The sequence below is a fragment of the Cetorhinus maximus genome, chromosome 6 (assembly GCF_964194155.1).
Source record: "Cetorhinus maximus chromosome 6, sCetMax3.hap1.1, whole genome shotgun sequence".
In the NCBI taxonomy this organism is placed as follows: Eukaryota; Metazoa; Chordata; class Chondrichthyes; order Lamniformes; family Cetorhinidae; genus Cetorhinus; species Cetorhinus maximus.
This window is the reverse complement of record NC_135884.1, coordinates 151,197,389-151,269,477: the sequence shown is the minus strand read 5'-3', so window position 1 is coordinate 151,269,477 and position 72,089 is coordinate 151,197,389.

Here is a 72,089-nt window from a genome sequence, read left to right as displayed (position 1 = left end):
TTGTTCTGTCTTTCAGTGATCATGGCTGATCTGCAACCGAATTCTATGTATCTGTCTTTGAACCGTATTGCTTGCTACCCTGACCGAACAAAAATCTATCAGCCTCAGTTTTGAAAGATCTAATTTACCTCCAGTATCTACAGTCTTGGAGTGAGTTCCAGATATCCCCTGCCCTTTTGTGTGGTAAAGTGCTTCCTGATTCCTGTCTGAAATGCCCCAACTCTCATTTTCAGATTATGTCTCACTCTTGCTGACTCTATGGGCTGGGTGGTCAGTTTGAAGGTGGGGATGGGGGTGGGGGTGGGGGGAGGGGGGCAGGGGAGGGGTCATATAAAATCCAACTGGTGGCCTTCCCATTGCCTACCCACTCACCCCCGACCTGTATGAGATTTTGGGGTCTGGGTGAGGCAACGGACAGCCTGCCTGGCCTGGGCCTATTGAAGCCCTTAGACGAACGGCTAATGGTCACTTAAGGTCGTCATCCTGTCCCCTTTGGTATTTTATCCATGCTGAGCGGAGACCCATGGCATGTGGGAATCCTAGCAACTTGACCTGCATGGGTTGGTGTTGGGCAAGGTGGGGGGTGGGGTGGTGTCTGGGGGGTGGTGGTCCATGGGGGGTGCAGGAACCTCTTTTGTGGGTCCCTTGGGCCATTTAGAGGCAACAGCCCCCAATGGTCACTTCCCCCCGTCCTTTAACTCTCCCCTCATCCTATCCTGAACCTGCCTTCCACCCCCTCTCCCCCCTCACCCCCTTCACTGAGACCCTTGAAGTGGAAACATTTTTTCTACATTGACTCTATCAAACCCCTTCATCATGTTAAATGTTGGTCAGCTGCCAGCTTTCTTCTTTCATTCTTGTGATGATCATCCTCAGTCGACATTTCCAAATGTTGGCTTAGGGAGAAATTGGGAGAATTCCCAATTTTCTTCTTCAAGTGCTGCTCTCCATCACTACTGCACTGATGGGCAGCACCCCCTCCACAAAATAAAATCACCCCTGATCCATCCATCTTTGCAAACAATCACCTCATCTCTAGCCTCCTTCTCCCCAAAGTCTTTGAAAGTGTTGTTGCCTCCATCCAACATCACCACAACTGATCAATTGGTCAATGATCTCATTCCTATTTGTGGGATCTTACTGTGCGTACATTGTTGACCATTTCTGCTGACATTGCAACAATCACTACACTTCATTAGTATTTCATCGACTGTAAAGCACTTTGGGGCATCCTAAGATCATGAAAGACTCCGCATAAGTGCAAGTTCCTTTGCAGATTCCCCGAAAAGTGGGAACATTTTTCGATCCATCCTACCAAACCTCTCCAGAACTTTTTTTAAAAAATCCATTAGGTTACACTTCTCTTGCTGAGCAAAATGATCTCCAGCCAATTCAGTCTTCCCTGATGGTCATAATTCCTAGTTTCTGGTAGCATCCTTGCAAATCTTTCCTGCACCATGCCCAGTGTTGTTATATCTATGCAATATGGTGACCGGAACTGTGCACAGTATATAAAGTGTGGTTCTGTACAAGTTTAACGTAACTTTTCTGCTTTTTAATCCTATTCGTCTAGAACCCTGGCACTTTTCTAACATTTTTTATTACTTTGTTAATTGCATTGCTACTTTTAATCCATACTGTTAGACTCCTTTGCTCCTCTACCTCAAATAGAATCTTCTTTTCCTTTATTACTTCCACCAAAATGCGCGACCTCTTCCTTACGTTGGGTTCCATATGACATGAAAAGACACCCAAAGCTTTATTCTTTTGCCAGGCCTTAAAAAAAATGGACTTTCTGCTGAACCGAAAATAAATGGTTGCTACAAGTCACATGACCACACCATTGCCCCCCCCCCACCATTTGTTCTGGTAACTACCACCAGGAGTTACAAGAACAAAATAATTTCTCTCTCAGCCTGTGGAATCTCACACCTCATTGTACAGACCTTGTGTAATCAACAGAAGAATTGGCTCCCCCATCCTGAACTATTACAAAAGACAGAGATCAAGACTCATTATTTCAGAAGAGATGTTATTAACCACCTCGTCTCTCTCCTAAAGAGGAACGTTGGATTCTGGCCAGAAGCACAGAAACTGATTGTGAAACTGCAATTAACCATTAATGGGCCATGTCACATGCCCCAAGCTTCTGGCATTTTGGACAGTTTTAACATTATATGTTTTGACTTCACAGGCAGTCTGTTTTTTAACATCCAACTGGTGAACCCCACCCCCAAGAAGCAGAACTCTAGGTAGAACAACAGCCTGCTCCTCAAGCCTGCCTCTGCTGAAGGACTTCCTACCATCACCTGCAGAACCGACCCAGTCTCTATGTAGCAACTTCATCTACGGTATCAGCACCTACTGTAAAGTGAGCACGACAAACCTGGTCATCAGCCAGCTAAACATGAGTTCCTACATGAAAGAGTCCCTCATTTGACTCTAAATTTGGACTCTGGAAATCACATGAGCTAATACCCATTTCTGTGGTTCTTGTGCTGTTACTGCCCATTGCTGTAAAACTCTTTATTTCTATTCCCCCTTTACTGTGCATGTGTAGTGGGAGGTTGCAAACACAGCTCCCCCAGGTTTTGAATGTGGAATAAACCAACCTTCTGAGTTAATCATAACGCAAGTTTGCTGTGGGTTATTAATAAATTGGATGCCACACACCGAGATTTGGGAAAGCACACCAGCACATACTTTTAAATTAATTCAGAATACCTTCTGCTTATGGACAGGTGTTGAGAGGAAACAAGTACAGTTTGCCTGTCTCCCTCCTGTCCATAACACTTAACCATATTGAAATTCCATTCCCATTTACACATCCAATCCCCAGGTTTACGAATGTCTTTTTGTATCTTGTTTCTGTTCTCCTCAATATTAACCATCTCTCCCACTTTAGCATCATGGAAAAATTTTGAAACGGCTTTTCCCATTCCCAAGATAAAATCTTTTCTGTAAATGGTGAAAAACAGTGGTTCCGATACCAATCCCTATGAAACAGTACATTCCAATTCCTGCCACACAGAGTAAATGCCTTTTACCGCTGCTCTCTGTTTTTTTAACTATCTTGCTATCCATTTTACCACTTATTCCCTTGCTGTGCATGCTCTGATGTTAGTTATGAGCCTACTATGCAGGACCTTAATGGACCCATTTTGAAAGTCCTAGCTATGTTTTCTTTTCCTTGTTTTTTTTTAGCTATATCGCTGCATCAATCATTAACTCCTACATGCAGACAGTGGGCAGTTAATCCTTACTGAGATTTCTGCCAGTGCTACTACTAATCATCCACCAGAGACTGTGCATAAGCTGCCTGAGGTAATTTTACTTTCCCTCCCGATGATCAAATAAACCTGGCCAACACTCACTGGCTCAAGGCCATGCCTGAGAGCTAGTCACATGACCCACATCCTACGACCGCATTACATTAGGTATTGTTAGATCAAGATGTTATGAAAGAAAAACCTATATTTAGAAAGCATCGTTCATGACCGTGGAACATCCGAAAATGTTCTACAGCCAATGAAACACTTTTAAAATGTAGTCACTGTTGCAATATAGGTAACACAACAGCCAATTGGTGCACTGCAATCCCACAAATAGCATTGCTATTCTTACAAGAAAATCTGCTTCCGTGATGTTCATGGAGGAATGAATATTGGCTGGGTCGTGAAACATTAGTCCCCGAGAAGCTGCTCTTCTTTGAAATTAGGGCCATGGATTCCTCTATGCCCACCCAGGAAAGCAGACAAAGCCTCAGTTTAATATCTCCAAAAGATGGCGCCTCTGGCAGTGCAGCACTCCCTCAGTTCTGCCCTGGAGTGTCAGTAGGGATTTTTGCATTCTCTGGAGTGGAACTTGAACAAACAACTTTTTTGTTCAGAAGTGAGAGTACCCAGTGAGCTGCAGCTGGCATGTGTACACGCGTGTGTGTGTGTGTGTGTACACGTGCGTGCATGCCTGTGTGTGTAAATGTGTTTGTGTGTGCGTGCACTTGTGTGCACGTGCATGCAAGCGTGTGTCTGTGTAAATGTGTTTGTGAGTGTGTGTATGATTGCGAGTATGTGCACGTGTGTGTGTGTGTGTGTGTGTGTATGTGTGCGTGTGTTTGTGTGTGCATTTGTGTGTGTGCGTGTGCATGTGATTGTGAGTGTGTGCATGTGTGTGTGTCTGTGTGTATGTGTGTGTACATAAGTGTGTGTGCACACCTAGACCAGCAAAAATTTTCTGCAATGTCAGTGTTGGAGGTTAGAAAAAAAATCCCAAGGATGCCATTGTTAACTGTTGTATTCTGGATGGCCCTCCTCCCTTTTAAGTCCGAATATTGTGTGCTCAAGTTTCAATCCATAGCTTGCACAAAAGCAAGGCTGACACTCCAGTACACTACTGAGGAAGTGCTGCATTGTTGAAGTATGTGATGAGACATTTAAGTGGGGCCTGCCACTTTCACAAGTAGATGTAAAAAAAAACCCATCACACTATTTCCAAGAAGAGCAGGGGAGTTATCTCCAGTGCCTTGGTCCATACCTATCACTCAATATCACAAAATAGATTATCTGGTAATTATCACATTGCTGTTTGTAGGGGATTGTACATAAACTGGCTGCTACTTGTCCTATATTATAATAGCAACTGTTGTAATATGGGTTCTTTAGGTGTCTCAGTGATGAAGTGTTAAGACTTTTATATTTAAAGATGAACCTTTTATTGTTAGCCTTTAACTATTTACAGATGCAAGGTATGGTCATGCATGGAGCTGTTGTCTCCATGCAGGCTGGTTCCAGAGTGTCCTTTCTAGACTGTTCTCTCAGTCAATTACCATGTGACTCTATGCATCATACTGTGGGTGGGGTCTTCTCCAGTCCCACATTAACCCTTGCTCCGCCAAGCACCTTTACATTACCGTGGCTTGCAAGCACATAATACAGCATTCCCCTTTCTTCTCCAGAGAAAACTTTCCTTTCCAATGGCACATAACTGCCTGTAATACAATCTCCACTTGCTATCCCTGCTGCGCCATCTCACTTTATAAATTCAGACCATCTTGAGGCTTGACAGTTCTCCCACATTTCGGTCTGCCATGTTTGGAAGAATGGTGGTAGTACTCTGTGTTTCTGGTACTTAGTTATCTCCATTTGATTTGCTTTTTGCACTCCTTTGAGTTGTGTTTCTCTTTATTAACAATCTGTCTGCTTTTTTCAGATACTTGGGTTTGTCCTGTTCCTTCCGCAGGGAAGTTCATTCCTAGAGTCATCTCAAATTTTCTTTTCCTGTGGTGTCCACCATGTTCTTGCTGGACAGATATGTTTCACAAATGGAACCTTCATTTCCACTTCTTTCGCAATTGCAGCCAAATATTTGTTTGCTGTTTTATTTTCAATTTGTTTTGCAAGCTTATGAGTCATTTCATTCAGCTCAATTGTTCTCAGACATCCAATGCTCTTTCTTCTTCTAGTTACTTGTGCTTTTCTTTCTCTCTGGGGCCTCTTGTCCTCGGCGGTGTTGCCCTCTCTCTGGGAGAGTTGGCCTCTGGATGCTGAGCTCTGGGACCGCCAGCTATTCTATAATATAAGTACAACTTTGTATTTTTGCTCATCGTCTTGTGGACTGATCAGGTTATTTGGCTCTGTGCCAAATCCAGGTCTTGCAATTTTTATATTTTTGCTCACCCATCTTTGACCAGGTTCTTTAACTCTGTGTCACTCGGGCATCTCGCAATAAACTTCCACGTGCCTCAACTTCCAAGATTGCAGTGAAAGTTCTTCAACTTTTTCTTCAAGCTTTCTTCTCAGGTGTTCATCTCTCTAGCTTGGCTTCAGCTCCTTTTAGTTTCTCATGCTTTGAGATGCTGTTCTGGGTTCATGCCTTGATCTGCCACCTTTCATATCACTGTAGACAACCATGATAAATTATGGGATATTCTCTGATGTGATATCTTGTAGAAGATCCTGCTGCTGCCACCATGTTGTAATATGGGTTCTTTAAATCTCTCAATGGTGAGATCTTGAGACTTGTGTATTTAAACATGAAATGTTCATTGTTAGCCTTTAATTATTTACAGATCCAAGGTATGGTCATGCATGGAGCTGGTTCCAAAGTATCCTTTCAAGACTGGTTCCTCAGTCCATTATCACGTGACTCCATGCATCGAACTGTAGGTAGAGCTATTCTCCAGTCCCACATTAACCCTTGCCCTGTCAAGCACCTTTATATTAGCATTGAATGCTGGCACATGTTACAACAGTAACTACACTACAAAGTACTTGATTGGCTCTAAAGCATTTTGGAACATCTTATGGCCCTAACAGGTGCTCATTATATAAGTGCAAACCTTTCTATGCAGTAGCCTTTTTCAATGTTAAGCCTAGTTGTAGCCCAGGCAACCAATCCTATTTATGTTCAAAAAATACTTGCATTTATATAGCACCTTTCATGATCTATAGATGACAAAAATACTTCCTACATTACAATGGTGGTGACAACAGTTCAAAAGTACATCATTGGTTGAGGTTATGGAAAGTGCTATATAAATGCAAGTTAAATATAGGTTTTTTTTTGTTTACATCCAATGAAACACTTTGAAATGCAGTTACTGATGTGATGTAAGAAATGAGACGGCCAGTTTGTGTACAGTGAGGTCCCACCACAGCAATGTGATAAATTATAAAATTATCTGTTTTTAGTGATATTTGTCAAGGGAACACTGGGGGTCAGCTCCTTCCGAAAGACTGCTGTGAGATCGTTTACATCCACCTGAGAGGGCAGACAAGCCTTCAGTTTATCTGCACCCCCTCTCCCTCAATACTGCACTGGAGTGAAGGCCTGTATCATGTTGACGTGTCAATAAGACATGAAATAAATCAAAAACTATGTACATCAGGCATTATTCTTTTTTGCTTATTTTGAAATGGACTTGAGATGGCTGTTACCGATCACATGACTCATAAGATTGGCCATCTGTTCTGGAAATCTCCAACAGCAGTTACAAGGAGAACAGCATTCCACTCTCATCCCCGTGGAATATCACGCCACCTTGTAAGAGCACATTATAATCAAGAAACCAGGGGATTGCAGACATCAAAATGCATTATCCCCACTCCTAGGACTGCCAAGGTCAATTTCAAGAAGGAAACATTGAAGGGAAATGGAAGTCATTTAGATCTTTATAAGCTTACCTCTCTAGCAGCGCCAATGTGTCCATCAAGACAATGACCACCCAAAACAGGGTCATCAATATGGGTGGTGACTTATCCAGAGACTAATGACTGGGATGTTGTAAGCCATAAAACAAAAGCCAGATCCAGACACCAGATGAACATCCCTTTTGAAATCATTGTCAAGAAAGGAGGTCACATGATTTGAGTGACCACTTTGAAATCTCTATAATCAGTTGAGAACTGAGAACTAGGCAGTCTCCTGACTTACCTTCAACCTGAAAAGGACTACATGGCTCCCAGCTGACTAAGCAGCTGGCAACAAATCTCAGCTCCTCGAAACCTGTTCATCAGGAAGCCACTGGCCAAGGCCTGTCAAGCAGAACAAGCCTCTGATTATCAATCTCATCTTGCTGCACTGCCCACCACCCTAAAGGAATTTGTGCTATTGTCCTCAGCCATGAAACCACCAGAATTGGAGCCTCTCCATGAAGGAATCCCCCTCTGGATTTTGACTTTCTGGACTCTGGAAATCACGTAAACTAATATTCATTTCTGTCGTTCTTTTACTGTTGTTATCTGTAGCTGTAAAACTCCCTCTTTCCTATTGCCTCTTACAATGTGTGTTTGTGTGTATGTGTGAAGTAGCAAACATCTCCCCCAGGTTTGAATGTGTGAATAAACTAACCTTCTAAACTAATCGTAAAGAGAATTTGCTGCGAGTTATTTATACAGTTGGACCGCACAAACTGAGAATTTGATGAAATACGCCACAGTCTAGTTTTAAAATGATTATAAACACCCCTGCTTATGGACAGACAGTGAGAGGATAGGGAAGTTCAGTTTGCTTCTCTCTCCTGTCCGTAACAATATGCTCAAGTTTCTGAAGTGGAGACTTGAAGCGACGTATTTTGACTACCCTTCCTGTAAAATACCTTGGGATTTCCTAAAGTTATGAAAGTTGTTAAGTAAATGTAGGGTATTTTCTTTCTCATGCCTTTTTGGAGGCGACCGATTGGCTGAGCCATTCAACTGAGGCCTTGACGTGTTCTTCGTGTGCCCAGGCTCTAAGATCCGGTATTCTGTCCCTAAACCTCTCCATTCCTCCAACACTCTCTCCTCCTTTAAGATGCTCAACCATGCCTTCAGACATCGAGGTCCTAAGCTCTGGAACTCCCTCCTTAATCTTTTCTCCCTCCCTATCTCTCTCCTTGAAGACACTCCTTAAAATCAACTATTTTAACCGAACATTTGGTTACTTGTCTTAACATCTCCATATGTGATTTGATGTGAAATTTTGTCCGATAAAGTTCCTGTGAAGTACCTTGGCTCATTTTACTACATCAAAGGTGCTTTACAAATGTAAGTTGCTACTGTTGTTTTAGACAGGTGCAGAAAAAAACACATAGAAGGGGGATCCTCCTCCTATCCTGCCTAAATTTGACCCCAACTGATATAGCCAAACTGACCAATTTTCTTTTGTGGGAGCATGCTGTGCTCAAATGGGCTACAGCATTTACCACCAGCTAAGATCACACATCAAAATGATTTCTTGATTGAGTAGCACTTTGGGCATCCTGAGGAGGTGACAGGCACTATATAAATGCAAGTTGTTTCTTTTCTTCCTTCTGTAAACCAGTTTAGATAATGAGCTGCAAAATACCTCACACAAGTGTCAAAGCGAAGTGCAGTGAGACACCTGTCTACATGGGCGTTTCCCGCTTCCCAGTTCCATGGGGGCTGGGCTTGAAGCTGGCGTCGGAAGGAACGTTAAAAAACTCGGTGTTGAGTCAGTAGGCCGATGCATTCCTGCCTCGGGGGGGTAGGGGGGAGGGTGATGTTCCTGGAGGTGGGTGGAAAGGCAGAAGCCAGAGCCCGTAGCCCATTTTCAGAATTAATTGCTCAATTCTGGGCCGTGTGGGGCTGCCGCTGGGACAATCCTAGGCCCAAGCCCAGCAGGTCCCTGGAGGCAGTTTGCCGGTGGCTGACCTGGGAATGCTTGCGTACTCCCTGACCCACACCCCCGCCTCCCCTCCACCGCCCACCACCGCCCCCACTTAAACCCATCTTCACCAGAGCAGGGCCACAGCTGCGACCACTGACCATCCTGTGGAGGGGTCCACAAGGATGGCCCGGCAACGGAAGCCAAAGTTTACTTTCAAAAAATTCTAACCTCCGAAGAAGAGGCTTTGAGCTAGAGGCCCCCATCGTGCAGTGGGGCAGCGCTGAGCACTGTCAGGCCTGCAGCTCCCTGACCCTGCCACCCCCACCTTCTGTAGTTGACGGCAGACTCGTGAATTGGTCGCCTCCCAGAAATAGTCCTGACCCTCGATTATTTTTATAAGTGTGCTAGACAGCGCCCTAGGTGGTAAAATCTTTGACTCCCTCAGCCTGGGGCTAATGGTCTCAGAATGAAGGCCATCAAGTCACTGCCCAAGCACAACAGTGTTGACGGAGCAGGCCGTCATGAAGGAGGCCGACCGTGAGAGAGCCAAAACACCCACCCAATTTCACCGATGAAGCACTTTCACTATGGAAATTAGAATCCTATGAAATAAATATTGCCCTCTGATCAAAAAAATGAAACTTTCAATTCACGGATGACAACTAAGCTCTGCGTCAGCCTTTAATGACATTTAATCCATTTTGCCTTTCCTCGTCATTTTGCTGGTAAAACATTTTTGTAATTGATGATGTTAATTTTGTCTTTTTTTTGCCAAAGTTCATATATCAAAATACATGAGTGATATTGACAATAATTTATTCCATTTTCCATCATTTCTGCCTATAATCGCATTTTTATTAACCTCATCTGTGTACACGTGTCTGGCCTACTAAACATAGTCCTCACATCTGATGGTTTCATATTTGTACAGTGCCTGTAAACCAATGTATTATTTACCTTTATTATTATTTTCTTTGCTTATTTAGAAGGCTTTTGTGGCAGCGTTGTCCACTCAGTGGAGGTGCTGAAGGGTGCCTCATATGTGAGCGCTATCCCCAACACCTGTGGGATGGGAAAGGATGTAAAGGGTGCAGAAAGCGGGAAGAAAGCATAACAATACCTTCTTACCACAGCAACACCCTGTCTCAACTGCATCTAGCAACCCCCTGTATTGTATTACCCATACCTGTCCTCTTCATTCACTGAATGTCCACTTCTGGCACTCCCAAAGATTACATGTCAAAATCTCGCACCTTCGTGCGCTGCGTAGCCACATATCCTTCCCAAAATGCTGTAGATAAACACCTGACACTCTACATACACGTCACAATGGTTGCAGCACAGAAGGAGGCCATTTGGCCCATTGTGTTGGCTCACGGCAAGAACAACTCAGCTAATCCCATTTGCACCGTAACCCTGCTAATATTTTCTCTTGAGAGGATTATCCAATTCTCTTTTGAATGCCATGATTGACTCTTCCTCCACCACACTCTCAGACAGTGCATTCCAGATTCTAACAACTCGCAGCATAACAAGTTTTTCCTCATGTCTTCACTGGTTCTTGTGCCAATCATCTTAAATCAGTGTCCCCTGGGTCTCAACTCTTCCTTTTCACTCTGTCAAGATCTGTGATGACTTTGAACACCTCCATAAAATCCTCTCTTAACCTTCTCTTCTTTAAGGAGAACAGCTTTGCCAAACTATCCACCTAACTGAATTTCCTCATCCCCGGAACAGTTCTCTCAAGTTTTTTGCACCCTCTCCGATGCCTGCACATCTTTCTTAAAATATATACTGCCCAGGACTGGATACAATACTTCAATTGATGTTTGTAAATGCTCAGCATAACTTCCTTGCTTTTGTGCTCTATGCCTCCATTTATAAAGCCCACGATCCCATATGTTTTTAAAATCTCTTTCTCAATCTACTCTGCTATATTCAAAGTATTTGTGCACATAAACTCCCAGGTCCCTCTATTCCTCTATCCCTTTAGAATTGTATCCTTTCTTTTGTATTGCCTCTCCTCATTCTTCCTACAAAAATCTAACACTTCATACTTCATACTCCTCTGCATTAAATCTTATCTGTCACTTGTCTGCATATTCCACCAGCCTGTCTATGTTCTCTTGAAGTCTATCATTATGGTGCTCACAGTTTGCAATGTATGCAAAACACCACATGGGCTGCGGCGGTTCAAGAAGGCAGCTCAAGGGCATTAGGGATGGGTAATAAAGCTGGCTTAGCCAGCGACGCCCACATCCCATGAATGAATTTTTAAAAATACACATCTGGTTCCCCAACTGCTACATACCAATGTCTGACATCACATAGACTGCCTTGCCCTCATCTAGCACACCTATATATTGTGTCACCCACAGCTATAGAACTTGGCCCATAGCCTTGAATGTTATGACGTGCCAAGTGCTCATCCAGGTACTTTTAAAAGGGTGCGAGGCAACCCGCCTCCACCACCCTCCCAGGCAGCGCTTTCCAGGCCGTCACCACCCTTTGGGTAAAAAGGTTTGTCCTCACATCCCCCCTAAACCTCCTGCCCCTCACCTTGAACTTGTGTCCCCTTGTGACTGACCCTTCAACTAAGGGGAACAGCTGCTCCCTATCCACCCTGTCCATGCCCCCCATAATCTCGTACACCTCGATCAGGTCACCCCTCAGTCTTCTCTGTTCCAATGAAAACAACCCAAGTCCATCCAACCTCTCTTCATAACTTAAATGTTTCATCCCAGGCAACACCCTGATGAATCTCCACTGCACCCCCTCCAGTGCAATCACATCCTTCCTATAATGTGGTGACCAGAACTGCACACAGTACTCCAGCTGTGGCCTCTCCAAGGTTCTATACAACTCCAACATGACCTCCCTACTTTTGTAATCTATGCCTCGATTGATAAAGGCAAGTGTCCCCTATGCCTTTTTCACCACCCCACTAACATGCCCCTCCGCCTTCAGAGATCTATGGACACACACGCCAAGGTCCCTTTGATCCTCAGAACTTCCTCGTGCCATGCCATTCATTGAATACTTCCTTGTCAAATTACTCCTTCCAAAGTGTATCACCTCACACTTTTCAGGGTTAAGTTCCATCTGCCACTTATCTTGAGGTAGAAGGTCAGCCATTGTCTTGTTGAATGGTGGAGAAGGTGTGAGGACCAAATGGCCAGCTCTTGTTTTTCTATAATCTTATGTTCATGTATTGTACCATTTATATTTGGCACCCCGTATCTGTTGTGTCTACACTGTTACTTTGAATAATGTTTCCCTGCAATGAAATTGATTTCTTTCCACCCCTGCTCCTTCTCCCTTGACAGCTCGCTAAAATTATTTGCCGACACTGAACTTTAAGCACAAAGTCACATCAGCCAATTAGAATATTGCGAGGGTGTGTCCCGAGATGAAGGGAAGGCCCGAATGGCCTCAGCTGAACCAAAGGCTAATATATCAGAATCAACACTGCCGACGACTTCTGCCACAAGCTCTAACAGCAAGCGTCACTCGGCAGGAGAAGTGCTGTAATTTTCGTTCAGCACTGCTCTGATCTGCAAAGTGGTCCCGGGAGAATCTTGACTGCTGACAGCCTCTGAGAGGCAAGTGAAAGAGGCAGACTAATGCAGATATCAAAATATTTCCGGATTAAAAAAATAGCTCTGAACATTCTCATTTGTAAATAAAGATAAATGCCTCTTCCTGTGGGCATACTGTGGGAAGGTTGCGTTTAACCCTTGCTTGAAACGATTGGATGGGATCAACAGCTGAAAGTTTCGATGCTGAGATTGCGTAGAAGGTGAAAAGAGAAAGGAAGCCATTTGTTTCAGATGTGATCTTTCTTGGGATAGTAAAAAGAACTTGCCTTTGCAAAGTTGAGGCTACCTGCTGCCTGCATCCCAACTTGTACCATTGCACATTCACCCATCACCCCTGTGCTCACTGGCCTTTGGCTTCTTCTCTGGCAACTCGAGTTTTAAAATTCACGTTCTTGCTTTCAAATGTTTTGTTTATTCATTCACGGGATGTGAGCATCATTGGCTAGGCCAGCATTTATTGCCCATCCCTAATTGCCCTTGTTCAGAGGGCACTTAAGAGTCAACCACATTGCTGTGGGTCTGGAGTCACATGTAGGCCAGACCAGGTAAAGACAGCAGATTTCCTTCCCTAAAGGACATTAGTGAACCAGGTGGGTTTTTACAACAATCACCAATGGTTTCATTGGTCATCATCAGACTTTTAATTCCAGATTTTTTTTTCACTGAATTCAAATTCCACCATCTGCCATGGTGGGATTTGAACCCAGGTCCCCAGAGAATTACCCTGGGTGTTTGGATTACTAGTCCAGTGACAATACCACTACACCATTGCCTCCCCGAAATCTCTCTGCTATTCCGCAACTCCCTTTCTCTGTAACCTCCTCCAGCAACAGAACCCACCACAATCTCTGCATATCTCCAAGTACCTCCCAATTTTCATCACAAACTATAAGCTCTGGAATTCCCTCCCTAAACATCTCCAACTCACCCATTTCATTTTAAGATGCTCCTTAAAACTACCTCTTTCACCAAGCTTTTGTTCACCTGTCCTGATGTCTCCCCAAGCGGCTCGATGTCAATTTTTGTTTGATAATGCCCCTCTGAAGCGCTTTGGGGCCTTTTACTACATTAAATGCACCGTATAAATCCAAACTGTTGTTTTTCATACAGTCAGGATATTTAAAGCACATTATAGGCATTGAAGTTTTGTTGCTGGGTAGGTATGCAGGTTATGCGCAACAAGATCATTCATTCACTGCAACAGGGCTTTGGTGTAACATCCCCTAATGTCTCGTATGAAAGACAGCACCTCCAAGTGGCGGTTTCAATCAAGTGCTCAAGTCTTGTGCTCCTGGGCTTTACGAATAGAGGTATTGAGTATAAAATCCAAAATGTTACGCAAAATCGCTATGAAACATCAGTTTGACCCCAGCTGGGCCTTGTGAAGCTTTTGGAGAGGGTACTAGTAGAGATTTACTAGCAGTGGTTCCAGGGATGAGGGATTTCAATTATGTGGCCAGGTTGAAGAAGCCGTGGATGTTCTAGTTGGAGAAGTGAAGGGAAAGATACAGAGATATTTAAAGTTGTGAAGGGTTCAGACGGAGTAAATGAAGAAAAATTGTTTGTAGTTGCTGAACAGTTGGTAACCAGCGGGCACAGATTCAAGGCGATTGGTGAAAGAATCGGATGTGACATGAAGAAAAATATTCTAACGTACAAATATTTAAGATTTAGTATGCTGTGCCTGACAGGATGTTGGGTACATATTCAATGGTAACTTTCAAAAGGGAATTGGATAAATATTTGAAGGAAAAGGAAAATGCATGTAAATGGGAACAGAGCTGGGGAGTGTGACTAACCAGATTGCTCTTTGAAGAACACAAGAACACAAGAAATAGGTGCAGGAGTAGACAACACGACCCCTCGAGCCTGCTCTGCCATTCAATATGATCATGGTTGATGTAGTAACTGAAGGTGTAACCTTTCCTACTACCTATTAGGGGGTCACGTGATTGTTCTTGATGAATGAGTCCTTAGCGCAGGTAATCGGGGGAGGGCGGAGCTTTCTAGTCATGGATCAGTTCAAGCATGTAGCTTCTAAAAGAGCTCTGTAATAAAGCTATCCCTTTCAAGACGAGACCTGAGTGCGTATCCCGCTGGCATTCCCAGTGCGAATGCTGCACTGTTGGAGGTACCGCCTTTCAGGTGAGACTTTAAACCAAGGCTCCTGGTGCCCTCATGAGATTATTTCGAAGGAGAGCAGGAGAGTTCTCTCTGGTGCCCTGGCCAATATTTATCACTGAATCTCGTCACAAAAACAGGTCAACCAGTCATTATCACAGTGCTGTTTGTGGGAGCTTGCCGCATGTAAATTAGCTGCCATGTTCCTGATATTACCACAAGCGACTACACTTCATGGGTGTAAAGTATTTTTGAACACCCTGGAGTATTGCAAGGTGCTATATAAATGCAGTTACGACAATGGTATTTTATTCAACAAACTCATTGGCAGCCCAAAGGTTGCATTACAGTGTGACATGGATCAGAAAAATCATATGTAAACTAAATGCTGAGGCTAAAAATGTACAGGCATGTAGCAATCATGTAGTAACAAAAATAGACAAACAAGTTCAGCAGGTAACAGGGAAATAGTGGAGAGATACTAAAGGAAAGGTAAGGGTGAATTAAAATAATCATCAAATTACCAAACCAATAGAGTTCTTTCTTTCCTAGACTTCAAAGAAAATATAAGGAAACAAGGAACATCTTCAAGTGTGTAAAATAATGGGTTCAAGTTGTCTGTAGTTTCCTAATTGATCTCCGCATAAACCTGCCCAGTAGCAGCACTAAGAGTTGCAGCCTTAAAATACCCCATTTTTAGACTTTAATAACAGGAGAACACATATATTTTACTGGATATAAATGGCTGGATTAATGAGGCACTTCTTCTTATGGTGTCCACGGGCAGTCCATACATGGCCCAGCCAGAACTGGACACATTTTTGCGCCTTGTTGTTGAATTCGGCAAGATCTGCAACAGTGCAGGGTTCCTCTAGCGATAGGCATTGCAGGAGATGTTGCATAGTCTGTGGCTCAGTTCCACATTCACAAGTTGTCGGGCTGGTTGTAGATCCCCATTTGCTCAGTGACACCTTTGAACGACCTACACCAGTTCCAAGTCTGTTAAGGCACTTCCAGGTTGCCCAGTTGCAATTAGCTCCTGGGGGAAGGCTTTCATCCAGTAGAATTTCCATCGCTGGGGGTTGTTCGAGACTGGTGAGCCGGTCTTTCCACAAGGCGATGTGGGCTTCAGATGGGGTTGATTGTAATGGAACAACACTGTTCATGAAGCTCTTCCTTGACCTTAGGCAGCTGGGTGTAGGTGTATGACCATGTAGAGGGTGCCTCTCATCTGATGTTTGACGGAGTCGCTCTTTCTTGCTGGCTACCGTTCTTCTTATATCAGGGGGAGCGATACCCACTAGGATATATATAGGCTGTTGGTGTTTGTTGGTTTTAAACAACCAAGGTAGAAGTGTTCACGTTGCTGCCCTGTTTCAACCAATTCTACCAGCACCACGCACAGCAAGTAGTGTATAATGAGGCGCTGGAGTCCCTGCAAACCCCTGGGTGGGAAGGTGAGCCCAACTCAGCTCGCCCTGCAGCCGTGTAACGGATCGAGTTACTTGGTTTAAGGCGGGACTTCTAACCCCCATCTGGGCAGGAAGTCCTGCCTCCGAGGACTGTCAGCCAATCAAATGGCCGGCAGCTCTCAGATCCCAGCAGCGCCAATGGGAACGATGGCTACTGCTTGGATTACAACAATCCTCATTAATCAGCCACTCGTGGGCCCCATGGGCAGATGTGCCTCCCTCACCACTGGGAAAATTGCAGCAGGGTGGGGCAGGTGGGTAGATGGTGGGCAGAGCATCCGTGGCATTTTATGGGCTCTCCTGCCTGCAATTGCGCTGCTGTGGGGTTGGAAACCCAGGCCCAAAGTTACATTCCTTATAAAACACAGCACAACCCCTGATTTACCAACAGGGAGAACTTGTCATTAATATAATTAAAATTGTACATCTAACCTGAATTTCCTTTCAAGAGTCACGCATGAGGTTTACATAAGAAAGCACTGCAGTCCCTTTGGGTTCTGCAAAGTGCCCTCACAACTGAAAATGTCTTAATTGGCAGAGATACGAAAAATGAGAGAGAAGGTCGGGTGTAATGAACTCTTCTGAATTTGGATAGGAGCCAGTTACAAACAAATAGCTACCAGGAATTATCTAGTCATTATTCTTAGGAGCTCTCCAATAAGCAATGATCTCTAACGGCCCCCTGTCTCTGCAGTAGTAAGACCTGCAGCCTTTTGGGGGTGTGCTTCCTACTTTGCAGAAAAATAATAGCGTGTCTGTATGGTGATATCATGTTTTAACCGATCGTATCACCTTGCTTACCATAAGCAATGCCATGAGAAATTGACATATAGCAGTAGTCCATAGGCGAAATTCTTCCTAAAGTGGGTGTATAGCTCAAAGTTTTTACTTTAATAAATACCTGATAGGTGATAGGTTCTCTTTAAAAGGGATTTTTTTGAAAGTGAATCTCCCCCTTCAGAAGGAAAGACTCCAGGCTAAAAATAAAACGATAAGGCTCGCTAAGGCTCAATTCACCGTCGACAGTGATGCAAGCAACGCGCAGACTTTGTGTCACCTGCGCATGTCCATGATAGTTGGCATATGGGCCCAGCAACTAACACACCACATGTCATAGCACCAGGTTTGTGCAAAACTAGCACTGACTGAAACTAGAGATAAAAACAAAAAACTACTGCGGATGCTGGAAATCCAAAACAAAAACAGAATTACCTGGAAAAACTCAGCAGGTCTGGCAGCATCGGCGGAGAAGAAAAGAGTTGACGTTTCGAGTCCTCATGATTATCTGCTCCTTTGCTTGCTTGTCCCTACAACCACTCCCCCACAACTTCTCCCCACCACCCCCCACCCCGCCCCCCACCCCCCCAACCTTAAACCAACTGACTGAAACTAGCCTGCATTTCTTAAAACCAGCCTGGGTCTCTTGAGGTGGGCCCTGGTTCCAGAAACCCCTCCAACCGGTTAGGAGAAGGAAGAAACGAGGATTGAAAATACAGCAGGCCAGATAAGGGGATCCTAGGCTCTTGGATGCAGGGCTGAAGGTCTCAGTTGCAGGAGGTGGAAGGGGGGAAGAGAACACACCGTTCCAGAGGCAGGAGGTAGGAGATCCTCCAGACAGACATTGCAAAGACAGTGGGAGCAGAGAGCCACAGGAATCAAGGCCTCGACTTGGCTTTGAATGGAACCACCTCAGCATGGGCAGCAGTGGTCTGGCTGGTTGCCCGGCAATTGCAAGGGCGCTGGCAAGGCGACAGTGGTGGGAGCACGAATGCTGGTCTTCCTGAGAAAGGCCAGTAGGTTTGTGCTCCATGGTGCCACTGCCATTCCTGTGGGTAACATCCTCAGCAGTCTCGTCACAGAGTTGGCCAGTCCTTCCATGGTGGAGAGAATGGGCCCCGAGCTGTGTGTGATGCTCTAGGCCAAGTTACAGCCAGACTCCTCTGGGCTCCTTTTCAGTGACAAAAGGCTGTCTGGCGCCCAGATGCCAATGCGCCCAGCATCTCGGTGCACACCCTCATCCTCATCCTCCCGTCGGTGACCCCATTGAAGACCTCACCTGAGTCCACTGCAGCCAAAACTAGTCTTACAGCCTCGCCCACTGGTGAGCTGGCAAACAAACCATATTTTACACTAAGGCAAAAGCAAAATACTGCGGATGCTGGAAACCTGAAATCAAAACAGAAAATATTGCCAAAAACTCACCAGGTCTGGCAGCATCTGTGGAGACAGAAGCAGAGTTAACGTTTAGAGTCCGTATGACTCTTCTTCAGTGCTCTGAGAGGAGGAGGCCGGCTGCACCATGTGATATCAACACACGCTGCCTGGACCTCTGCTGCGCACTTCGGGCCAAAGCTGCAGTCAAGTTAATAAGTTTGTGTGCTGCTTACCTCGAAGGGAATTGGTGCTGGAGTTATATCAAATTGTGGCTTCTGAGCCTGAAAACAAGGCTGAATGGATTTTAGCTCAAAGGGTTCTTGTTCTGAATGCCAAAAGCCAGGATATGTATCTGAGGGTGGGGTTTAACGCCCTCTCCCATGACAAGTTTGGTGGTGGGGAACATTTCATTGGGCAGGAGGATGGTGGATGCTCTCTGCCTTCCCGTCTCTGCCCCAACTAAGTCCAGGGCAGGAAGGCTCGTGGACATGCCTTCCCAACCCATCACCCATTGACGCCCTCAAATGGACGATTAATGCCCGCTTAGGAGCCTTATCCACTGGTATTCAGGGTGGGGGACTCGTCATGTGGGAAGCCTGAAAAGCAAACCCTGTGGGGGGAGGGGGGGGTGGGGGGGTTGCTTGTGGGCTCCTGGTGGGGAGACATGGGTCCCTCATTCAAAGGCACTCAGTGCCCAATCAAGAGTCCCTAGCTGGCATTGGGAAGCAGAGGCCCGCTGAGAGCCACCCTCTGCCCTCGCTGCCAATACCATCTCCCCACTTCCCCGCGACCCTCACCCCGCACTCTCCCTCTCGCCGCCCCTCGCTTGTGCCCGGGTCCCTTGGCAATCCTGGGCCTCGTGTGGGCGTAGTACCAGCAGCAGCCACCATCTTCCCAGTAGCGCTGCCAAGCAATGAAGAGTCACCGGCATCTGATTGGCTGGCAGCCCTCGGCAGGTGGAACTTGCGCTCCCAGGGCCCTTAATCCCAGGGAAAGCCCACCGCTGCCCAGTTAAGTGCCTGACTGGCACTTAATGCAGTGGGCCTTCTGGAAAAAGAGGTGCTGTGGCTCTCAGTGTCTCTCCAGCCGTTGGCTGAGACCCTTATCATCTACATTAAATACCGCTATGAATACCTGAAAATGTACCATGGATCGTAGCGTATAAGTCGACTTGGCGTATAGGACAATCCCACGTTCTTGGTGTCAAAGTGTGTGTTCATGCAAGTCCCCACCTTTTCCGTTAATAAATCTGCTCGGTCTAGCTCGATCAAACCAGTTTCGAAACCATCATAAGTTGAGATGCAGTATGACTATATGAACACAGTCAGGCCATGGATAAACATCCATGTAAGGACTCCCTCCCATTCTCTGCTCCTCACACCCCGCTTCCTGTAAGGACTCCCTCCCATTCTCTGCTCCTCACACCCCGCTTCCTGTAAGGACTCCCTCCCATTCTCCGCTCCTCACACCCCGCTTCCTGTAAGGACTCCCTCCCATTCTCTCAGTTCCTTCGCTCAGTTTCATGGGTAAACATCGCCTTGTTACAATGAAGAAAGATGATTTACAGCTTTGAAAGAAAACATTCATTGAAACCATGCGGAGAATTTGCCAACAAAATAAATGTATGTTGAATTTCTCGTCCTGGTTACTTTTCTTACTGTTTGATTTGAATTGTTACTGTCCCGGTGGACAGGGCTCAGCGGGTGCCGTGTGTACTGGGGATTGCCGTATCCGGCTGTAATTTCGCAGGGACGTTGTTTTTGCCCCCAAAACCCGAGGCAGGGTTTTGCTGATAGACAAGGAAAAGCACCTGAGAGGCGATTGGAGTTGGGCGCGCGTCAAAAAGGAGCCTTTGATTGGTATTAATAAATGAATGGTTTTTATGCTAACTGCATGTGCACGATTTCAATTGGTCAAAGCAGGAACATGAGTTTTTTTTATTATGGAGTTGCATGTGCATCAGTCAAATGCAGATCGGTGATCCCTGATGATTTTTTTTTATTGGTTGATTATAATAGAGAGGGAGTAAAAAGATCGAATTTTGCCAGGAAATTTAATATATTTTCAGTGCCTCCCTCATTCCCTTTGCCGGGCGCATTTGGACAGGTGATTGATTTTATTTTCTTTTTCGCACAAATGCCTATTTGCAAGGCAGCAGAACGAACTGGATTTATCAAATAATACATTGAGAATGTTCCTTCTCCCCAAAAGAGAGTAGAGTCTGGCTTTGCCATTTTCCCACTTGAGAAGCATAGTTTTTCAGCGCCTCCTCATGGGTGGATGAGTCCAAGTATTTACATTCCCTTTTGCGGCGTGGCTCGACACATTTTTACACACCACATATAAGTCGACCCCCGTTTTTTGAAGGGTTTTTTTGAGGCTTCAGGTGTTGACTTATATTCCAGGACCTGCGGCATTTCATAGTTTTACTTGAGCGTCACCTGCAAATTCCCTCTCTGTGGCCACCTGGTGGCGGTGAGTGGAAATTCACCTGGTTTCACTCAAGCAAATTGCTGGTAGATAAATGACTATTTGGGAAACCCGTGAAAGATTGTTTTATTGCCTCAATTTTAAAATTCTCATCTTATCTTCAAATTCCTTCATATCTCTGTAACCTCCTCCGGTCCTACAATTCTTGGAGACCTCTTACTCCTCCAATTCTGACCTTCTCAGGCTTCCTTTGACCAACATGGAATGACAATTCCCCATCCTCAAATCCAATGAAGCCGTCCATCACAGCATTCCATTGACCACCTTCCAACAATAAAGGCCACCCACAAAAGGCATCTCCTTGCCCTGTTTATGCATCAACACATTCAATTATACAAACAATACTGCCCCCCTGACAGTACAGCACTCCCTCAGTACTCACCCTCCGACAGTGTAGCACGCCCTCAGCACTGAGCCTCTACAGTGCAGCATTCCCTGAGTGCTGACCCTCCAACAGTGCAGCACTCCCTCTGGACTGACCCTTGACAGTGCAGCATTCCCTCAGGACTGACTCGCCGACAGTGCATCAGTCCCTCAGTACTCACCCTCAACAGTGCAGCACTCCCCCAGTACAGATCCTCTGACAGTGCGGCACTCCCTCAGTACTGTCCCTCTAACAGTGCAGTGCTTTCTCAGTACTGACCCTCAACAACAGAGCATTCCCTCAGTACAGACCTTCGACAGTGCAGCACTCCCTCAGTACAGACCTTCGACACTGCAGCACTCCCTCAGTACTGACCCTCGACAGTGCAGCACTGCCTCAGTACTGATCCTCAACAGTGCAGCACTGCCTCAGTACTGACTCTCGACCATGCAGCACTCCCCCAGTACTACCCCAATCCCCCCGATGTCCTAGCCAAACTACCTCATTTATTGATGCCTTGACCTGAATCCCCAATTACCCATGCCCTCCCATAACTCCCCCAATTAAGTTACCCTCTCCCAATTACCCATTTACTGGTGCCCTCTCCTAATTCAACATTTAATTCTTTCCCCTGCATTTCCCCCATTTATTGGTCCCCTATCAAAGAATCCCCTATAGGAGAGCTCGCCTGTGACCCCATCCTCCTGCGAGCTGGTACCCAAGCTATTCTTTCCCCCTGGCCTGGCTGGGGCCCACTCATACATGGTGAGGTGAGCAGATCCAGACTCTATATCAGCCTCTATAGTCCACACTGTGTCAGTCTCTGAGCTGGTGGATGCGAATGTCAGGTCAAGTGACAGTGCTTCCTCTATGGTGCTGTGGTGGTGCTCTCTCTTCCGGGGCCGCAGTGGGTGGTCGGGCGGAATTCCTTGGGTATTTGAAGGCCTGAATCTAGAAGGGGAGAGTTAGAATGAGGGCAAGGGAATGAGGAGGAAAGCAAGGGCTTGGTGGTCACATCAACTGCAGGTTGCACATTGTGCCACATAGTAGGACGAGAGTGAGCTGAGAATTAAGAAGGGACGTGAGGTAATTATATGCCATCACCCTGGATAGTCTCAGCGAAATGAAATGCTAAGGGCTTTGCCGAAATTGGCCCCATGATGCAGAGAACCACCTCCTCCATTGGACTCAGGGGATGAAACCATGTCTTCCCCCTGGCAGCAATCTGCTGCTTCCTCCTGTTATGATTCACCGTGCCCTGAGGGAGGGAGAGAGGAAGGATTGCCAGTGATTATGTTGCAATGTGATTGAGTGCCTGTAGATGAACAGCTGAACAGCTGGAAGTATGCGGGGGCTGCAGGGGGTGGGTGTGAGGCTGGTAGCATTGGAAGGTGGGCGAGAACGAGGTACAGGTGTAAATGTGAGGTGAGACCTGAGTGTCAGGAAGTGCTGCTGGGTGAGTGATGGGTGTGTGTGCTGCATTGAACACCGTGAGTGGTTGATGTAAGCAATGTCATGTGAGGATGCACTCATTCGCCACTCATGTGAGGCCACTAAATATCATTCAGCATTGTCCCAACACCCCTCCCCAACTGCCCCTAATTCCTGTGAAGAAATTGCCTTGAGGGCTTCTAGGCCTCACATGGGACCATGATTGTCCACCTCCGTTACTATGGTCTCCAGCGCTGCATTGTTGAACAACAGAATCCTCTCTTTGCCCAGATGCTGCATTTCCCATGTTCAGTATTATAATAATGGAATTCAGTACCAACCTCCTGTGATTCAAGACAGTTTCACCCAGGGAAATCACAAAATGGCTGGTGTGGGATATGAGGAAGAAAATGTCACCCGAGGGTTTGGAGCTAGGCTTTGTTGAAGCACGGTACAACAATCACAACCAAAACTTGCATTTGTATGTCACCTTTAAAGTACCAAAATGTCACAAGCTTCACAGGAGCGATTATCAAACTAAATTTGACACCGAGCCACAGTAGGAGATATTAGGGTAGGCGCCCAAAAGCTTGGCCAAAGAGGTCAGTCTTAAGGTAGAGGTAGAGAAGTGGAGATTTAATTTCTTGGTATATGAACTGGTCTGCGGCTGATTGATGTTGATGTTACAAGTTTGTGAAAGGAAGGCTTCCAACCCTCACCAGGATGAACACCAAGGAAAAGCAAAAAGGGGCATAAGACCATAAGACTATAAGACATAGGAGCAGAAATTAGGCCATTCGGCCCATCGAGTCTGCTCCGCCATTCAATCATGGCTGATAAGTTTCTCAACCCCATTCTCCTGCCTTCTCCCCGTAACCTTTGATCCCCTTACCAATCAAGAACCTATCTATCTCGGTCTTAAATACACTCAATGACCTGGCCTCCACAGCCTTCTGTGGCAATGAATTCCATAGATTCACCACTCTCTGGCTAAAGAAGTTTCTCCTCATCTCTGTTCTAAAAGGTCTTCCCTTTACTCTGAGGCTGTGCCCTCGGGTCCTAGTCTCTCCTACTAATGGAAACATCTTCCCCACGTCCACTCTATCCAGGCCTTTCAGTATTCTGTAAGTTTCAATCAGATCCCCCCTCATCTTTCTAAACTCCATCGAGTATAGACCCAGAGTCCTCAAACGTTCCTCATATGTTAAGCCTTTCATTCCTGGGATCGTTCTCGTGAACCTCCTCTGGACCCTCTCCAGGGCCAGCACATCCATCCTGACATCCTTCCTGGCATCGCACCATCACTGTCCCTTATAAGGCGGAACTGTCAACATGAGGGCCCAATTAAAGAGAGTTAGCATCAGTATCCAAACTCACGAGGGAATGTCCCTGACAAAGTGGGATTCTCAGTGTCAAGAGTTTGTTAAAAATCAAACACTGAAGGACAACCGACAGAGGCGCCTGCTGTTTTACCACCAGGGCTGGGTTTTAGGTCTGCAAATCGGGCAGGCCAAACCCCGCACCCTGCCCCACCCCCTCCCTGTCCCCAACAGCGCAAACGCGTCACACAGCGTAGTGACTTTGTGTCAGCAGCACCACAGCATGGCGCCAGTCTCGAACATTGTGGTAGGGAAATCGGCAGCCCGCCCGCCATTTCGAAATGACTAATTAGCAAGCTATTGAGCTTGTCAGCGACCCGGCCGTCCGCAATTCTCCGTCGCTGCTGCATTTTTCGGGCATCGGGCGGGAAAAAAAAGTTTGGGAGTGTTTTACGGCAGCTGTAAGGAGGAGGCAGGTCAAGAGCGGGGGTGAAGGCCCTGCCACTAGGGCCATGGCAGAATGGAGCAGCAGATTCTGCTGGCAGAATCTTTTTTAAACTCATTTTTATTGTGCCTTGAATAAAAAATAGGGAGGCGCTCAGAGAGCAAGGGGGCTTTAAACTTGTCGCTGTGACTGGCTCCTTATTTGCAGCACATCCCCTCTGCCACATGATGTCCCAGTCTACAGTCCCGATTGGGCTCAGAGTTCCCCCTCCCCAGAAAGGAAGAAACAGCAGAAACTGGGAAATAAGAGAACTGGTCCGAACTGGTCTTGTATACCTTAAAATGGAACGCCAGTAAAAACTGGGAAATAAGAGTTCTGGTCCGAACTTTTTTTCCCTTCTGGATTTGCATCTCTAATTGGCCTAATGCCCGCCAGACGGCCAACAATTGGTCATGTGACGTTTGATTGGTTCGGCTGATGCAGCGGGGGATGGACCAAGAGGATTACTCCGTTTCCATTGCGCCTCCTTCACCCTGTCGAGAAACAGTAAAATCCAGCCCCATCTGTCAGGAAAGCTAAACATTCTGGAGTGGATTTGTCAGTCGGCTACGTTGGTTTTACAGTGCAAGTCACTTGAAATCTGAATAACGGGCGCAAAAGATCACGGAAATTGAAAAGCAAATCACTTGCAGTGCAAAACCGGTTCCGGCTATCTTTTGCCCTCCCATAAAACTGGCACACCCCTGGATCGAATTAATCAACACAGCCAGTTTCCGCTGTTTGTGTCCATTTTCCCCCCTTCAGGTTGGCTTTTCAAATTAAACCTGGCACCAGGACCCTAACAGGTTTGGTTTAAAAGCTTTTGAATGGAATGATTTTCAATTCACTAAGAAACTGATTTACTGTCGACCAGTATAACTAGCAATTAATCCACTTTCAGTTATTTAAAACCACATTACACACACACTCCACCGTGGATTGGCACGGTGAATAAAAATGTTTATTTTTGGCGATAATTCACCATTCGCCTGTCTTTATCCAACTGCACCAGGTAACCCCTCTTTGATATATCAAGGGATACTTTTAAAGTAAGCTTTCTGTGAAAGTAATGAATTTCAAAATGCTGCCTAATTATGCTGGGTTAGGGCAGATTTTTCATCCAGTGATGTGCAAATAAGTTTTGGGGGAAACTCGAGGAAGTAAACACGTCTTATAATGGGCCCAGTTTTGGGTGCAAATCCTGCTCAGGCTGCCGTTTACGCCCCAAGTGGAAAGTCCTCGCCTTAAACATTGGGACTGATTTAGCTTCGGTCGATCGGTGAAGCAGCCGATGTTGGAGTCAAATCGGGAGAAGCGAAATACAGGCAGCCAGTTCAATATTGGCTAATTTACATTGTTGTCAAGTGTTAAAATGACCCCTGGTGTTTGATATTTTTTGAGCATCTCTCCTGTGAGCCCAAGTGAATCCGAACTAAATTAATGCTCAGAGAGTTGAAACACTGATTTGTGTGTGACATTTCCTTTTATATCTCCCCGGCAGTACAAGCAGAGCCTGAGAGAACATCTTTGAAAGTGATAGTGGGAAAAGGTGCTACATAGTTAGGTGCTGTTAACTAAGTTACATATACTGGTGTCGCTTCAGATTCTCCTCGCTTGACGCTAATGAGGCATTAATCGGCTCAAAATGACGTCAGTAACTTATCGCTCTGGTAATGCTGGTGAGGTGGCTGGTGCCACTTTGAGGGAGACCTGCCGCTGGGTTTCCAGGTGATATATCCCATTTTAACGTGTGAGATATGTAAATTGGAGGCTGATTTCCACTTCAGGCAGGAACTGACCAGTGTTCACTCCAATTAGCTCCACTGGTGATGGAAGCTACGGGGGCAGGGATTCTAGGTCTCTGCTGCCCGCAGGGCTCTTTCCTTCTGCAATCACGAACTACCCACACCGCCGCCCACCCCTCCCTCCCCTCACCCTACCTCCACCACCACCCCATAACTCAGCTGCTGAAGGTAAAGAAAACTGAGTCCCTCCAAATGATTGGATAGGGCCTCTTCACCTTTGGAATGGGCGATCGTTCAGCGCGTTTTCCCATCCAGTCGCCCCAAAGTCAGAGTGCACGCCAACGCAAACTTCACATAATGTTCAGGCAGCTCTATGCACCGCCTTAGAACTGAGTCACACCTCTCGCAATATCTTGGGCTCTATCTCTGGCCGGTGTTAGTAACTGGCCCCTAATCTCAGCCAGGGGGGCAGTAGGAATGCTCCGTCTGAGTTGCTCCAGGTAAAGCCTTGCTGTCCAGTAATCCTTGCTAGAGGGACATGGCTTTAATTTCCTTCTCTGGGGACATCACACGCTGTGAAATGTATCCACTGGTTCCCCTGATGATCCCAGCCGCTTTCAATATTTCTCATTAGGAGTAGCAGATAGAGACGAATCCCCCCTGCTCAAGTTGCCTCCCTTAAAAAGGTGCTAAGGGCTGGGGTGCTGTGTCTCTTATCAGCTTTGGAATCCATGGACTCTGGCAATCCTGAAATTAAATGAAGGACAAAGGCCCTGAAGATATTAGATTTTACTTTTTTCTGTGCTTTGCTGCACCACACCCCAGAAAAATAAATAACCCTGTTTGTTGGGCTGTAAGTAATCCATCATCATCGAGAATGCGAAGAAGACGAAAATGAGTATTTTCCAAGAGGATATGGGTTTTACCGCAGCCTGGTTTCTAGCCCAGGGTACGCGTGAATCCTTCTCACAACAATATCTAATTATACAATTCATTTTAACTGATTGCGGTTCGAGTACCCAGTCAGCAGGGTCCTGCTTAAAAAAAGTACGCAGAGTTACAAGAGAATTTGTTGAATCTTTTATCAGCGTATTCCATTAGAGTTAGTGTACATCCCACCCCACTTTTGTCTTAAAATAATAAATACATTGAGATAAAAACAAAAAACTACTACTGATGCTGGAAATCCAAAACAAAAACAGAATTACCTGGAAAAGCTCAGCAGGTCTGGCAGCATCGGTGGAGAAGAAAAGAGTCGACATTTTGAGTCCTCACGACCCTTCAACAGAACTGAGTATAGTTAGGAGAGGGGTGAAATATAAGCTGGTTTAAGGTGGAGGGGCGGGGAGAGAGAAGTTGGGGGGGGTTGGTGGTTGTAGGGACAAGCAAGCAGTGATAGGAGCAGATAATCAAAAGATGTCACAGACAAAAGGATCAAAGAGGTGTTGAAGGTAGTGATATTATATAAGAAAATGTGCTAATTAAGAATGGATGGCAGGACACTCAAGGTACAGCTCTAGTGGGGGTGGGTTGGAAAGACTGACAAGGTATTAGTTGTAGATTTTAAAATAATGGAAATAGGTGGGAAAAGAAAAATCTATATAAATTATTGAAAAAAACAAAAGGGAGGGGGAAGAAACGGGGTGGGGATGGGGGGAGGGAGTTTAAGATCTAAAGTTGTTGAATTCAATATTCAGCCCGGAAGGCTGTAAAGTGCTTAGTCGGAAGATGAGGTGCTGTTCCTCCAGTTTGCGTTGGGCTTCATTGGAACAATGCAGCAAGCCAAGGACAGACATGTGGGCAAGAGAACAGGGTGGAGTGTTAAAATGGCAAGCGACAGGGAGGTTTGGGTCTATCTTGCGGACAGACCAAAGGTGTTCTGCAAAGCGGTCGCCCAGTTTGCGTTTGGTCTCTCCAATGTAGAGGATACCGCATTGGGAGCAACAAATGCAGTAGACTAAATTAGGGGAAATGCAAGTGAAATGCTGCTTCACTTGAAAGGAGTGTTTGGGCCCTTGGACAGTGAGGAGAGAGGAATAAATACATTGGTTGAACAGGAGCAGCTCCGAGGATTTTACCCAGTCAGGTGACCTTACGACTGAGTAATAACTGTCAGTCGTATCTTAGTGGATACTCTCGTCTACACCCTTTACGTGTCTCCTTTTACCATGCTTAACCTCACCCTATCAACATATCCTTTTGTTTCTTTTTCCCTCGTGTAGTTAGCTGGATTCCCCTTAAATGCATTGATTCCATTCACTCAAACACCTCCTGTGGTACTTACCTCCATATTCTCACCACACTCTGTGCAAAGCATTTTCTTCTGAATTCTCTCATGTTTTTTATTAGTGGCTATCTTATATTTACGGCCCCTATATTTTAGTCTTGCCTGCATATCCACCCTACCAAACCCTTTCATAATCTTGAAGACTTCGATCAGCTCAACCCTCAACCTTGTCTTTTCGAGTGAAAAAGAGCTGCAGTCAGTCCAGTCTTTCCTGATGTGCATAACCTTCTAGTTCAGGTATCATCTGCTCCCTGTGCCTCAGTGAGTTCAATGGGAAGTGAGAAAAAACCTTGAAACAGCGACTTGACTTATCTCCAACCACACCAGCCGACAGTGCAGCCATTGTGTTCCCCAGTTGTCCTCAATACAGAAAATGGCAATGCACTTGTCAGTGAACTTCAGCCCACTTATTCATTCTCTGCAGGGAGAAGTTCTGCAAAATGTCTCCCTAACCCCCAAAGGTAATCAAGCAAAGCTCCAGGAAGTCTCACTATTAACGTATCTCTGCTCTTCAACTCTGCCTTCCTTGCTTTGTACTGCTAACATTTCCTTGGTCACTGCATCGTATGAGCTACCTTGAACCACACAGTATTCGATTCTCAATGCTCCACTTATCCTCATCACCTTCTAATTTCATTCCTAACCAGATATTTATCAGGTGCTTTTTTTATTCAATAGGATTTTAATTTTCTTTTTATTCATTCATGGTGTGTGGGCATCATTTAATTAATGCATCTTCTGTTGAAAGGACAGTTCCATGCTTGGCAAGACAATTTCAACTTTCAGCTTCACTGGAGGCTCATTAGGAGACAGCCATGGCTTAGTGGGTTGCACTGTCGTCACTGATTCAAAACAATGTGGCTTGAGCCCCTTTCTACGGAGATGAAGCCAAAATCCAGATTCACATTGTTGCCGGAACCTAATGACCTTCTCCTGTGGTGGGTTTGGTGGCGTGGGGCATTTAATCGGGCAGGGAGGTGGCGGGCGGGGAACCTTCCACCTCCCCACTTCTGCCCTGATTAAGTCAGTGGCGAGAAGGCTCGTGGATGGACTTCCCGCGTCACAGCAATTGGGGCCCTTAAATGGGCAATTAATGCCCACTTGAGGGCCTCATCCTGCCATTGCTGGTATTGACCCAGCAGTGGGCATGGGATTCACCATGCGCGAAGCCTGAAATGCGTTCCTTGTCAGAATTGCTTGCAAGGTTTCTTGGGCGGGGGGTGATGGCGGTGGGGTTTCTTCGTTCATAGGCACTCAGTACCTGATCGAGGGACCGGGCATTGGGACGGTGTCCCGCTGATAACTACCCACTGCCATTGCTGCCAACAGCAGCCCCCCCTCCGTGACCCCCCCACCCGCCATCCCCGTAATATGGACTGAAATATTTGCAATGACGATGTAACTGATCAATTCTGCTGCGTACTATTGTCTATAGTTATACTGAGTAAACTATGAGAATGTACATAAGAGACAAAGGGATTAAGTCAGATTGGCCACTGGTGAATTTGTTAGCTTGATCTTTGTGGGAACACAACGGTTAAGGGAGTGAAAAGCAGTAATAGTCAATGCACCTGTCCAGGCGAGCACTTAAACAGAAACGCATTCCTACAGGCAGGATATATGTAACAAAATGACCTAGAGACTGCATTATAAGGTCAGGTTTAGGTCACTTTTTATTGCAGACGTTTCAATAGCATGAATACCTATGATTATCAAAACACTCACAGGAGGAATCTCATTAAGGAAACCTTGAAACTTCTTCTGATTTTATGGGGTTATCATAGTCAGGGGAGTGAGAAGCCTTGAAGAGAGTAAAGATGCATCAATGTGATGCTTATCAAGCATCATGGAATGCTTGAAGTCTTGTTAACAGTTAAAAAGGGCATTTTGAAACAGTCCGTAGGACTCTGTCCTTGAGAGGTGACATCACCTTTGGCCATTCACAGAGTGGACCGTGCAGAGACTAACCAGTTCCTGGTCACCACTGATTTTGAACACATGTTCAGAGGGGTATAAGAAAGGCATACCTTTCCTTTGCTTCTTGTTGTACAACTGGACAGGGGCCAACGTGTCAGAAGTTACGATTCTCCCCTGGCCATCTGGTCAGTGTTCCAGGTGTGAACAAGCACTAGGATCTTGGGAGTATTATTTAGGGAGTGAGCAACCATTTGTCTCCGGGTTGAATTAACGACTGAAAGCCTGGGTGAAAGTGACAAGTACTTTTTTTCCCCCGGAAGGTTAAAGTAAAGATTGGGGAGGGTGTGGCGGGGTTGGGGGCAAAGCCAGTGACTGTGTGGAAGATTAAGCTTTGTGGATATCGTCCTGACAGCAAGATGTGTAAACCTTTGATCTCGTAGTTTAAAGTAAGACAGGGAGCTGGAAGAGATCCTGCAGTCTAAAAGCTAAAGGATGAACTGGATTGGGAAGATTTAGTTCCTGTGGGATATTTATAAATTGAGGACACAAATAAATTATAAGAAATCAATTTGTAAGTTTTACTTTTCATTGATGGGTCCTGCACTATATTACTCACCTATTCGTCAGCTATTGGTGTGTTACTCATATTCTTGTGATTATGAAACATAGTTCAGTAAAATTAATTGGAGTATTTTATAACCCTATGCCTTTGCCAGTGTCAATATTTATTCTACTCAAGCCTGAACCCTTGTAACAGTTCAAGTGTTACATCCCTCACCTTGCCATCACTCGCCTGTGGCACGGGGCCTCGGTTGGTGCATCACTGGCAGCTACCACTCACTCCCGGGTGGCCGCTGATGAGAAATGAAGGGGCTGCTGGCCTCTGATTACTGTTCAGCTCTCGGTGGGCAGGATTTCCACCCCTGGGGAAGGATCAATGCTGCCCATTGGCACTTAATGTGGTGGGCCTTCCCGGAAAGAGGCAGCGCAGGGTTCCCTCTGGCTCTCCAGCTGGCAGGCGAGACTCCAGTTGGCCGCATTGAGTTCCACCCTGTGATGCAGCACCTATGGAGTGCTGCACTGTCAGAGGTATTGTATCCCTGTTGAGGTGCCCCCCCTGTCCATCCTCCCAGCTGGATGTAAAATGTCCCATTGCACTATTCCTCAGAAAGTGGCCTTGTGGCTTAATAGATAGTGCCCCTACCTCTGAGTCAGACGATCTGGGTTCACGTCCCACTTGTTGGCCATGGCAAGGGTGTTCCTCATGTTGTTCAAACAGGTTGATAATCATCCTTCCAATGTTTCCCCACTATTTATCATTGCTTCTTGGAGCTTGCTGAGTGCAAATTGGCGGCTGAATTTTCCCACATTATAACAGCGATTACACTTCAAAAACTATTTCACTGTGTGTGAAGCGCTTTGGAATGTCCTGCGGTTGTGAAAGGTGTTATATAAATGCAATTTCCTTCCTTCGCTCTAACGAACAAATGTCAGCCTAGAATCCTGGCTTAAACCCCCAGCCGCCTTTACTCGGAGGTGAGCTATTGATTGCATCAAACTGCACAGCTCTGTAATGGATTGGGCGTGGTTCTTAGATAGCACCCACCAGTCAACTTATGGGCAACTTGAAAGAAGAATATCGAATCCCTTGAATATCACTTTTTTTTTGAAACATTAACTTCTTATTTTGCTTCCCTTTCTACCTGTGATAGGGTTTTGAGACCCAGGTGGACTAAAGAAGCCCAGTAGGTTTGGCTCAAAATCCTGAGCGTGACTGAGTGAGTGAGTAAGCGACAGCAATTTTCCTTTTTTTACCCACCGCAAAATCCTTGCCTGATGAATATTCAGCAGCTCCCCGAAACCTCCATGAATGGAACAATTGAGTTCAAGAATTCCTGTCACTTCAAGCAGTGGCCAAACATACAGAGATTGCCGAAACTAATTGATTAAAATCAGCACATGGCTTCTTTAGTGACCCCCCGTTTGCAGTTACAAATTGCAGGAACAAAAGGAGAAGAAAGCGTCTGTTTGAAAGCTCACCCTATCTTATAAGCAGCCCAAGGATTACTGACGGCCTCCTGACACCTAAATACCCCGTAACTCATCTCCACTTCAGCCGAACCTCATTCTAAGTCCTTTTATTTCCTCCTTTCCTTGTCCCCTTTCTCGACACAAAATGCAGCGAGACATGTCTGTCAGGAATGAAATGGAGTGAGCGCGACAGGGTAACCTACAATCAAAGATTAGGGCTCAATTGCATCTTGCGACGCTTGGCGAAATGTGTCAATGTCTGATTTCTGCTGCTGTGCATTGTCAGGATAGTGATCCAGTAAAGCAAGCTGCTTGTTTCTCGGACAAAAAAAAAACGTCTGCAGAGACAATCGAGGCAGTTGCAAAGGGTTTATCAAGGCTACGACATTCAATTTGGAATCTCAGTTGATGGCGTTGACAATATAAGACCATAAGACATAGGAGCAGAAATTAGGTCATTCGGCCCATTCAGTCTGCTCCTCCTTTCAATCATGGCTGATAGGTTTCTCAACCCCATTCTCCCGCCTTCTCCCTGTAACCTTTGATTCCCTTACCAATCAAGAACCTATCTATCTCAGTCTTAAATACAGTCAATGACCTGGCCTCCACAGCCTTCTGTGGCAATGAATTCCATAGATTCACCACTCTCTGGCTAAAGAAGTTTCTCCTCGTCTCTGTTCTAAAAGGTCTTCCCTTTACTCTGAGGCTGTGCCCTCGGGTCCTAGTCTCTCCTACTAATGGAAACATCTTCCCCACGTCCGCTCTATCCAGGCCTTTCAGTATTCTGTAAGTTTCAATCAGATCCCCCCTCATCCTTCTAAACTCCATCGAGTATAGACCCACAGTCCTCAAACCTTCCCCAATGGATCCTAGCGGTTTAACCATTTTGCGACATCATCCTCTCTTTGCATTAGGAGCCCACGCAGACATTTTAAAACCAAGGTGAAAGGAGGAAAGTTCCTGAGGGCAGAACAGCGATCCCCAAGAGGGAGCAGCAGCTAAGACAACAGGGAAAATCAGAGATAAAAACAAAAAACTGCGGATGCTGGAAATCCAAAACAAAAACAGAATTACTTGGAAAAGCTCAGCCGGTCTGGCAGCATCGGCGGAGAAGAAAAGAGTTGACGTTTCGAGTCCTCATGACCCTTCAGGGTCATGAGGACTCGAAACGTCAACTCTTTTCTTCTCCGCCGATGCTGCCAGACCTGCTGAGTTTTTCCAGGGAAAATCAGAGGCTATCAGCAATGGGCAATGGTCATCTGTGACCAGTCAACATCAGCTTGGAGCACACTCCAAACAGCCCTGGCAAAAAAGAGAGAAATGCAAGAACGTGCATTCCTGTAGTGTCTTCCACAGCCTCAGAATATCCCAAAGTGTTTCACAGCCAATGAAGGCTTCTTGAGATGTTGACCCGGTGGGAAACAATTCAACCAATTTTCCCACAGCAAGTTCCTACAAACAGCAATGGCCAAATCGTCTGCTTTGTCATGATATTTAAAAGACAAATTGTCAGGGTGCAGGAGATCTGAAAAAATAAACAGAAAATGGGGAAATATTCGGGGTCAGGCAGTATCTGTGGAGAGAGAGAGAGGGAGAGAGAGGTAACGTTTCAGATCTGTGATGAAGGAGAGCGACAAGCAGATAAATAGCCACTCCAATCACTCAGAAAAGACAGTTCTCCCATTCGAGACTGAGACTCAGTCCTGTGGCGGGGGTGGGAATGGGGAGTGTTTCCAGCTGCGGAGGCCAATGGGAAATCCCACGGAATCTTGCATCCCTGGAGTCATTAATTATGCAGCTGGGGGTTACCCGATGTGTAGCCTGGCGGGGCAGGTTGGATGGCACGTGTCCCATCGTCATATCTGGGCACCATATTTAAAAGGCACCTGGACGCCCAACGTATTGCCAATTCCTACTGAGATGTCAGGAAGGGGAGTGGGAGGTCCAGCGCCCAAGGTCAGTGACGCCTCCCTGCGCATCCTCCACGACCATGTGGAGGTAGGAGGAATGTCCTCTACCCGGCTAATGGGAGGAGGAGGCCGAGCAGGGAAACCAGCCCTCGGGGCGCAGGTCACTGATGCTGTCAATGCCCAGGCTGTCCAGCGGACGTCAAGCATACAATGCCAGAAAAGGATGAACAATCTCACCCGCTTCGCCAGGGTAAGTGAAGCTTCAGCTGCTCACCCTAAGCACAATGAAACCAATGAACATCAGGGTACATAGGTCAATGACATAGTCATGCTTCATAGCCCCACTGCAGTGCACCCACCCTGGACTGGAGTTACCTCTGTTCCCCCTTCACCCTCCTACATGGGGAGATCAATGCTGGAGGGGATGGGCTCAGGCATAGAGGGCACCAACAACCTTCGCAAATGAGATGCCCCCCTCTGAGCCTGGTCCCTGCATGCAGATGAGCTCAGAACTCTAGGACGAGCTAGCCCACAACCCTTCTGGACAACTTGCAGAGCAGCAATGCCATGCCACACATTCCAGTGGGTTATCTGTAAGAGGGGAAGCATGAAAAATGAATGTGAAATTGCCATGTAAAAATGGATGCAACATACAATTCCCCTCAAACCCGTCTTTGCTGTTGTCTTTGAGCAGGCGAAGCTGAGGCAGAACCAATGAGAACATGAGAAGACGAGAGGTGGGCATCCACATCTGAAGTTTCATATGGAGTTTGAAGAGAGGGCAGCCCAGCTGCCAGGTATGGAACAGGACCGGGCAATTGGCGATGGGGAACTTGGATTTGGGCCCCCACCCAGTAAGGACCCGTGCATGGTATAGAAACCTGAGGGCCAAGGCCCGAGCCAGAGGAATCCTGTCAGGCCGCAGCAGAAGCCCTATCCCAGCGAAGCTCCAGGAGAGAAGAAAAGAGGAGAGATGTGCGCCTGTAGAGGCATTACAGCAGGTACCTGCTCCCTCCACCATCCCAGAGACACGCACCTCGATGGGTATGAGCTCTAGTGCAGGGAGGGACGCAAACCCTGGTGGTCATAGCACAGACATGTGTCCGCAGCAGGAGGAGGCAGGGTCAGCCAAGCTCATCAGCACTCGGAGGGGCGCTGTGGAAGAGGCATCTGCAAGGTCTGACTCCGATGGCGGGCCTCTCGATTCAGCCTTCCACCTGATGGTGGAGAGTCAGCAAGAGGCGGGGGAACAACAGGCAGCGGCGTCAGAGGCCCCACAACAAGGTGGCCGCGAGTCGGAGGAGTCCGTCCGCCCGCTGGCTGATGAAGTGATGCCGACCTGCGCGTGCATCGAGGTCTCCATGGGGAGGTTGGCAGACTCCATGGAGGTTTGTCCTCATCCCCTAGATCCTGCCAGAGATGTGCGCAGACCTGCACTCTACCGCGGTAACCATGGCGGAGCTATGAGAGGGGGATGGGGTACCTCAAGATCTCTCCAGGTGCCCCTTCCTCTCAAAGAGTCAGGCTGGGGCCTTCAGGCAGCCCAAGAGAGGAGGACCAGCAGCTGGACACCCTTGGGACCTCCAATCAGGAATCTCAAAGGCTGTCCAGCCCTTCTGAATCCCCCTTTGCCTGTGACCCTTTCAACCTCGTCCTCTGTCACCGCAGGGTGGGCAGCTGGCCCTCAGGAGGACAGGCAAAGGAAGCCTGGGCCCTCCAGGCCTCAGCGCTCCAGAGGGTGACCACCAAGGTCATCAGAGGCAGCAGGCCACTAGTCAGCTGGCTGCCTCCACCCCTGCTGGGGTTGTCGGGGGGAGGACCTAGAAGAAGTAGCAGACCAAGGAAAACAAATAAATATTGGTCACAACTAGTTTTAAGGGTGAACAATCGATTGTCACAATTAGAGAACATGGAAATATAATCACTTTCACTTCTATAATGTCTACTGTCTTGTTTCAGCATTGTCCTTAAGGCCTATCAAATGATCGCTGCCACCCCTCACTGCGGACACCCAACCCCCCCAGATTAATCTGTAGGGAGGAGGGTATGTGACAGGACCCTGGTGGGCTATATGCGAGCACTTTCCCTTGCATGCTGAGCCTTCATTCATCAAAGTCTCATGTGTCCCAGGTCCCTAGCAGAGTCAATACTACCTGCTGGGGTCCCTGTCAGCTGTCCAGTTAAGATGATCTGCATCTCTGTCCACCCATTGGCCCAACTCCCATGCAGCACCTTGGGATCTCCGCCACGGGGCTCTGCCTAGTTTTGACCAGACCAGCATGGTGGTTGTGACATTCTTCTTATGCTCCGGCGCGGTGTTCCCTTCCCCAGTCACCATGCCATTTCTCCAATAACCATTGAACCCCCTGGCATTACTTTCGACCTCCCCACCATCACCCTTCACCAGTCTCCCTCCTCTTTGATAATGTCCAGGTGGAACGTACATGTTCCCTTCCTCCCAGAGAATCCGACCCCTGTAACCATTGACCTGCCCGTCCTCCTCCTGCCCACACCCCCCCAAGTCCCCACCAATGACAGTTGGGGCCCTTTCACATGACACAGTCACACCCTCACTCTGCCACCCTACCAGCTCCCTCTGCCCCTGTAACACTCACCATTTCCTCATACCACACCTACCCTCAGTTCACTCCCCAGGAGTCCGCAATTGGCTCCACTGATCTGTTCCTGTGAGCCCCTTCACACCTGAACACCCCACCATGCCCCTGCACACCTGGACACACCCCCCCATGCCCATTCACATCTGCATGTAACCCCTCCCTCAAACATCCAGCCCACACTGTGACCCTTCCCACCTTCCCCACACCCTCCGTTCCACTTGCCACCTTGCAACACCCCTGTACGCCCTTTCCCCAACCACCCACAACCCCTTCTTCAGCCCTCCCCTAACCTTCTTTAACCACATACCCCAGCTCCCCAATTGACCCTCATCGCCCAACAGTACCTCCTGCTGCCCTCCCATCCTGCAGCTGGATGGTCTGATCCAGCGGTGGAATCCCTGGAAGATGGTCCGGAGGCTGAGCGAGGTTGCTGCTTGGAGAGCTCCCACCTTCTGGAAGCTGCTCCGCCGGGGGAGCCACGCGGATGAAGCTCCACCCACCCCTGTGCTGCACGTGGCGCTCCAGGACCCGGTAGCTGGAGGGCTCCGTCTTCTCCTCGGACGTTCTGGGAGCCGACCGAGGCCTTCTTAAGGTATGTCCCGACTTTCCCACGCCGCATTTGTCCAGACATGTTCCGGACTGGCGTGTTTCTCCTGCTGGCCTGGTGGAGAATCGGCCATAGTGGGGAGATTCCGGTCGGAATTTCATCTGCAGCCCATCAGCAGGGTGCAAATCGGTTTGACACTGGTCTGGTAGCGGGAATGGCGAGAAGTATCGGAAGGCTCCACCGTCATTTCACGCCAGCGTGGTGAAACCGATTTTTGGAACTCCCGCCGAATTCCGCACCCACCCCCCCACCTCCCCCACCCGCTGTTGAACCTGCCAACGGGGGCATGGGAGAATTCCACCCATAGACTCTGGCAGGATACAGCGTTCACTGGAATGTCACCAAGGCTTAAACAATTAAATTATGGGGTCCAGTGTGATAGACGTGCCCTGTCTTCCCATGAGTATCGAAGATCGAGGGGGTGATCTGATCGAGATGTTTAAAATTCAGGAAGGATTCAATATGGTCGGTGAAGAGAATCCAGAACGTGGAGGGAGAACATTAAAGTTTCAGCTGGGCCAGTCAGGAGTCAGAGAAAGAACATTTTCACCTAAGGAGTGGAAATCTGAAACGCTCCTTTTGCCAAAAGTCTGTCAATGCTGTTGGGGGTCAACCGGATATTTTAATCCTGTGTTGCATAAGGTTAACATAGGGATTTGGATCAAAGGTGGGTGAATGGACTTGAAACGTTAACTGTGTCCCTCTCCGCAGATGCTGTCAGACCTGCTGAGCTTTTCCAGGTATTTTTGTTTTTGTTCTAGATTTCCAGCATCCGCAGTATTTTGCTTTTACCTTAGTGGGTAAATGGAGTCGGGGTGCAGATCAATTACGATGTGGTTGGATGACTGAAAAAGGCTGGAGGGGCTGAATGGCCACCTCCTGTTGCAACGATTGCGCTTTGATAGAATACCTTCCTTGATTAGATTACTGGCCGACTCTAGCAGCCTCGATAAAGCTGCTAGATAAACGAGTGAGGTAATGGGCTGAGGAGTACCCAGCGGCTGTGGAACAATACCCACTTTGTGTCAGTGCCTTTTCTGGAGGCCCACTAGCCTTACATCAGTAGCAGAAAGACAAGGAAGAAGCAAAAGAAAGGCTCCTGGAACATTGCCTCCAGGTTGACGAATGATCCACGAGCCCTGCCAATCCCAGGGATTTTGGGGAAAGCCCAGGTAGCAGGGTCGGTGTCACATGATGGCCGGCGATGAATATTCAGCACTGCCATGAACGTATTGAATCGATGAGGTGAAGAGATTGGAGAAAACTGGCATTGTTCTCCTCAGAGCAGAGAAAGTTAAGAGGAGATTTAATGGAGCTGTGGAGGAAGTAAAGAGAAACTGGTCCCAGCAACAGGAGGGTCAGTAGCCAGAAGACGCAGGTTTAAGGTAATTAGCAAAAGAGCCAGAGGTAAAGTGTGGAGAATACTCTTTGTGGAGCAACACTTTGTGATCTGGAACGTACAGCCTGAAAGGGCAGTGGAAGCAGGGACAATAATAACTTTACATAATTAAAATGGAATTGGTAAAATACATGACGGGGCGGAAATTTGCAGAGCTGTGGGGAAAACGCAAGGGGAATAAGAGCTGAAACAGTAGGAGGCGGGATGTCACATAATGAAACCTCCAGGAACATATCACCATTGGCAAAACAAAAACAGAATTACCTGGAAAAACTCAGCAGGTCTGGCAGCATCGGCGGAGAAGAAAAGAGTTGACGTTTCAAGTCCTCATGACCCTTCAGCAGAACTGCTGAAATTCTGCTGAAGGGTCATGAGGACTCGAAACGTCAACTCTTTTCTTCTCCGCCGATGCTGCCAGACCTGCTGAGTTTTTCCAGGTAATTCTGTTTTTGTTTTGGATTTCCAGCATCCGCAGTAGTTTTTTAGTTTTTTGTTTTTATCACAATTGGCAATCCTATATTAGAGCTGATCATCTTAATGTGGGGAATACGGGCGGGATATTGGGTGTGGCTCTAACTTCCTGACACACCCTCTTGGTCAACATGACTCCAGGACAGCTGCATAACATGGGGACGGGGAGTGAAGGGGGCGTGCGGTGCGGTGGGGGTGAGTTCTACCCTAGGAGATGTAGGTGCCAATCCTCATCAATCACTCATCGGGAATAGCTCCATTTCAAGCACACAAAGTTCACTTTCAGGTCAAGAGCACCTTAAAGCCAGGCACATAATGCAATCATTGTTCGTACTATTAACATAAGTAAGGGTGCTTAATTATCCAACAATTCCATCCCTCAGCCATTCCTAATAGTGAGAGCGCAATGAATGTGTTCCCTCAGTAGAGACTTGCTGCGGTTCAGTTTGACAGCAAGGAATAATGATCAAGTTAAAGGTACAATTATATGACTTTAAATACCCTTGCATTTCAAATATATATCTATATATAAAACGTTTAAATTTCAGAGTTACGAGTGTTACATTAACCTTTAATTCATAGAGCTAATTTGCTTTTACTTTCCATTCAGTTCCCTTGTGTAATGTAATACAGTCCATTCAACCTATTCTGTGACACTCAACATGAGCAGCCAGCATCTTTCTCACTGTGTGCTTCATTCAGGAGCGGAATCAAGTGAGAGGTGGAGATTAAAACTCCACAGCTGGAGGCAAGACAGCTGTGGAGAGGAGTCATACTTTCGTATTCAATTTTGACAGCCAAATGGATGGTATGGGGAATAAAAGCCAGTTCATTTTGCAGGCAAAGCGTGTTTCACATGACGTCCTGAAATCATTACGGACGGCCTATTCCTTTCATGCTTCATCATTTTTAAAATCTATTTTATCTGCAGCTTCTCTTTAGCAGTAGATTTCTACGATGGCAACATTGCCAGAGGTAGCTCGTAGTCCATCATCCCCTACGGTGCGCCAGTAATGCAACAAATCTTTACTGCAGAGAGTTACACTGAGTCTGCAGGGCAGAAATTGGCCATTTGGCCTGGCTGGTCCCCCTGCTCCTCATGAGCTTCATCAAACACTGTCAGGGTTATCCTCCTTTCTCCTTATGTATTTATGTAGCTGCCCCTGAAATAGGTCTGTGCTGTTTGCCTCAACTACCCCCGCTGAGATAGTGAATTCCACACTCTCCCCGCTCTCTGGGTAAAAGAACTTTCTCCCGGATTCCTGACCGGGTTGATTAGCGACTCTCTTATGTTTACAGCTTGCAGTTTTGGCCTATCCCACAAGTGGAACTAGCCTTCCCGGGACATGCTGCGTCGGAGTCCCTCAGCCCAGGGTTTCTGTTTCCTTGGGTGGGGTGGGGGTGGGGGAGGAGGCGGTTGCATGGCCTGGGGGTATGCCCGGAGGTGCGCTGGGGGACCCCCACCCCCGGAAGCCCCTGCACAAGGACTGCACGGGAATTTCCAGGGAGGTTTTAACTGCCCATTGGATGGGCAGTTACCCTGCACCCGAAACCTCCAAAACTCCGATTTAAATCAAAGACTTCGGATGGCTCCGACTCGCTTAGCAGAATAGTTACGCTGGAAAAAATAAAGGATTAAAAACACTTCTCATTCTTGAGTAACTATACTACTGACCACCCCCCCCAGCGCCCCCAGTGGACCCGGAGAACGCCAACCCCTGATACCACGACTACCCCCAACTCCCAGCCACCCACCGACCCTCCCAACTATCCCCCAAACCCCAAACACTCCCTCACCCCTCCGACCAGCCTAACCCCTCACCCACTTACCTAACACACTTACCTTCTCCCTGGCTTCTCAAAAATGGCTGGGACCTTTAAACTTACCCCCCGAAGCTGCTGCCCAGTGCTGATGGGTTCCAGAGCTGCTGCGCTGACGGGTTCCGGAGCTGCTGCGCTGATGGGTTCCAGAGCTGCTGCGCTGACGGGTTCCGGAGCTGCTGCGCTGACGGGTTCTGGAGCTGCTGCGCTGACGGGTTCCAGAGCTGCTGCGCTGACGGGTTCCGGAGCTACTGCGCTGACGGGTTCTGGAGCTGCTGCGCTGACGGGTTCTGGAGCTGCTGCGCTGACGGGTTCTGGAGCTGCTGCGCTGACGGGTTCTGGAGCTGCTGCGCTGACGGGTTCTGGAGCTGCTGCGCTGATGGGTTCCAGAGCTGCTGCGCTGACGGGTTCCGGAGCTGCTGCGCTGACGGGTTCTGGAGCTGCTGCGCTGACGGGTTCCGGAGCTGCTGCGCTGACGGGTTCTGGAGCTGCTGCGCTGACGGGTTCTGGAGCTGCCGCGCTGACGGGTTCTGGAGCTGCTGCACTGACGGGTTCCGGAGCTGCCGCGCTGACGGGTTCTGGAGCTACTGCACTGACGGGTTCCGGAGCTGCTGCGCTGACGGGTTCTGGAGCTGCTGCGCTGACGGGTTCTGGAGCTGCTGTGCTGACGGGTTCCAGAGCTGCTGCACTGACGGGTTACAGAGCTGCTGCGCTGACGGGTTACAGAGCTGCTGCGCTGACGGGTTCTGGAGCTGCTGCGCTGACGGGTTCTGGAGCTGTTGCGCTGACGGGTTCCAGAGCTGCTGCGCTGACGGGTTACAGAGCTGCTGCGCTGACGGGTTCTGGAGCTGCTGCGCTGATGGGTTCTGGAGCTGCTGTGCTGACGGGTTCCGGAGCTGCTGTGCTGACGGGTTCCAGAGCTGCTGCGCTGACGGGTTCCAGAGCTGCTGTGCTGATGGGTTCCAGAGCTGCTGCGCTGACGGGTTCCAGAGCTGCTGCGCTGACGGGTTACAGAGCTGCTGCGCTGACGGGTTACAGAGCTGCTGCGCTGACGGGTTACAGAGCTGCTGCGCTGACGGGTTCCAGAGCTGCTGCGCTGACGGGTTACAGAGCTGCTGCACTGACGGGTTCCAGAGCTGCTGCGCTGACGGGTTCCAGAGCTGCTGTGCTGATGGGTTCCAGAGCTGCTGCGCTGACGGGTTCCAGAGCTGCTGCGCTGATGGGTTACAGAGCTGCTGCGCTGACGGGTTACAGAGCTGCTGCGCTGACGGGTTCCGGAGTTGCTGTGCTGATGGGTTCTGGAGCTGCTGCGCTGACGGGTTACAGAGCTGCTGCGCTGACGGGTTCCAGAGCTGCTGCGCTGACGGGTTACAGAGCTGCTGCGCTGACGGGTTACAGAGCTGCTGCGCTGACGGGTTCCAGAGCTGCTGCGCTGACGGGTTCTGGAGCTGCTGTGCTGATGGGTTCCAGAGCTGCTGCACTGACGGGTTCCAGAGCTGCTGCACTGACGGGTTCTGGAGCTGCTGTGCTGATGGGTTCCAGAGCTGCTGCGCTGACGGGTTACAGAGCTGCTGCGCTGACGGGTTCCAGAGCTGCTGCGCTGACGGGTTCTGGAGCTGCTGTGCTGATGGGTTCCAGAGCTGCTGCACTGACGGGTTCTGGAGCTGCTGCGCTGACGGGTTACAGAGCTGCTGCGCTGACGGGTTCTGGAGCTGCTGCGCTGATGGGTTCCAGAGCTGCTGCACTGACGGGTTCTGGAGCTGCTGCGCTGACGGGTTACAGAGCTGCTGCGCTGACGGGTTCCAGAGCTGCTGCACTGACGGGTTCTGGAGCTGCTGTGCTGACGGGTTCCAGAGCTGCTGCGCTGACGGGTTCTGGAGCTGCTGCGCTGATGGGTTCTGGAGCTGCTGCGCTGATGGGTTCCAGAGCTGCTGCGCTGACGGGTTCTGGAGCTGCTGTGCTGATGGGTTCCGGAGCTGCTGCGCTGATGGGCTCAGGAGCTGCTGCGCTGACGGGTTACAGAGCTGCTGCGCTGACGGGTTCCAGAGCTGCTGCGCTGACGGGTTCTGGAGCTGCTGTGCTGATGGGTTCCAGAGCTGCTGCACTGACGGGTTCCAGAGCTGCTGCACTGACGGGTTCTGGAGCTGCTGTGCTGATGGGTTCCAGAGCTGCTGCGCTGACGGGTTACAGAGCTGCTGCGCTGACGGGTTCCAGAGCTGCTGCGCTGACGGGTTCTGGAGCTGCTGTGCTGATGGGTTCCAGAGCTGCTGCACTGACGGGTTCTGGAGCTGCTGCGCTGACGGGTTACAGAGCTGCTGCGCTGACGGGTTCTGGAGCTGCTGCGCTGATGGGTTCCAGAGCTGCTGCACTGACGGGTTCTGGAGCTGCTGCGCTGACGGGTTACAGAGCTGCTGCGCTGACGGGTTCCAGAGCTGCTGCACTGACGGGTTCTGGAGCTGCTGTGCTGACGGGTTCCAGAGCTGCTGCGCTGACGGGTTCTGGAGCTGCTGCGCTGATGGGTTCTGGAGCTGCTGCGCTGATGGGTTCCAGAGCTGCTGCGCTGACGGGTTCTGGAGCTGCTGTGCTGATGGGTTCCGGAGCTGCTGCGCTGATGGGCTCAGGAGCTGCTGCGCTGCACTTTTCACACCAGGCCTGGGATGGAAGTCTGGCTGAGGAATGTGGAGCTCCTGACCTGACTAAGCAGAAAGGAGCAGAGTGGCAATCTGATGGTGATTGCCACTCCACTGAAGTTCTGGACCTTCATAATTTTGAAGACATCTATCTTGCCACCCCTCAGCTGTCTCCTTCCTAGGGATAAGAACCCCAGCCTGTCCAGCCTCTCCTGATAAGCATATCCCTCAGGTTGCAGTTACATTGCAGGAGTGCAGCTGGGGTCAGAAAAGCTGGTTTCTACTCATAGAAACATAGAAACATGAGCAGGAGCAGGATTAGGCTGGATGGCTCTTTTTTTGACTGACATGAACATAATAGGCTGAATAATCACCTTCCGTGCTGTAAAACCGCTCATGTTTCTATGTTTCTATGAGTAGAAACCAGCTTTTCTGACCCCAGCTGCACTCCTGCAATGTAACTCCAACCTGAGGGATATGCTTATCAGGAGAGGTTGGGCAGGCTGGGGGTCTTATCCCTAGGAAGGAGACAGCTGAGGGGTGGCAAGATAGAGATCTTCAAAATTATGAAGGTCCAGAGCTTCAGTGGAGCGGCAATCACCATCAGATTGCCACTCTGCTCCTTTCTGCTTAGCTCTGTAGGTTACAGCACCTCACACAGATACCCACATATTGTTTTTTAAACACAATGAGGCTTTCTGCTTCTACCGCCCTTTGAGGCAGTGAGTTACAGACCCTCACCATCCTCGGAATGCAAAATTACTCCTCAACTTCCCTCTAATCCTTCCATCAATTACTTTAAATCTATGCACCTTCGTACTGGTCTCCCCACAAACAGAAATCGGTTCTTCCTATCCAGCCTATCTAGCCCCTCCTAATTTAATATACCACAAGTAAATCTCCCATCAGCCTCCCCTGTTAATGAAAACAAATTCAGCATTTCTAATCTTCGCTCACGGATAAAAATCGCCAGTTCTGGCAGAATCTTCATAAACTTTCTCTGTACTCTCTCTAGTGCGATCACATCCTTCCTGTAATGTGGTGACCAGAGATGCACACAGTAAACTAGCTGCAGTCTAACTAGCATTTCATCCAGTTCTAGCATAACCTTCCCGCTCTTATGCTCTAAGCATCGGCCAATAAACCTTATCTACCTGACCTGCTGATCTAAGAACATATACTCTAAGATTCCTCCGCTCCTCGACACTCCTCTGCATCCTATACCATTTATTGTCTATTCCCTTGTCTTGTTTGTCCTTCCTGAACACATTTCTTTACGCTTCTCTGGATTGAATTGCATTTGTCACTTTTCTGCCCACCTGACCACGTCCATTGATATTTTCCTGCAGTCTGCAGATTTCTTCCTCACTATCGACCACACCGCCAACGTCTGTATCATCATTTAGTAGGATTAGAAACCAGCTTTTCTTCATAATCATGCCCCTACATTTAAGGTTAAGTCAATGATATATACCTCAAAAAGCATAGGACCCAGTACCAAGCCCTGTGGAACCCCACTGGAAACAGACTTCCAATTACAAAAACACCTGTCGGCCATCATTCTTTGTTTCCTGCCCCTGAGCCGGTTTTGGGCCCAACTTCTCACTTCCCCTTAAATATCTGAGCTTTCAACTTTCTGACCAGTCTGCCATCTAGGAACTTAATTGACAAAATGGTCAGCTATATGCAATGGTATAAACCCCCTTCCCTGCCCAGAAAATCAGCAGCTTGTGATCCTCTAAGAAACAGGAATGTGTTCAGATTAAGGCAGTGGCTTTCAACAACAAAAAACAACTTGCATTTATATAGCACCATCAACACAGTAAAACATCCCAGAGCACCTGTGGGAATGTTATCAAACAGAATTTGATTCAGAGTTATATGAGAGGTTATTAGGATTGATAACCAAACACTTAGTCAAAGAGTTTGGCTTTAAGGAATGTTCAAAAGGAGGAGTGAGTCTTTTTTTTTAGATATTCATTTATAGGATGTGGGTATCACTGGCTAGGCCAGCATTTATTTCCCATCCCTAATTACCCTTGAGAAGGTGATGGTGAGCTGCCTTCTTGAACCATCGCAGTCCATGTGGTGTAGGCACACCCACAGGGATGGTGAGACAGATGGGTTTAGGAAAGGAATTCTATAGTTTAGCACCTAGGGAGCTGAAGTTGTGGCCGCCAATGGTGGAGATGTTCAGGGGGGGCAGAATTAGAGGAGTGCAGAAATCTCCCAGGTTTTGTAAGGCTCCAGCCAATATAGAACATCAAGCACAAGGGTGACAGCAGAACAGGACATGTTTCGAGTTGGTATACAGGAAGCAGAGTTTTAGATGAGGCAGGCCAAGGTTAAAGAGGGTATAAGATGGGAAAGCAACGAGGAGAACATTGGAATAAAAGCTTTTATCGCTTCCTGGGAAATTTTCATGTTGGCTTTTGCCACCTTTAGTGGCATGCCATGGTGTGCAATCATAAACTGTCAGTGGCACAGCAGCACTTCTCACTTTTCCACCTCTAGTTCTCTTCCCAGTTGCAAGTTGCAGTTTCAGGGAGGGTGTCAGAGTTTAAGTAAAGTTGGCTCATTCAGTCCTGGAGCTTGCCAGCGGCGTTACCGCCTGCTGATCATAGTTGCTTTGAAAAGCAGCTGCCCATAAACTGACATGAGGCAAGTAACTGTTTGATCTAAGCATCCACTGTTCTGTTTCAGCTGCACGCTGATGGGGTAAGCAGTAGGTCAAGAGATTCCTGTGTAACCAGGTTCGGCTCCAGTACATGCCGCTGGGAGGCTGATTCAAACAGTAAGTGAGTGATGAAATGTTCTTCCAGCTGTTAAGTTATGAAAAAACAAAACGTTGCTCGTATATTGGTAAAAATTGGTTTGCTCCCTGTTTTCCGTTGTCCGGTCGTGATTCGCAATCTGCTCGCGCTCCATTCTGTTTAGGCAACCAAACCTGCCCCATTTTTGCCATTTCAACACTCCACCCTGCTCTCATGCCCGCATGTCCGTCCTTGGCCTGCTGCATTGTTCCAGTGAAGCTCAACGCAAACTGGAGGAACAGCACCTCATCTTCCGACTAAGCACTTTACAGCCTTCCGGACTGAATATTGAATTCAACAACTTTAGATCATGAACTCTCTCCTCCATCCCTACCCCCTTTCTGATTTTCCCCCTCCCTTTTGTTATTTCCAATAATTTATATAGATTTTTCTTTACCCACCTATTTCCATTATTTTTAAATGTATTTCCATCCATTGTCTTATCTCTACCTTTTAGCCTTTTTCGATTCCTTCCTCCCACCCCACCCCCGCTAGGGATATCTGTACCTTTCTCGTCCTGCTTTCTACCCTTAATTAGCACATTCCTTAGATAATATCACCACCTTCAACACCTCTTTGGCCTTTTGTCTGTGACATCTTTTGGTTATCTCCACCTATCACTGGCCCTCTATCCAGCTCTCTTGTCCCAACCCCTCCCCCTTAAACCAGCTTATATTTCACCCCTTTTCTATTTTTCCTTAGTTCTGTTGAAGAGTCATACAGACTCGAAACATTAACTGTGCTCCTGTCCGCAGATGCTGCCAGACCTGCTGAGTTATTCAAGGTATTTTTGTTTTTAATCTCTTTGTTGCCTGTGGGAGCTTGCTGTGCGCAAATTGGCTTTCACGTTTCCTTACATTGGAACAGTTACTGCACTTCAGAAAAGGATGCTTACTTCATTGGCTATGACGAGTTTTGGGGCATCCTGAGTTTGGAAAAGGCACCATATAAAGGCAAGTCCTTTCTTCAAGAAGCAATTCCCTTCTCTAATTGCATTTAAAGAGAGGTAAAACATACGGTGCCTGTATCATTTTTCCTCTTCCCACACTTCTGGCCTCAAAGTGAGCATTTTCTGCAGTTAATTACACAAAGGCATAATGTGTTAGCCGACAATGAACAAAACACTAATTAAGCTAATTATTAAAGGATGAATTTGAATAGGATGAGGTAACCAGCCATTTCACCACCACGTATATGTGTACTTCAGAGCATAGTTCAACTAATGCTGAATACAATCAGCATAGTAGAGTTCTTTACCAGCAGAAATAGCCGATGCTGTGGTGCATTAATCATTGTGGTAGTGTGATATGGTGCTAGATTAATAACCCCCAGAGATCATATTTTTTAAATCCCTCCAGGCATTTAAGAGTCAACCACATTGCAGTGGGTCTGGAGGCCAGACCAGATAAGGACAACCAAATGGGTTTTTAAATCGTCATCTTAATTTGTCATTATTGAATTTAAGTTCTATTTAAGCTGTGGTGGGGTTCAAACCCAGGTCCCCAGAGTATTACCCTGGGTCTACCAGCCCAATGATAATACCACTATATGCCGCTGCCTTCCTTGAGTACACGGTCTAGTGCATTGTTGAAGGGGATGCCATCTTTTGGAGATGACGTTAAACGAGGCCGGTCTGCCCACAGGTGGCCATAAAAAATCCTATGGTATAATTTTGAAGAAGGGTAAGGCTGTTCTCCCCAATGTCCTGGTCACTATTGATTTCACAGTATCACAAAATTGTTACAGTACAGAAGGAGGCCATTCAGCCTGTTGTGACTGCAAGAGCTCTGAATGAGTAGCAATCCCTCGCCTTCTCCCATCACCTAGCACATTTTTGCTTTTCTGATAATAACCTCACTCCCTCTTAAATGCCTCAATTGAACTTTCTCCACCACACTGTCAGGCAGTGCATTCCAGATCCCAATCTGGAATGCATGAAAAAGTTTTTCCTCATGTCGCCATTGCTTCTTTTGCCAATTACCTTTAATCTGTGCCCTCTCCCTCTCGATCCTTCCACCAATGGGAACAGTTTCTCCCTATCTATTCTGTCCAGTCTCCTCATGATTTTGAACACCTCTATCAAATCTCCTCTCAACCTTCTCTTCTCCAAGTTAAAGAGTCCCAACATCTCCAATCTCTCTGTGTGGCTGAAGATTCCTCAAACAGCATCAACAAAAACAGAAAACCTGGTCATTTATCTCAATGCTTATTGTGGGACCTGGACAAGTGCAAGTTGGCTGCCTCATTTTCCTCATTACAACAGTGACTACACATCAAAAATACAACTTTAGATTGTAACTGTTGCCTCTGTTTTGTTTATTTTTTCTTTGCTGGTATTGTTTTATCTCTTGTTTCTCTTTTTTTTCCTTTTTTTTTGCTTTCATGATGCTTCATGATGTGTCACAGCAGCTTTTCATCATCCTGCCATTCGCACCTCCTCTAGCCTCGTCCTTAGTTTCTTTACTTGTCCCATGGCCACTCTCTTTAGCCCTGAACAAGTTCCTTTGTCAGTTAAGCGTTCCTGAATTCTACCCTCTCGCAGACTTTCCATTTTGTTCTTTTTCCCACCCTCTTCCCTTTCACTTGCTTAAAACCTGCCACATCTCTAACTTTTTCCCAGTTCTGGTGAAAAGTCATTGACCTGAAATGTTAAAATTTTGTTTCTCTCTCCACAGATGCTTCCAGACCTGCTGAGCTTTTCCAGCGTCTTCTGTTTAAAAACATTTCATTGGATGTAAGTGCTTTGGGATGTCCCGAGTCTGCTTTATTTCTTATCGAAATGTGATGCTTCCCAAATGCAGGCATAGCTGGAGTTTGTTCATGGGGGTCCAGGAACCATGCTATATTCATGCAGAGTCCTCATTAAAATGGTTCAGTCATGCAGCCAGCACCACAGTTTGGAGTGATATATTAGCATGGATAGACGATTGGTTAACGGACAGGAAGAAAAGAGTAGCAATAGCTAGTAAAATGCAGTATGGATTTTGCAATCTATATTAATGACTTAGATAAAGAGACAGAAAGTAATTTATCTAAGTTTGCTGATGATACAGAGCTAGGTGGGAATGTAAGCTGTGAGAAGGATGCATAGAGGCTGCAAAGAGCTATAGACAGGTTAAGTGAGTGGGCAACAAAGTGGCAGATGGGTAAGCATGAGTTTATTCGCTTTGGTCGTAAAAATAGAAAATATTTTTTTCAAAGACATGATGGTCAGAGGGTGAACTTGAACAAGGAACACAGAAAGTAAGCATGTAAGCAGTTAGGAAGGCAGCTAGCATGTTAGTCTTTATTGCAAAGGGGACTAAAGTAATACAATAAAGATGCCTTACAACAGTTGTACAGGTTTGGTGAGACCACGTCTGGGATACTGTATGCAATTTTGACCTCCACATGTAAGGAAGGATATACTTGCATTGGAGGCGGTATAGCAAAGGTTCTCTAGATTGCTTCCTGGGATGAGATGTCCCATGACAGGATGCTGAGTAAATTGGGCCTATAGTCTCTGGAGTTTAGAAGAATGAGGTGTGATCTCATTGAAATATGTAAGATTCTGAAGGGGCTGGCTGGAGAAACTAAAACACAGGGGCACAGTTTCAGGATAAGGGGCTGGTGATTAAGGACTGAGATGAGGAGAAATCTCTTCACTCAAAGGGTTGTGGATCTTTTGAATTCTCTACCCCAGAAGGCTCTGCTTGCTTCACCATTGCACATATTTAAGGCTCAGATAAACATTTCTCAGGAAATGAAGAGGTATGGGAAGTGGACAGGAAAGTGGAGTTGAGGCAGAGCAACCATGGTCATATTGAATGGCGAGCAGGTTTATCAGGCCACATGGTCTACTCCTGCTACTATTTCTTATGTTCTTATATGTGCTATGTATTGACAGCTGGGCCCAGAGCTGTGTATGGCATCCGTGTACGTACTGGTGAAATTTCTTGACACCAAAGATGATGGACAGGCCTTTTTCTCTCTGCGAGCATCTCTTTTCCGCTGTGGTGTGTATTCTTGATATGTAACCTATTGGCCATCCCGTGCTGTTGTCCATCAGATGAGAGAGCGCTGCTCCCACTCCGTGGGGAGATGCGTCACATGTCAGCACCAATTCTATTCTCTGGTCATGATGCCCTAACTGATTGGACGAGAGCAACAATTGTTTCACCTTTATGAAAGCTTCTTTATGGGGCGCCTCCCAAGACCAAAATTGTTTTTTTTTTGAGTAAAGAATGCAGGGGGTCCAACACTGTAGACAAATTGCGTAAGAACCGCCCATAATAATTGATCATTCCTAGGAATGATCTGAGCTTTGAGGTGTTCTTTGGTGCAGGTCCCTCTCTTACGGCTCTCACTTTCTCCTCAACCAGGTGGAGGCCCTGTGAATTTACCCAATGACCCAAATAGATTACCTCCCTCACTTGGAACGTGCACTTTTCTTCTTTTAAATACACTCCAGTTTGCAAGAAATGTTTTAAGACTTCTTCTAAGTTTGCCAAATGCTCTTTTTCAGTGAATCCTGTCACCAATACGTTGTCTAAATAGATTACAACCTGGGGCAGTCCCTGCAGTAAACTTTCCATTGTTGTCTGAAAAGTGGCACAAGCGAAGAAGACACCGAAAGTCAATCGTGCATATTGGCACAACCCTTTGTGGGTATTAATTGTGACAAATTTCCAGGAGGCCTTATCCAATTCTAATTGTTAATAAGCCTTGTTAATAATCATGTCAAGATTTGTGTATATTGTCCCTTCTGCCAGCCTGGTGTACAGATCTTTTTGGAATGAGGTGCCTGTCTAGCTTTGGAAATTCGGAAGCTTTGGTCGGGTTTAAGGACGGGGACCATGGGCGCTGCCCATTCTGAGAACTGAACAGTTTGCATAATGCCCAGTTTCTCTAGTCTGTTCAGTTCAATGTCGACCTTTTCTCACAGGGCGTATGGCACCGGTCTCGCCTTCATGAAGCGAGGGGTTGCTTCTGGATCCACATGAATCTTGGCCTGCAGGCCCTGGATTTTCCTCAGTTCATCCTTGAAGACAGTGGTGTACTTTCTAAGTAGCTCTGGTAGCCCACTTGCTCTCAACTGGAAAGTTTCAGTCCATTCTAACTTAATCTCCTTTAACCAATTTCGCCCCAATAGGCTTGGCCCTTCACCTGCTACCACCATCAAGGGTAGCTGTACTGATTGGCTTCCATAATGGACAGTTACTCTGCTTGTCTTTTACTTGAATGTCTTCACCTGTTTTTAGCTTGGCGGTTGGTTCTTCTAAACTTAATTGATGTTCACCATTATTCAAATATCTGAAGGTATGTTCCCCAATTACTCTAGTGGGAGCTCCTGTGTCCACTTCCATTGTAACAGGTTTGCCATTTACTTTCACTGTGTCAAATATTGGTTCTGTCTTTCCAACTTTCAGATTAAACAACGAGTAAATGTCTGAATTTGTTGTTTCAGGCTCTTCTACATTGTAGATTTCATTGGGCTTCTTCTTTTGTTTACAAGCCTGCTTGAATCTTTCCTTGCACTGTCTCATCATATGTCCATTTCTGTGACAATAATAACATTCGATTTTTTAAAACTGTCAATCGCTAAAAAACTGATTGTTTCCACCTGTATTAAAGTAATTCTTCAATTTCGCTGCTAAGTTATTTTTCTTTATTCTTCGGCTAGCGGGGGCTGTTTCCCGCTATTCGGCAGAGTCTCGCTTTCTCGCGCCTCTTTCGGCTGAGGTTTCCCACGCGATGTGGAGGACAGCGCCATTTTGCGGACCCTGTATTGCTTTTGAATCTCTTACTGCGCTTTCCATGGCCAGCAATATCTCTAGCGCCTTCTTGTAATCCAGATCCACTTCGAACAAGATTCTTCATAGAGTCCTCTTTCACATAACACACTAAACAATCTCTGAGCTTGTCATCCAGGGTTGTACCAAATTCACAATGTTCCGTTAGCTCCTTCAAATTTGCCACGTAGCACGCAATTGTCTCACCTGGGGCTTTGTTTCACGAATTAAACCTAAACCTCTGCATCGTAACTGAGGACTTGGGTTGAAAGTGACCCTTCACAATATACTCAGCAGCAGCTACATATGTGGTTTAACTCCAACTCTATCTCTACACTGACTGCTGAGGTAGCCTGTGTTACTCTCCTATTGGTTACTACAGATCATGTGATCTTGCCTAACAAGTTTTTTTCAGCACAGAAGGGAGGCCATTCGGCCCATCTTGTCCATGCCAGCCCGAGGTCCCCCAGGTGCCCTTTCTAATCGCACTTACCTGCACCCGGCCCATAGCCCTGCAGCTTACAGGACTTTAGATGCAGATCCAGGTACTTTTTAAAAGAGTTTAGAGTTTCTGCCTCTACCACCAACTTGGGCAGTGAATTCCAGACACCCATTACCCTTTGCATAAAAAAGTTCTTCCTTTTGTCCCCCCTACACCTTCTGCCACTTATCTTGAATCTATGTCCCCTGTTTCTGGAATCCTCCATCAAGGGAAACAATTTTATCCTGTTCACTCTATCTATTCCCCTCATAATTTTGTACAGCTCAATCAAGTCACCTCTCAGCCTTCTTTGTTCTAAGGAAAATAACCCCAACCTATCCAATCTCTCCTCATAGCTACACTTTTCTAACCCTGGAAACATTCTTGTAAACCTCCTCTGCATTCTCTCCAGAGCTATTACGTCCTTCCTGTAATGTGGTGACCAGAACTGCACACAGTACTCCAGTTGTGGCCTCACCAGTGTTATTCTTAAAGTCACATTACACACTAAATAAAACATAACTACTACAGAAACCTTTCTGCACAAGATAAAGGCAGGTGTCTCAGTCCAGGGCCTCTTCCCTATGCTCTGTGCAGCCTTCAGTCCAAAGTGATGGTCCAGCCTCACACTCCCTGGACACATTACTGATGCCTGCACCTCGGCAGTGCTGGTCATTGCTGTCGGAATGTAGTGGGCAGGCGCCCCAGAGTTCCGTCATTCCCTTTCTGTGCTCTCAGTGCCTTTGAGGTGAGGCTGGCCCCCATCTTTTCAGCTTTTGTGACCAGTGACGCTGTGCTCCTGAAGGGGTCCTGAAGCGGACAAAGGATCAGATGCTTCTAAAGTTTCATGGCTGTGTCTCTATGATATGACCCTGATCACAGAGCGCAAGTGAGCTGCCCTTGGCCAGACAGGAGTCGGATATTTTCAGAGGCTATGTGAAGATCCATGGAGTGTCCTCACTGCATGTTGTCATCAACCTCCTGCAATCGAGCGACTATTAGGGCCTCCACTGCATCTCTAAGACAGGAACATTTTCACAGAGGGTATTCGTGCTGCCAGGAGCCAGACTGGAGTCAAATGTTCATAAATGCAATGTGAGGATCTGTGGGGTCACCTCGCTGTATGCTGTCATCATCCTCCACAAATCTAGCAGCTGTGAGGGCCTTCCGAGCGCACCTGCCTTGTCTAGCCAGTGCAAGGGCCTCATCCCCTGCAGTAAGCTTTCCATTGTTCTCTGAAAGATAGCACAAGCAGAGGAGACACCGAAAAGGAATCGTGTATATTGATACATCCATTTGTGGGTATTAATTGTGACAAATTCCCTGGAGGCATTATCCAACTCTAGTTGTTCATAAGCATGGCTCGTGTCAAACTTTGTGTACGTTGTTCCTCCTGCCAGTTTGGCGTACAGGTCTTTGATTTTTGGAATGGGGTGCCTCCTTAACTACTTTATCCCCTTCATCGTCACCTCCAAGAACCTCCTCACCCTCATCCCTGTCGACGTCCTCCTCATTGGAGGAGATGTGCCAGTCCTCCATCTCCTCAGCCAGCTCGTCTCCCTGTTGCAGAGCCAGGTTGTAAAGGGCGCGGCAGACAACGATGATGCGTGACACCCTCTGTGGACTATATTGCAGGGCTCAACCAGTCCGGTCCAGGCACCAGAACCTCTTCTTCAGCATCCCGATGAGCTGAAGCGTAAGCCTCATTATACCATCACTCTGCTGCATCCTGAGGCTGCCGCACGGGTGTCATAATCCATGGCCTCTGCGGGTGGCCCTTGGCCCCCAGAAGCCATCCCTACAGCTTCTGTGAACTCTGGAAGACTCCAGGAATCTGTAACCGGCTGAAGATGTAGGCGTCGTGCACACTCCCTGGAAACCGTGCGCACACCTGCAGGATGCATTGCTGGTGGCTGCACACAAGCTGCACATTCAGTGAATGTGGTTGATGGAGTTCACCATGTGTTGTGTGTTATGGCACAACCGATGGTAAATTCTGAGTTGTTCAAATCCCAAGGGGAAACTTGAAACAACTACCACAACTTGTTTTGCAATTTGTGTAAATTTTGAGATGTCTGCCTTGAATAAACCACCTAGTCTTATAGTTTTCTTAGCAAACTAAATTACAAGAAAAAATGCTTTTAAATACATACATAGATCTACAAATTACTACTATGATAACATCTATATCCCCTAATTAACCTATAACCCCAGTTACACTTTTGTTAAGGCAACAGTGCGACAGATAGATTTTAAGAGACGCAGGCAAATTCTGACACGATATCCTGAACCAGTCAAATTCAAAGTGAGTTTTCTTAACATCAGTTCTTGAAGACAGTAGCTTGAGGCATAGATGCTGAAGGCTTTTCACACTTGTTAGATCTCAAAACGCTTACCCTTACACACTACCTTCCCTCCTTTATACATATTTATACATATTTTCCCCTTTGAATGCAAATTCCCATTGTTTCACTATGTCTTTGGACTTTATCTTTCTGATAATAAAAATCTCTCATAGCACTAGGTTTTACCAGTAATCTTTGGGAAAAATAAACACACTGTTTCTAAACTTCACCTGGCGAGGTGACACATTTCACCCCCTCCTTTAAAAACAACCTTGTCTGGTTTATTTAACAATGTAATGTCCTTTTCATTCACCTTACATTCTAAACTTCCCCCATGTTTACCATGCTTACATCAAAGCCTTCAGACCAGCTGCCTTTAGTCTAATTAAGTCACACACACACACACACACACACACACACAGACACTACTATTTTACAATAAATTTGAATAACATTATGAGAATTATTGTATTTTCCTGACGTGCAACGGAGATCTGAGTGCCACATGAGTGCACGTTATATTCAACAGCAGGCCTTTGGACTCCCTCTCCACAAGTCATCTCAACGCAGGGCTGACCTTGCACCCCCACCCCCCCCGCCCCCCAACAACAAGTTGCCTCAAAGGAAGGGCTGCGCTTGCCATTCCCCCCACGTGTCATCTCAACGGCAAGGCTGCCCTTAACCCCGAACTCCCCACCCCCAGCGCCCCTCAAGCTTGAAGTCCAATAGACGATCCTGGCAAATGCTGCACGTTACTGGGTACTCACCTTCGAGTTCCCCTCAAAGTGCAGGTCCGCCAAGTGCACATCAGTTATGTACTGTTCTGAAACATGTCGCCATACTTTCCTGTCGACGTGGATGGATGATCCAGCTGGGGGAGTGGGGGGGTGGGGGTAGTGGGGAAATGATTCCTGTGGGCTGGCCTGATATAATGACATGTTACAATGATGTTCCCGACATCCAATGGCAGGAAGTGGGGCCCGCTGTCAGCCGGCTGGGCGGACCGTCACAAACTGGTCATATTGTCTGCTCATGCCACCAATCATAGCCCGATGTCAGCAGGCATGGAAAATTCCACCTTGCCTCTGGAATACTGTGTACAGTATTGGTCTCCTTATTTAAGGAAGGATGGAAATGTTTTCGAAGCAGTTCTAAGAAGGTTTACCAGACTAATACTTGGAAATAGGCGGGTTGTCTTATACGGAAGGGTTGGACAGGCTAGGCTTGTATCCATTGCAGTTGAAAAGAGTAAGAGGCGACTTGAGTGAAATATATAAGATCCTGAGGGGTCTTGACAGGGTGGATGTGGAGAGGATGTCTCTTGAGGAGAATCTAGAACTAGTGGGCACTGTTTAAAAATAAGGGGTCGCTCATTTAAGACAGAGATGAGGAGAATTATTTGCTCTCAGGGGGTAGTGAGTCTTTGGAACTCCCTTCCTTAAAAGGTGGTGGGAACAGAGTCTTTGAACATTTTTAAGGCAGAGCTAGATAGATTCTTGATAAGCTATCAGGGGTAGGCAGGAATGTGGGGTTGAGGTTACAATCAGATCAGCAAAGATCTGATTAAATAGCGGAGCAATTCATGGGCTGAGTGGCCTACTCCTGCTCTTAATTCATGTGTTCATATGCACATTTCACTGGAGTTAACAGAAATCTCCTTGTAACTCACTATGTACCAAGGAAGACAAAAGTCAGCTGCTGCCTGATGAATGTGGTATGCAGTATTTTGTTGGCACGCTGAATAATATGGTGTAATTTCCAAGGAAATACATCACACCGCTCTACAGTTTAATCATAATAATTCAAACAAATAGCAGGGAAATGCATTTCAGGTAAACCTTAATGCATCACCACAGCAGAACTATCATTTATATAAAAAAATAGTTGAGTTCACAATTTCTTAAATCTAATTCCTTTTGAGTATGTTTGATGAAGCTGTATAGGGCAGTCTTAATTCCAAATCAGAACCATCCCATATGATCACAAACTAACACTGGATAAAAAATGTTTATGAATTCAGTACGTTACAATACATTGTGGTTTCTGAGAATTTGGGGAAGTTGGGCCAACAGATGAACCATCAAAGCTGAAGGTTTCTCTGTTACAACAGTAACAACTTGCATTTATATAGGGTCTTTAATGTAGATGCACCAAGGCACTTCACATGTGGACTAATAAATACAATTTGGCATGAACCACATAAGGAGATTTTTTTAGCTCATTCATGGGATGTGATGTCACTGGCGAGGTCAACATTTACTACCCATATTATTACCCATTCATTGCTCTTGAGAGGGTGATGGTGAGCTGCCTTCTTGAACCGCTGCATTCCATGTGGTGTAGCTACACCCACGGTGCTGTTAGAGAGGGAGTTCCAGGATTTTAACCCAGTGACAGTGAAGGAATAGTGATAAATTTCCAAGTCAGGATGGTGGGTGACTTGGACGGGAACTTGCAGGTGATGATGTTCCCATGTGTCCGCTGCCCTTGTTCTTCAAATGGTGGGGGTCACGGGTTTGGAAGGTCCTGTCTAAGGAGCCTTAGCGAGTTTCTGCAGTGTACCTTGTAGATGGTCCACACTGCTGCCACTGTGCGTCAGTGGTGGAGGGAGTGAATGTCTAAAGTGGAGGACGGGACACTGGTCAAGTCAGCTGCTTTGTCGTGGGTTGTGCTGATCTTCTTGAGTGTTGTTAGAACGGCACTCATCCAGGCAAGTGGAGAGTATTCCATCACACCCCTGTGCCTTGTAGATGGTGGACAGGCTATGGGGATTCAGGAAGTGAGTTACTCACCGCAGAATTCCCTATCTGCTGCTCTGCTCTGACCTGCTTTTGTAGCCACAGTATTTATACGGGTTTGTCCAGTTACGTTTCTGGTCAATGGCAATCCACCAGAATGTTGATGGTGGGTGATTCAGCAATGGTAATTCGGTTGAACATCAAAGGGAGATGGTTAGGTTATCTCTTGTTAGTGATGGTCGTTGCCTGGTACTTGTTACTTTCCACATATCAGCCCAAGCCAGAATGTTGTCCAAATCTTGCTCCATGCGGGTCAGGTGACCAAAAGCTTGCTTAGAAAGGTAGGTTTTGAGGAGCATTTTAAAGGTGGAGAGAGAGCGAGATCGAGGGGTGGTGAGATTTAGGGGGGGAATTCCAGAGAATAGGGCCTAGCCAGCTGAAGCCACAGCCGCCAATGGTGAACTGATGAGAATCATCAATAGAGGCCAGAATTTGAGCAGCTCTGCAGTCCTGCCACATCCAGTTGTGAATGGTGGTGGACAAATAAACAAGTCACCGGAGGAGGAGGCTCCACAAATATCCCCATCCTCAATGATGGAGGAGCCCCAGCACAGCAGTGCAAAAGATAAGGCTGAAGCATTCACAACAATCTTCAGCCAGAAGTGCCAAGGGAGGATCCATCTAGGCCTCCTCCAGAGCTCCCCAGCCTCACAGGTGCCATCTTCAGCCAATTCGATTCACTCCACGTGATATCAAGGAACAGCTGAAGGCACTGGATACTGCAAAGGCTACGGGCCCTGACAATATTCTGGCAACAGTACTGAAGACTTGTGCTCCAGAACTTGCCGTGCCCCTAGCCAAGCTGTTCTAGTTCAGCTACAACATTGGCATCTACCCAGCTATGTGAAAAATTGCCCAGGTATGTCCTGTACACAAAAAGCAGGACAAATCCAACCTGGCCAATTACTGCCCCATCAGTCTACTCTCCATCATCAGTAAAGTAATGGAAGGGGTTATCAACAATGCTATCAAGAGGCACTTGCTTAGCAATAATCTGCTCCCTGATGCTCAATTTGGGTTCCATCTGGGTCAGTCAGCTTCTGACCTCATTACGGCCTTGGATCAAATATGGACAAAAGAGCTGAACTCCTGAGGTAAGATGGGAATGACTACCCTTGACATCAAGGCAGCACTTGACTGAGCGTGGCATCAAGGAGCCCTAGCAAAACTGGAGTCAATGGGAATCAGGGGGAAAACTCTCCGCTGATTGGAGTCTTACCTAGCACAAAGGAAGATAGTTATGGTTGTTGGAGGTCAGTCATCTCAGCTCCAGGACATCACTGCAGAAATTCCAGGGTAGTGTCCTAGACCCAACCAACTTCAGCTGCTTCATCAATGACCTTCCTTCCATCATAAGGTCAGAAGTGGGGATGTTCGCTGATGATTGCACAATGTTCAGCACCATTCATGTCTCATCAGGTACTGAAGCAGCCCATGTCCAAATGCAGCAAGACCTGGACAATATCCAGTCTTGGGCTGACAAGTGGCAAGTAACATTTGTGCCACACAAGTGCCAGGCAATGACCATCTCCAACAAGAGAGAATCTACCCACTTCCCCTTGACATTCAATGGCATTACCATTGCTGAATCCCCCAGTATCAATATCCTGGGGGGTTACCATTGACCAGAAACTGAACTGGACTAGCCATATAAATACTGTGCCTACAAGAGCAGGTCAGAGGCTGGGAATGCTGCGGACAAGTAACTCACCTCCTACCTCACCAAAGCCTGTCCACCATCTATAAACCACAAGTCAGGAGTGTGATGGAATACTCTCCATTTGTCTGGATGAGTGCAGCTCCAACAACACTCAAGAAGCTTGACCTATAAACATTCACTCCCTCCACCATCAATGAACAGTGGCAGCAGTATGTACCATCTACAAGATGCACTGCAGAAACTCATTAAAGCTCCTTAGGCAGCACCTTCCAAACCCAGGAATGCTACCGTCTAGAAGGACAAGGGCAGCAGATCGATGGGAACACCACCACCTGGAAATTCCCCTCCAAGTCACACACCACCCTGACTTGGAAATATATCGGCCGTTCCTTCACTGTCACTGGGTCAAAATCCTGGAACTTCACCCCTAACAGCACTGTGGGTGTACCTACACCACTGGGTCTGCAGCGGTTCAAGAAAGAAGCTCACCACCACTTTCTCAAGGGCAATTAGGGATGGGCAATAAATGCTGGCCCAGCCAGCGATGCCCACATCCTATAAATGAATTTTTTTAAAAAAAGCACAGAGAACTCAGTGTGCAACATTCCCTTTTTGCCCATGTTACCCTCTGCTTCTTCTGTGAATCACCTTAAATCTGCACTGGTTACTGCCCTTTTGCCATTGGAAACTGTTTCTCCTTATTTAGCCTATCAAAACCATTCATGGTCTGGAACACCATTATTATATTGTTACTTAAGCTTCTCTGCTCTGAGCTTCAGTTCAATTTGTACATGACCTGACTGGGTTGTTATGACCAGAGTATCAAGACTTGGCGGGTCAACTTTCTTAAGAACTTTGGTGCCAGGGATTTTATCTCACCATCTGATCTTTATTCACTGTTTTCGGTCAGGCACTCTGAAATAGTTGAGTATGCCGGACAATCGTACGAAAATCTCTGGTCAAGAAAGTAGTCTGCTCCGAACACAAAATGAACAACAATTTGGATTTATATAGTGCCATTAACATAATGAAATGTCCCAAAGCGCTTTATATGAACATTATCGAGCAAAATTTGACACGAGCCACGTAAGAAGGTAACAGGGCAGATGAACAAAAGCTTTGTCAAAGAGGTAGATTATAAGGAACTTTTTAAAAGAGAGGTAGAGAGGTGGAGAGATTTAGGAAGGGAATTCCAGAGCTTTGGACAAAAACAGAGAATACTGGAAACACCCAGCAAGTCTGGCAGTATCTGTGGAAAAAGAAATAGAGTTAATGTTTCAAGTTGAATATGGCTCTTGTTAAGAACTGGAGAAAGTAGACATGTGTGCCCTTCTGCCCTTCCTACCCTTCTACCTTCCTTCGATTAAAATTGGGGATGCTCCAGAGGTCAGAATTAGAGGAGATCAGAGATCTCAGAGGTCTGTGGGACTGGAGGAGATGACAGAAATAGGAAGGGGAGAGGCCATCATGGGGGGATTTGAAATCATTGATGTAAATGTTAAAATCAAGATATGACTTAACAGGGAGCCATTTTAAGTCGATGAGCGCAGGGTTGATCAGTGAATGGGACTTTGGCCAGAATATTGCCCGTTGGCATGCGGGGGTGGGCCCGACACCCCGACGCGTGGTGACGCCGGGCATGCGTCCCGGTGTCATCGCGCGTCATTTAGATATTTCATTCGGCGGGTGCGCACCAAAGGTGGCTGCGCGTCCACCGAACTGTCAACAGCCTATTAAGGCCATTAAAAAACCAATTAAAATAGGTAACCATGCTGCCCGTCCAACCTTAAAGGTGGGCGGGGCAGGCGAAGAGCCCAAGCGACCTTCACGTTTTTTAGGAAACCTCATCGACGGGCGGGATGAGGTTTCCTGAAGATTGTGTAAAATAATTAATTAAATTTTGCACAATTCACAAACACGTCCCGGTTCATGTGACACTGTCACATGATGGGACATGCTTAAATAATTTTTTTTCCTCCTTTATTAAAAATTGGTACCATCAGCTTAATCTCCCTGAGGCAGCTTCGTGCCTCGGGGAGATTCCTGCGCTGTTTCCCCTGCATGCGCGAAAGAGCGCAGGCCCCGACTCTCTCTCCTCGTCCCCCCCCCCTGCCCCCCCCCCCAGCCACCTGCTCAGGTAGCGCTGAGCGCTACCCACCGTGGGGCACGTTGGGCGGGCCTTAATTGGCTCACCCACGTAAAATGACAGCACGCAGCCGATTGCGGGCGGCGATCAGCTCCGCGCCCGATCCCGCCCAAGTCCACCCAAAAGAGGTAAGATCTTGCCCTTTGTGTGAGATGGGGCATAGCCAGCAGATTTTAGGATGACCACAGGTTTACTGAGGGTAGAATGTGAGAGTTCAGCCAGAGATGCATTAGAGTCATGTTACAATTGTGAGGTGTACAAGATTGTTAGGTTTTGGGACTGTCTTTAACTTAAGGTAAAATGAAGGGGGTCATGTGACCTGTTTGGAAGTCTGCCTGACAGTAAGCCTGAGTAGTTTGATTGGTAGAGGTTAAAGAAGGTGTTTATGCTTGGAGAGAATGGCATAAGCCTGTGTGCTAAGAGTGGATTGACTGTAACTCTTCAAATTCCCAGAAAAGTGTTGAGAATGGCAGGTTGAAACCGTCACACTCTAACTTGTCCATTTAAACTGTCCAAGATAAAAGAGACCTGAGATCTGAAGGATAGCTTATCAGCATTTCTATTTGGATCCCAAGCCCTTGTGATTGCCATGGAGATGGGCTTTGAGAGGGGGAAGGGTTTCTAAGATATCCATGAAACTCACAGCTAGTCTGTCAGGATCTGGGAGAGGGAGAGTAGCTCTAGGCAGGGAAGCAACGTGGTTCACCATGTGGGAATTTGGGTGGGAGCTCGCCCTGGATTTGGGAAGACCGATTTCATGGGGAGTTAAAATGAGGCTGGAAGATTTGCTGAGCTTTGGTCAGGACAAGAAGCCTCCAGTAAAACTTGCACCATGAAAGGCAATTCTGGAGTTAATGGTTTCAAGGCTGGGAAAGGAAGTAAACCCCAGAGAGGGGAGAATCACTCTGGACTGGTTCTGGGAAAATTCAATGTTGACTTAAAGGACAGTGTGATGTATACCTATGAACTGTTTTTTTGGCTATGCTAGAAATAAAAACTGGGCATTTGGTTCACTAAATTGCTCCCTGGATAAGGCGGTTGTCCTATGATGAGAGGCTGAGCAAATTGGGTCTATTTTCTCTGGACTTTGGAAGAATGAGAGGCGATCTCTTGAAATATACAAGATTCTAAAGGTGTTCAATAAGATGGGACACTGATGGAATATTTCCATTGATTGGGGAATCAAAAACATAGGGTCACAGCCTCAGGATAAGGGGCAGATCATTTAGGACTGAGATGAGGAGAAATTTCTTCACTCCAACAGTTGCGAATCTTTGGAATTCTCTACCCCAGAGGGTTGTGGATGCTCCATCGTTGTATACATCTGGGAGAGACAGATTTTTGGTCTCTCAGGGAATTAAAAGATATGAGAGAGGGCAGGAAAATGGAGTTAAAGCCCAAGATCAGCCATGATTGTATTGACTGGTGGAGCAGGTTCAATGGGTCACATGGTCTACTCCTGCTCCTATTGCGTGTGTTCTTGTTTAAGTAGCGGTGATCAGTTAAGTGTGGTCTTACCAGTATCATTCAGATCCTGATAACAAATTGCGAAGCAACAATGGTCCCAATATTCTTGAAACTGTTGCCATTGTCAAACACTACACTTGATATTGGCTAAGTCCACTGGTTGCCAAAGTTCATTATTGGTTCATTTGTTCAGCAACTTTTGCGAAATTCTTACGGGTTAGTCAATGACAGGCTTGTCCAACCAGTAGGCCATGAGCCACAATGCGGCCCATGAAGCCTCTCTCTCTGGCTCCTGGAGCCACCATTCAAAATGCTGTGAGAAAGGAAGTGAAATTCCAGGCTTTGCAAGGGGTTGCTCTTCCAATCACAGGCCGTTCCTCTCCCACGTTTGCTGCTGACAGACTCACTAGACAGTCTATTAGCAGAAAATAAGGGAGGAAAACAGCCTCTGATTGGAAGGGGCAGCCCAAGGGTGAGAAAGTGCAGCAGTCCTGGGGAGTGAAGGTGCTGCAGTGAGTGTGTATGGCAGAGAATGAGTGAGCGTGTGTGGGAGAGATTGAGTGCGTGGGTGTTTGTGTGTGTATGGGAGTGCGTGAGTATGTGTGTGTGGGAGAGAATGAGTGTGTGTGTGGGAGAGAACGAGTGTGTGTGTCGGAGAGAATGAGTGTGTGTATATGTGTCTGTGTGTGTGTGTGTGGGAGAGAGTAAGTGTGTGTGTGGGAGAGAATGAGTGTGTGTGTGTGTGTGTGTGTGTGTGTGGGAGGGAGTAAGTATGTGTGTGGGTGGGAGAGAGTGTGTATGTGTGCGTGCATGCGAGAAAGGTAGTTTGTGTGTTTGTATGTGTGTGTGTGTGAGAGAGTGAGTTTGTGTGTGTAGGGGAGTAAGTGCGTGTGTGGGAGAGTGAATGAGTGTATGTTTGTGAGGAAGTGGGAGAGTGTGTGTGGGGGAGAGTGTGTGTGTGTGGGTGTGCTGGAAAGGTTGTATGTGTGTGTGTTTGCAAAAAGAATGTGTGTGGTGTGAGTGGAAAGAGGGTGTTTGTGTATGCGAGAGAGGTAGTTTGTATGTATGATTGCATGTGTGAGAGAGAGGGGGTGTGTGTGTGTCTGTGTGGGAGAGGGGAATTGTGTGTGTGTGGGAGATGGGGAATTGTGTGTGTGTGGGAGAGTGTGAGTGTGTATGTCTTTGGGAAAGAGGGAGGTTGTGTCTGGGAGAGAGGGACCGTGTCTGTGTGTGTGTCTGTGGGAGAGAGTGTGTATGTGTGTGTGTGTGTATGTGTGTGTGGGAGAGAGTGAGCATTCGTGTGTGGAAGAGAGGGACTGCATGTGTATGAGAGTGGGATTGTGTGTGTGTGTGGGTGTGTGTGTCTGGGTGTGTATGTGTGTGTGCGGGAGAGAGAAGGAGAGTGCGTGATTGTGTGTGTGAGAGGGAGAGTGTGTGTGAGAGAAAGGGAGAGAGTGTGTGAGTATATGTGTTTGAGAGAGGGAGTGTGTGTGTGTGTGTTGTGGGGGGTGGGAGAGAGAGTGTGAGTATGTATTTGTATGGGAGAGAGTCAATGTGTGTGGGAAAGAGCATGTGTGTGTCTGGGAGAGATTGAGTGAGTATGTGGGGAGGAGAGAGAGTATGTGTGGGAGGTGGAGTGTTTGTATGTGGGAGAGAATCTGTCTGCGTGGGAAAGAATGTGTATGTGTGTGTGTGTGTAGGACACAGTGAGTGCGTACGTGAGTGTGGGAGAGAGGGCTTGTGTGTGAGTGAGAGGGAGAGTATGAATATGTGGGAGAGAGGGAGTATTTGTGGTTTACATGGAGTATATCTGGGTGTGGGTGAGAGGGAGTGTGTGTGACTGTGTGGGAGAGGGAAAGTCTGGGAGGGAGTGAGTGTGTGGGCGAGAGAGAGTGAATGAAGGAGTGAGTGAATGTGTGGGAGAAAGAGAGTGAGTGAGGGATTGAGTAAGTGTGGGAGAGAGGGATTTTGTGAGAGAGTGTGTGGGAAAGTGAGGGCCTGAGTAAGTGGGAGAGAGAGGGAGTGAGTGTGTGGGAGCGAGAGAGAATGAGTTGAGGGAGTGTGTGTGTGGGAGAGAGTGTGTGTATGTGTGTGTGTATGTGTGTATGTGTGTGTGTATGTGTGTATGCGTGTGTATGTGTGTGTGAGCATGTGTGTGTGTATGTGTGTGTGTGTGTGTGTGGCTGGTTCACTCCCAGTCTCGGGATTCTCAGTCACCCTCAGCCCCAAACACCAACACACAATCTCACCCACTCTCACACCCTGAGACTGGGAGTGAGTCGGGGACACAATCTCACCCTCTTAAAATCTAATAGTCTTCCTAATAACTACTCTATTTAAAAATATAGCAGTTTATTGCTTTGACATTGCTTTATTTTTGCTCAGCAAATTGTTTATTTTCATATACTTAACTTTTTTTTGAAATTCATGTATCTTTCCGAAGTCTGCTCATTGGCCCCTTGAGTGAGAAAAGCATGGGAATGTGGCTCCCCACACAAAAGGGTTGGACAAGCCCGGTGTGTGACTTGGGTGGGGAGCTTGGAGGTGATGGGTTTTCCAGGCATCCACTGCCCTCATCCTTCTGGATGGTGGGGGAGAGTGTGAGTTTGGAGCATCTGCTGAAGAAGCCTCGATTGAGTTGTTGCAGTGCATAAGGCCATCAGACCATAAGACGCAGGAGCAAAAGTAGGCCATTCGGCCCATCAAGTCTGCTCCACCATTCAATGAGATCATGGCTGGCCTGATAATATTCAACTAAATTTCCCTGCCTTTTCCCCATAACCCTTGATTCCCTTACTGATTAAAATTCTGTCTGTCTCAGCCTTGAATAAAGTTAAAGACTCATTCTCTACAGCCCTCTGGGGTAAAGAATTCCACAGATTGACTACCTTCTGAGAGAAGAAATTCCTCCTCATCTCCGTTTTAAATGGGCACCCCCTCACTCTGAGATTATGTCCTCTGGTCCTAGACTCTCCCACAAGGGGAAACTACCTCTCAACATCTACCCTTACAAGCCCCCTAAGAATCTTATATGTTTCATTAAGGTTGCCTCTCATTCTTCTAAACTCCAATGAGTACAGGCCCAACCTACTCAACCTCTCCTCATAAGAAAATCCCTCCATATCCAGGATCAACCTAGTGAACCTTCTCTGGACTGCCTCCAATGCCAGTATATCTTTCCTTAGATAAGGGGACCAAAACTGTTCACAGTATTCTAGGTGCGATCCAACTAGTGCCTTGTATAGTTTTAGCAAGACTTCCCTATTTTTACACTCCATTCCCTTTGAAATAAAGGCCAACATTCCATTTACCTTCCCTATTACCTGCTGAACTTGTAGGCTCGCTTTTTGGGATTCATGTACAAAGACTCCCAAATCCCTCTGTGCTGCAGCCTTCTGCAGTCTTTCTCCATTTAAATTATATTCAGCTCCCCTGTTCATCCTGCCAAAGTGCATAATCTCACATTTTCCCACATTATATTCTATCTGCCAAGTTTTTGCCCACTCACTTAACCTGTCTATATCCCTCTGTAGACTCCTCGTGTCATCCTCACCATTTGCCTTCCACCTATTTTTGTGTCATCTGCAAACTTGGAGATAGTACATTCACTTCCCTCATCCAAGTCATTCATCCTGTTTTCCTGAGCTTCTACACCACAGAACTGGAAGAACACCCACAGAAATTCACCCCTAATGATTGGAAGCACATAAGATTATGCAGATTTCTGATACACATAGTAGAGGGCAGCCCATTCTCCCCAACTGGTCTGTACCAGCATTTATGCTTCAGATGAGCCACCAGCCCCTGCCATTTCATCTCAACCTATCAACATAACACTTCTTTCACCCTTTTATGCTTACCTAGCTCCCCCTTCAATTTATGAGATTTGCCACAACTACTCCCTATGGTAATGAGTTCTACAGTCTAACCACCCTTTGGGTAAAGAAGTTTTTCCCTTCTTAACCTTCATGGGATGGGATGTGCGTGTCACTGGCAAAGTCAGTATTTATTGCCCATCTGAGTGGCTTGCTCAGCCATTTCAGAGGGCAGTTAAGAGTCGACCATATTGCTGTGGGCCTGGAGTCATACAGAGGCTGGATCAGGAAAGGATGGCAGATTCACTTACACCTGAAGGATATTTGTGAACCAGATGGGTTTTTTACAGTAATTGATGACTAGTTCTATATTCCACGTTTATTAATTGAATTTAAACTCCAGCAGCTGCCAGATTTGAACCCCTGGTCTCTGGAGCATTAGCCTGTGCTTCAGGATTATTAGCCCAGTGACATTACCATTATGCCACCACCATCTCCCCCTCTTGTCTCAGCTCCCTGTTGGATTTATTAGTGACTCTCTTGCATTTCTCGTCCCAGATTGTGGGCATATTGGGAAAACACTGATACATTAAAACAAGGCAGCTGAATCGAGTCCTCATCTTTGTTCTTCCCCCTCTGAGCACCAGCTCAGCAGTTGCTTTTTTTTTTACTTTAAGGAATTAGTTTGCAAATCAATTATAATTAATTGGGCAAACTCTTTCATTCATCTGTTACTGTTTCTCATGAAACCTAATTTCTTTCAGCTTCAGGAAGTCAACCTTTTTCTAATTAATTTAACCCAGCTCCTTTAAAGTAACGTCCCATCTCACTGGCGGTAATTCTTTAATGGAACTAAGCTCTTCTCTAACAGGAAGGCGGAGTAGGGTTCATTGTAACTTACCTGGATCCATTCTTACCTGAGGTGAAGGCAAAACACTGCAGATGCTGGAAATCTGCAATAAAAAAACAGAGATTGCTAGAAAAGCTCAGCAGGTCTGGCAGTACCTGTGGAGGGAGAAACGGAGTTAACGTCTTGAGTCCGTATGACTCTTCTTCAGAGCTCTGAAGAAGAGTCATTCAGATTCGAAATGTTAATTTTGTTCCTCTATCCACCGAAGCTGCCAAGCCTGTTGAGCTTTCTAACATTTTCTGTTTTTGTTCCATTCTTACCCACCCAGAGAATCTCCTGCAATGGCTTCTCTTCCCACTTACATGCAGAGTCCCTCAAGGATTTATCCTTGGCCCCCTCCTATTTCTGATCCAAATTCTAACCTCAGCAACAGCATCTGAAGACATGCATTAGCATCCTCATGTACACTGTTATAAAGTCATGCTTTATTTCAAAGATGACTTCATTTACTTAGTGGGCTGGAGCTTTAAAAGACTGAATAAAGGCATTTCAGTGACTTAAAACAGCAGCTTCTAAGATGGCCGAGCATTTTCATGACTGTATCTTAAAAATTCCAAAGTTATTTAAATGTAATCAGGCTGTCGAGCAGGACCCCTCAAGGAACATTACCTGACGGTACTGTGAATGAGCCCATCTCCTGACCCACTCACAAAATATCCAGGCAGCCTTTATTCATTGGGTTGTTGAAGTCATTTTTAACAATCACTTTGGACAGTGGGCTCTGTCTGAGAAGGGAACTCTGCCAAATATAATCTAGTAATGTCTAAACTATGGAGCTGGAATCAACTTACTGTAACCATATTTGGGTAACTGGTCAGTTGGTGAGAGGGGATCATGCAATAAGCCAACTCTTTTGTGTTTTTAAGAAACTGCTTTCTTCCAGGCCACTGAACAAAAGCAGAAAAGACACCAAAAGTGCCCCCAAGTGGGCTCTCTCTCTCTCTCTCTCTCTCCATCCATCCTGCAAGCTTAAGTCCTGCCTTTTGTTTGACCATCCACACACCACAGGCAGTGTTTTAAGAATCAACCAAGCAGCTGAAAAGAGCCCAGAAGAAAAGACATAAATCGTCTGTCAACATTTTCAAGTTGACTCGATACAGAATCCAAAAATATCATCAAGCCTAGTCTCAAACAACCCAAGGCACCAGTCTACAAGATCAGTATGCGACTGACTTTTTTGACTTTTAAAACATCAATCCTCCCCTTTACAGCTTACTGTGTGTGTGTGTGTGTGTGTGCATGTGTGTATGTGTGTGTTTGTGTGTGTGTGTGTGTGTGAGAGAGAGTTCTTCAATGCGTGTGTGTGAGAGTCGGAGTGTGTTTATTATTTTTATTTTGATTGGGTGTTAAGTACAATAAATACTATTCTCTTTTCATTTTTAAATCTTGCAGAGAAACATGTCTATGTGTGTCTTTTACAGTCGTGGTACTTAAACAGTTAAACACTCAATAGGTAAGCGTACTCTTTCTAAAGAAACCCTGCTGCTGGAGAGGGGAACCATTATACCCCTTCTCACCTGGTTGTAACAATACTGATGACACCCAGCTCGACTTCACCAACAGCTCTCTTGACCGCGCCACTGCCTTTACGCTGCTCAGTTGCTTGTCTAACATCCAGTGCTCGACAAGTTGAAAATACTTACAATTAAACATTTGGAAGGCTAAATTGTCTTCAATCTCTAACACATGCTCAGTTCCTTTGCTGCCAATTCCTTTCTACTGACTGTGACTGAATCAGACTGTTTTTTAACCGTCCCACTTTATTTAACCTTAAGATGAGCTATGACCCAATATCCTCTCCATCACTAAGGTTGCCATGATATAGCTTGAAATGGCATTTCCCTTTCCTCTTCAGTTTCCCTATCTCAAAGCACCTGCGATATCTTCAATGTTGCCTGCCTCGAAGAGTGATTAACCAGATCTTTCTCTTTATGTAAGTTTTCCAATGATAGTGATTGGTCTTGTAACTCTTCCTTCAGTATTGTTGAAAAAAGAGACATGTCGAAGCTTTTCATCTTGCACTCATCAGGACACTTCGCAAGGATACCAACGTAAGGGGAACACAACAATTTATACACTAAGATAAAAGCAAAAAACTGCGGATGTCGGAAATCCAAAACAAAAATAAAAATACCTGGAAAAACTCAGCAGGTCTGGCAGCATCTGTGGAGAGGAACACAGTTAACGTTTCGAGTCCGTATGACTCTTCAACAGAACTAAGTAAAAATAGAAAAGAGGTGAAATATAAGCTGGTTTAAGGGGGGTGGGGGGTAGAACTAGGTAGAGGGCCAGTGATAGGTGGACATAGCCAAAAGATATCATAGACAAAAGGGCAAAGAGGTGTTGAAGGTGATGATATTATCTAAGGAATGTGCTAATTAAGGGTAGAAAGCAGGACAAGCTAGTGGCAGATGGCCCTAGTGGGGGTGGGGTGGGGTAAAGGGAAGGGATCGAAATAGGCTAAAAGGTAGAGATAAAACAATGGATGGAAATACATTTAAAAATAATGGAAACAGGTAGGAAAATAAAAATCTATATAAATTACTGGGGGAAAAGAGGGGGGGATCGGAAAGGGGGTGGGGATGGAGGAGAGAGTTCATGATCTAAAATTGTTGAACTCAATATTCAGTCCAGAAGGCTGTAAAGTGCCCAGTTGGAAGATGAGGTGCTGTTCCTCCAGTTTGCGTTGAGCTTCATTGGAACAATGCAGCAGGCCAAGGATGGACATGTGGGTATGAGAGCAGGGTGGAGTGTTGAAATGGCAAGCGACAGGGAGGTCTGGGTCATGTTTGTGGACAGACTGAAGGTGTTCCGCCAAGCGGTCACCCAGTCTATGTTTGGTCTCTCCAATGTAGAGGAAACCGCATTGGGAGCAACGAATGCAGTAGACTAAATTGAGGGAAGCGCAAGTGAAATGCTGCTTTGTGTCAGCCTGTTCCTGCCCCACGGAACTCATTTCTTGCTATCTTGACTCTATTCTTTCTCCCCCTGTCCAGTCCCTTCCCACCTACATCCTTGATTCCTCTGACACCCTACATCATATCAACAATTTCCAGTTCCCTGACCCCAACCGCCTCCTCTTCACCATGGGCGCCCAATCCCTCTACACCTCCATCCCCCACCAGGATGGTCTGAGGGCTCTCCGCTTCTTCCTCGAACAGAGGCCCAAACAATCCCCATCCACCACTACTCTCCTCCGTCTGGCTGAACTTGTTCTCACATTGAACAATTTCTCCTTAAACTCCTCTCACTTCCTCCAAATCAAAGGTGTGGCTATGGGCACCCGCATGGGCCCCAGTTACGCCTGTCCCTTTATGGGGTATGTGGAACATTCCTTGTTCCAGTCCTACTCTGGCCCCCTCCCACAACTCTTTCTCCAGGACATTGATGATCGTTCCGGTGCTGCTTCATGCTCTCGTCTGGACCTGGAAAAATTTATTAATTTTGCTTCCAATTTCCACCCCTCCATCATTTTCACATGGACCATTTCTGACACTTCCCTTCCCTTCCTTGACCTCTCTGTCTCAATTTCTGGTGATAGACTGTCCACCAATATCCATTACAAGCCTACCGACTCCCACAGCTACCTCGACTACAGCTCCTCACACCCCGCTTCCTGAAAGGACTCCATCCCATTCTCTCAGTTCCTTCGCCTCCGTCGCATCTGTTCTGATGATGCCACTTTCAAAAACAGTTCCTCTGACATGTCTTCCTTCTTCCTTAATCGAGGTTTTCCACACACGGTGGTTGACAGGGCCCTCAACCGTGTCCAGTCCATCTCTCGCGCATCCGCCCTCACACCTTCCTCTCCCTCCCAGAACCATGATAGGGTCCCCCTTGTCCTCACTTATCACCCCACCAGCCTCCGCATTCAAAGGATCATCCTCCGCCAATTCTGCCAACTCCAG